Here is a 72,089-nt window from a genome sequence, read left to right on the forward strand (position 1 = left end):
ATCCCGGTTTTCAAACAGGGAAACAGATCCCTCGCAGTCAACTATCGCCCAATTTCACTCAACTCCCACATCATTAAAGTGTTTGAAAGAGTGTTAAGATCAAGGATAGCTGACTTCCTGGAGACCCACAAACTCCTAAATTCAAATCAGCATGGCTTTCGCTGTGGCAGGGACTGTCTAACACAGCTCTTACACCACATTGAAGATGTACTCAAAGCCTTGGGAACAGGTTCGAACTCTGACGTCATATATCTTGACTTCAGTAAAGCGTTCGACAGGGTAGACCATAATATCCTACTCTCAAAATTGGCAAATGTTGGAATCCGTGGAAAAGTTCTACACTGGATTCAGTATTTCCTGGCGAATAGAACACAACATGTTGTAGTTGATGGAGTCCACTCAAACCCAGCAAAAGTCACCAGCGGTGTTCCCCAGGGAACTGTTTTGGGTCCGCTACTCTTCATAATTTACGTAAACGACCTTTCCAGTGTCGTGCATCACTGCAAAGTGAAAATATTCGCTGATGACACTAAGCTCCAGCAAATCGTCAATGAAGAAGCAGACCGAACTCAACTCCAGTCTGATCTATATGCTGTGAGTCAATGGGCAGACAGAAACAAAATGCAACTGAATGAGGGAAAATTTGAGCTGATGCATTTTGGAAGAAATTCCTCACTAAAACAACCATACTCTCTTCCTTCAGGGGAACCGCTCACAGCCTCTAACAATATCAGAGACCTGGGTGTAATTATTGATGACGATCTCAGTTGGAGTGCACACATCAACAAGAAGGTCGATATAGCTCGTATGATGAGTTCCTGGATCTTAAGAACTTTCCGGTCCAGAGAACAAGGTGTCATGATACCACTTTCTTCCTCCTTTGTACGGCCACACCTCGAATACTGCTGCCCACTGTGGTCTCCTCACACAAGACAAAACATCTCCAGAATTGAGTCACCCCAGAGGGCTCTCACTAAACAAATTGAAGGCATGGCTGCTCTTGATTATTGGGATCGCCTTAAAGCCTTGAAACTTTACTCCCTCCAGCGTCGCCGTGAGCGGTACATCATTTGTACGATGTGGAAAATATACCACCAACTTTGCCCAAACGACCTAAACATTAGCTTCAAGGTTCATCCAAGACTTGGACCACGGGCTATACGTCCCCTGCCAAATCACAACATACATGTACACTGCAACATAATTTCTTTTCCTCAACAGGCCCTGCCCTATTTAACATTGTCCCGAGGGAGATCAAAGAGGAAAAGGATCCCATCAACTTTAAACAGAGTCTGGATAGATTCCTTCAAAGAATACCAGATAAGCCACCCATAATTGGATACAACTCACCCAACAAGAACTCACTACTTGAACAAAACTGGATACAACTCACCCAACAAGAACTCACTACTTGAACAAAACTTGACTTAAACAGGATTCGAATAATCCTATCAGGTGGTGCTATTAAGTTAGACATGGCCTGGACCAATCTCTGGTCGAAACATATCTAAGTTTCTATTTTAAAGTTTCATTTTTATTTTTATTATATTTCAAAAAACTTTTATCGTTTCTTCTCTATTTGCATATTCTCTTTGGTGTTGTTAGTTTCTTGTTTGTTCTTTAGCGTTTCTTTATATAGTAAGAAATGTTATTTCTTTTCTTCATGTCTCCTTCTCTACTACTCAAATCAATTTCCTTTTACTTTCTTCTAAGTATTTTCTAATCTCACAATTGTTACTTTGCTTGTATTTTCAATTTGTATTAGATCCTATGTGCGAGCAAAATATATTCTATCAATATTAGCTACGCGTGGGGGTTTGCTTCAGAACGATGTTAACAGTTTCTTCTTTATTCTGTCAAAGATCTTCAATTCGCTTAACTTGATATCGAAGCTATAATTTATAACTAGCAGTGAATGAGCAGTGGTTCTCAAAATAACAAATACGCAAAAATCATTGAAGTTTTTCCCCTTCGCTCTTTTTTATTATGGAGGAACCAAAATAGGTTTTTCATTCATTTAATTCTTCTTGCTTTGAATTGCACCGGACAAGTCCCATTATTATTAGGTATTACAACTTTTCTGCCCATTTTCATTCCCCTTAGTCCTTCCAAAAATGGAGCTGCTTCTATCAGAAACACTAGTCTAGAGTATTCGAGCCAACGAGAACAACACCCTCAGAGGATATTGTAGGCTACACCAACATCGACAAAAAACACTCCAGAGAACTAATAAACCGCATATATAAGCACTCAAACATTATACAGCAGATTTCTTTACACCATCAAATTAAATACCAATACATATCTCCTTTACTCTTTTACATGTTTCAGTCATTTGACCCTGGCCATGCTGGAGCACCACCTTTAGTCGAACCGCTAAGTTTTGCCGAACCACTAAGTTACGGGGACGAAAACACACCAGCATCGTTTGTCAAGCGATGTTGTGGGGGGGGGGGGGGTAAACACATACAAACAAACATATACACACACATATACATATATATATATATATATATACGACGGGCTTCTCTCAGTTTCCGTCTACCAAATCCACACACAAGGCTTTATTCGGCCCGAGGCTATAGTAGAAGACACTTGCCCAAGATGCCCGCAGTGGGACTGAACCCGGAACCATGTGGCTCATAAGCAAGCTACTTACCACATAGCCACTCCTACGCCTACAAATTCTCAAAAACATCACAATGATCTTACAAACAAATTGCAAACGATAAAACACTATGGAATGGAAAATTTGGGGAAGGTCATGGATAAAAGAATTTACAAACATTTACAACTAGCCGAGACAGAAAGATACCTAGCCCTTCATTGGACGAAGGGTTTTTCTCGTACTCTTCCAGTATAATATGGCTAAAGTTAGAATAGGCAATATAGAAGAACATGGTCTGGAATTGCTTTAGAAGCAGGGCCACCCACCCAACTACATCGGATCACTAAATGTAGAAGTGTTGGTCATCAGCGAGAGCAGAAGTTTTGAGCCACGAGCCTTCACACCCATTTTTAATGAGTACAAGATGTATACTTCTCCAAGCCAGTAAGGACCTGGGAGTTAAATTTGCTGTCTTATTTCACAAAGGTCCGTATTTTACAATACGGGCCATTTTCTTGAAGCTAATGTATCGGCTGGTGCTTCATAACGTGATGAACTGTGGAGACCATACTTTCAAACTAATAGGCATAAACAATGCAACGTGAGCAAAGCAGCCAAATTTCTTTTGGAATCTTCCTAGAAACATGCCATTTTTAATGTCACTGTGTGGTCAGAGAGCCATCTTGAATGTAAGATCGGATGTGGGTAGCTCAACGCAAACATGTGAAAAATACTTGCACACATGCTCAGGTGTTTCCAAATGATTGACTGCTACTGGAAGGATACTGAATGTGCTCAAAATTAGAAAAGACAAACTGCATCAAATCATCCAGATCGCATTTCGGTAGAGTATTCTCCGAACCAGTACGCTGGGATAGCGTGAGTAATCCACAGTTCAAAGTTATCGTATAAACAAACTTCTAATTTCTGTCTTATACGGTAGAACTAGATACACTTCACTGGTAGGGCCCTGATTACTAGAAGTTGAACAGATCCGTCTCTGAGTTACAAGTCAACAGAAACTAGATTAGCACATTAGTTAAGAGGTCGTTAACGGAAACGGTCCTCAACATCGAATGTCGGTTCGCTGTGAAAAGTACGATTAGAGTAGAATCGACAAGAATTAATAAGAAAGCGCCATAGAGAGAAGTAGGATAATTAAAATCGTAAAGGAGGCGCATAAGACAGGTATCGCAACCAACGTGTTTGAAAGAAATTGTATCTGGATTAATTCTTGAGCGCAAAGAACGAAGTCTATGTTATCCCACAGCTAATTTAGGTTCTCTAAGACATAATGGAACGCATACTGGTTTCGAGGGATGGTGGTGCAAAGAGGTAACAAAGCCACAATTTGTTCTTTGTGCGGCTTTTCACCTAAGGATTGGCAAAATCACCAAAATTGGCGCAGAACGATACAGTGCGGGATTAAAGAAAAAGTAAAATAACAGAAGCAATTAATCAAACATAGAACAATTGTTCCAAATCAATGAATCTTCCGAGGCCTACATGTGGAAATACATCTACGGTTATATTTACCGCAAAATCAAGTGCTTTCTCCAAAGGACAATTTGCTCGGACCATGTTCGCCGCCCATCTGCCTTTCAATAAATTTGTTTAGAGGCAGTACTTCCATTTTCCCCTCCCCTTTTTCAGGTGGATCTTGAAAAGCTGACGAAAGTTTGGTCTTCAGACTCTTCAATCACGTCCAACGAACTACTGCCTTCGCTAAAATCACTAGATAGATAAACATTGCTAGTCCATCTCGCCCGAATCGAAGGTGGCGGAACGATCTCCAAAATGGATATAAATGACAGATGTCCGAATTTCAAGCGGTAATATGCGATGAAATCAATATAGGAGTTGGCTACCTCTACACTACACGTCAGGGTAAGTTTTCTCTTTCCCTATTTCTAGGAGAGAACGACACTCACCTCCGCTCGTTGCATCACTCCAGTTCTTTTTCACCTGGAGACGTAGACCAAACAAGAGCCCGAGCACTTTTACGGGCCTGTCCATCCAGCGATCCATGACGCTGTTGGATGACTTTTTCTGCTTAACTTTGGTTCCTGTCATCACCACCTATTCCTCTTTCATCCAAGGGTTGACAAAATCATCGAGTAACTCAGTGTTCTTGATCACTGACACTACGTCAGTGGCGTTGTTTGCATATACTGCCAGAGATGCCCGTTCTCCTGGAATCCCTCTTAAAGTTTCTAGTTATGGTATTAGTGCCTCTACATTCATTGCATATGAATGGGAGAACAAAGACAGCGACCTTGATGGACAAAATACAAGATACTGAAGTGTTCTGATAATGGATTATTTTCTCTGAGCACCGTTCGGATATCGCTGTACATTACGGCGTTACAGTCCTTGAAAACGAGACCGAAACCGGCTGTCTTGAGGACAGCCACCACGTATTCGGGCTAGGCCTTGATCATGGCCGTGTCTATACCAGGTTCTTTACCTACAGTTGTTGGAATTTCTTGCAGAATTAAGGAGTATATTAATTATATCACAATAATTCTTTTGAAAGAGCAGTTTAAAAGAAGACCTGATTGAAGGACATTTTGGCGCCTGCGTTTTTTGGCGACTTTTAGATTTTCAAACGGAAGTGTTCAATCCTTTCCCATTTTTGTCACTCACAATATCAGAAAAAACAACGTACTACATCTGACCAAGTCATATCTTCCAATTCTGCACCAATCATCTTTCTAAAGTTCTGATGAGCATTTTTAGGAGCTCTCGCATGAAGATACATATGACATATACATGTGTGCGTTTGTGTGTGCTTACGTGTGTGTGCGCGTGTGTGCGTGTCTGTGTTTGGGCGTGCACGCATGTGCCTGCGTGTGTGTATGTGTGTGTGTGTGTGTGTGTGTGTGTGTGTGCGAGCATGCATGTATGTTTGTGCGTATTATTAATTTGAAAATGAATTGTGAGAGATGGTAAGTAAAACTCCTTTAAAAGGAACATTTGGCAAGTCCTGAAGAGAATTTGGTCTTATATTATTCATCATTAAGCCTCGCATGAAACTTCCAAGTGATGTTATTTTGAAAACATCTTGAAAAGAATTAGCTTCTCTAATGCATCATCAAGGACTTAAAAATCAAATGGGAGGCGCTGTCCCTTGAAAAAAATTGCCTTTACACCAGAGTAGAATATACTTCAGTAGCTAAAAATATCTTTGTCTATTTTGAATTAGGATTTTCTTCAATGAACAAGACTAAACGCAAAAAGGAGAAATAATTCAGTTTATTCACGAAGAAATTAGTCTGTTTATCGTACATACAAAGAACATCAAACTCGTGTTTCACACAACCATGATTAATAAAACAACATTTTCTATGACTTTTCTAAATTTTTAAATGTAAAATATCTTTTTAAAAAAAAAACTTTCTATGTGAATTGCGCTAGTAATTTTCTGTTTGATCTCTAAACGCCACAGAGTCGAAAAGATTTGAGAACCACTGTCCTATATATAAAAAAAAAGACGGGATTGTCATGCATGGAGCAACTTTGATCACAGGTCTGTTTGATTAGTATTGAAATCGCGTTAAAACAACAACACATTCAGCATATCTATTTCCAAACAGGAAAAATAAAATAAACATCATTTATACGAGACTAGAAATGATTGTGTTAAAACATCAAATATCACAGAAGAACCGCGGTAGCGACAGTAAAGTGGAAATACTGACCTATTTATTCTGCAAAGGAACGAAACTATATCTTTGACTCTAACTATGAACACATCAATTAACAGCTTCCGTCATGAAATGGAGCAGAAAATGTTTCATCCGCCTTTTTTATGTAGCTGTTAACATAGTGAAAAAGGAATCATTAACTTTCTCAATTTGGTTTTAGTTTTAGTTTTTCCTTTTGCAAATCTCAAATTCCATTGATCTCTTTTTCAGTTATTGTTGGCAATCACAACTTCAAATATTTGATGTATGCTTCCGACTCTATATGTATTTTATCAAAACACTATCTGTAATGGTTAATGCAAGTACTTTCATATGGCTGACTTTATTTTTCATTCCTTTCACCGTGTGTGGTTACTTCATCTACTAATATATGGAAATGTCATTTATTTTGAATTTAGGTGAACCCAACTCATTATCATATTGATATTGTTACTATCGTTATTTTCCACATCGTATCTATTCTTGTCTTACCCCTATTTTCTCTCTCATTTCATTTCAATTAATTCAGTCGTGCTGAAATTAAAATTTCGTGACTGTATGAAACTATATTTACGGGGGAGTTATTGTTTATTCCATACTAGAGTAATACTTTAATACATAATTTTCCAACAACACATATTCGAAAAGTACTACCTTTCTTTATGCATAACTTGCGAGACGCGACATTACAACACTGCCACAATTCTTTAAGACGTAAGGCACGTGATACTTGGTTCTAAGCAGATGTGTACTGTGTTTCAACAGCACTTTGTCCAACTGTTTGGAGCAAGCAAACAGAAAAATGTTATGGAACACATTTTCTACCTCGACGGCTTTGGTAGGAAATTGATCAATTTGGATAGGTGGGAAGCTTTCGATAAGGTCAGCTATCATATTTTGGTTCCAGTTTCAAGTGTGTGGCCTCGAACCTGTTTTCCCAGGTTCGATAGCAGTAATGCATATTGGCACTTACTCGGTGGTAAAAGAGAGCAGCCATCTCATAGAGCCTTTTCACATTATGTACTCGATTAGTCTGGACTCTTCTATACGAGCTGACTTGAACAAATTCTGTAGAAGCTAGAATTCTTGAAGGGCGTCTCTTTCTAACATGAGAGGTGTATCAGCGTACGCATATGAGAGTATTGTAATTAGGTCAAACACTACGAATGCATTTGCATCGACCCATTTCTAGGTGAGATTGGCCTCACTGTTTGTCACTTCATTCTAGTTCTTCTCCACTGGATCAAAGACCTCTTGCAATGTAAACTATCCGTTCGTTCAGCACGCTACGACGCTGTTAGACAGTATGCACCTGCTTTTACGGGTGCTGAAATGCTGGTCCAGACATTTTTGGCTCTTGTCATTACCTCGTAGTCTATTGGAACAGTGTTGATCACCTCTGGTGGTGTTGTCTCTTAGCCTGTGACGTTGTTTGCATGAGCCGGCGTGGAGTTTTAGCATCCAAGAACTCGCTCAAATCTCTAGTTTCCACAGTAGTAACTCAAGTGCTAGGACATACAGAAGATACGAGAAAGTATAACCTTGCCTGACCGATCGAAAAGCCAGGACAAGCGATCTTCACTTCCAACATGCAATTCCCTTTCTTTTCCTTTGTTTATTCTGGTGTTTTCCCTTTTCTCTTTGAATTCTCCTACTGTTTTGGGAGTATTTCTGGCTGCCGAGAGTATTCTTTCTGTACTTTGTACGACATAATTTTTCAGACTTAGCATCGCAGTATTTACAGTGTCTTCCGCGTTTTATAATCCTCTTCCATCTTCCTGTTTTTGGTAGGTAGAGTCGGTCGGTATTGCTTTTAAGGTGAAGTGCGTTGTGCATTGTGAATAGTTCTATCCAAGTTCAGTAGCTCGACCTTTGTCTGTTTCATAAAAGAAGATCTTCTCAATACGAGTATAGCCCATGTATTTATGGTTTTAGTGTTGTTCTCTCCATTTAATTTTCCCTCTAGCACTTTTCTAATTCTCGTCTTATATTCATTAGTGATTGTCTCTTTCATTTCTCTTTCCATTATTCTATAGTTTTGCAAAGCTCCTAGATATTTATACCCATCACTATTCCACATAAACTTAATAATATTTACTTGCGGTAATTTTATGTTATCAGAGTTTACCTTCCGGCTTTTCTTCATAATTAGTACTGCCCACTTATTTACCCGAAATTGCATTCCAGTATCTTTACTGAATACACTTACTGTCTAGGTTTGTTTAATTTTCTCTATATAGCTTCATGTCATTCACATAAACTATCTTTTCTTATGTACGATTTGGTAAACTCATGGGCAGGCCTAGATTTTCTTGGTATACTTGTCAGAGGGACGAAGAGTAATGGAAAGAGCGAGTCTCCTTGGAAAATATTCCTGCGTATTTTCACGTTGCCTGGCAATTCATTCACATATGCCAGTTCTTTATCATCATCATTATCATCATCATCATCATCATCATCATCATCATCATCGCCACCACCACCATCATCATCATCATCATCATCATTATCATCGCCACCACCACCACCACCACCATCATCATCATCATCATCATCATCATCATTATTATTATTATTATTATATTATTATTATTATTATTATTATTATTATATTATTATTATTATACTTTTAATGTGCATGTTTGCTACAGTATCTTGCCGAGACACCCAGCGTCCAGTGGCGAGTGAAGGATAAGAGATGTTACAGTATGACTGAAAGCTTGGGGAAGAGTGGTAGTGAAATATCTTCATGTAATACAACGCAGACATTTAAATGGATAGGGCCTTTCTACGCATGTGGGAAGCACTTGTCAGCACAATCTTTTGGATTTCTCAGAGACATGGTTGTCCTGGATTTTATCTAGATATTTCTGACATTCCTTTTGGTCATACCTTGGGTACCTACAATAACAGGAATTGTTCACATCTTAAGATGCCACAGCTTTTGTACTTAGGGCCTTGTATTTACTTAGTTTACCAAATTCCTTGACAGATATATTCTTATCAGTTGGAACACTTACATCTATTAGTCTACTACAAGTCTTTTCTTCCAAGCCTTTAATAATTATGCCTAGTCGATTAGCCTAGATCGTTCTGTCAGCGTTGAATAGACAATCTCAGAGAATAGTGGCATTTTTATCTTCAACTATAGGCACAGGATGATGTTCGTACCAGTAATCAGGAGTGTTGATTTTGTAGTGCTTACATATTTTCCAATATACACACTGTCCTACCATATTCTGGCGATTTTTATATTCCCTTGACGAGATGGTCTGTTGTTTCGTCGAATGTATTGCAGAATCTGCATTTAGGGTCAGAACCATTTTGAAGAACGTTAGCCTGGTATTTTTTGAGCAAGCTCTGGTCTTGTGCCGCCAGTATGAAACCTTTAGTCTCTGCTTTCAGTCCTGAACTTCTCAGTCACTGATGTAGTTGACTTAGTATTGTCTTCCTGTCCAGGGGTTAGAGCTCTGTAAGATTCCATTTAATGGTGTTAAAACTATATTGGACTACTGGAAGTGCCATGGTGTTAATGGCTTCGATTCGATTTTTAGAGTTGAGTTCAGATGTTAGTATAAGTTTTATTCTCCTGTAATATTCTTTTCTTATTTTTTCCTTTAAAGTAGCATGTTGTATGCCATCTCCTTCGTTTATCCCCAGGTATTTGTAATTTTCTTGTGGATCAAGCTCCTTGAGGGTAGTGTCGGTATCTAATTTAATTGAAGCTGCTTGCCTGAGCCTGCCTCTTACAAATGTTGCTTTAGCACACTTATCAAGGCCAAAGTCCATCCCGATGTCATTGCTGAATTCTTTAACAGTTGTTAGCAGCCCTGCTAGCACTTTGTCATTTCTAGCAAACAGCTTCAGATCGTCCATATAAAACAGGTGGTTTATGGCCGTATTGTAAACTTTAAACCTATACCTGGTGTTATTTAGTTCGTTTAAAAGTGGGAGCAGTGTTATGCAAAATAGTAATGGGTAGAGGGATGGGATTCACCTTGAAAGCTGACTCGCTTGATGTTGACGTCGTTAGTTTGGCTCATCCCATTCCTATGGTTTAGAAGGAGAACTTAGCCATGCTACCTTCTAAGAATTTGAATTTGACAGGAGAGATCATATATATTTCGAGGGCTTTGAGTACTCAATTACGCGGGACACTATCATACCATACTCAGGCTTTTCCTTTTGCTCCGGAAATTTTCTACAATTATTTTACTTATGAGTAATCCATCTTTGCTTCCATAAGAATTCCTTTTACAGCCTTTTTGAGCTTGTGGAAGGATAGCGTATATTCTGTCAGTTAATATGGATGTGAGCATCTTGAAGGTGGTGTTGAGACATGTTTTTGGTCGGTAGTTCTTTGGATTTTTTTGTGTCTTCAGTTTATGTGTCTTCAGTTAGTCAGATTTCTTCAGGCGTCTAGAAATATTCTTGGGAACGTCTCGCACTTTAGTACTAGTGGGGGACTAGAATAGTATTTTGGACGCACGGAAGGATTGTGGGGGTTTAATACATAGTAGAAGTGGGTGTAAAAAGCCTTATAACCTGCTCAGGACTTTCTACTTTTCTGACAGATACCGACTAGATTCCCCTGATGTGCCATTGGGGACATGGAGCAACCACAGCGAGTCAGCTAGATCGTATTTAGATAGCGTATTTGTTAGGTCAGTATAGTGTAGGCCACACAGATCACAAATTTGTGATATACTCAGTCCATTTAGATAGAACTTGTAGACAGGGACCCGGCTACTGGAAGTTGAATGCGTCCTTACCGGCTCGCAAAGACTACAGATTAGCGAACTAGTTAAGCGGTAGTTGACAGAGGCTATCGTCACAAACCGTTGGTAGATCGCTCAGAAGAGATCGATTCAAGTAGAACCGATAGTATTTAGCAAAGATTTAGCAATAGAAAGAAATAGATTAGAGGGAGAACTAGTCAACAAATTCGAAGAGGCTATTAGTAAAGGCATTGCGACCGACGTGTTAGTGATGAGAATTGCCCTAGACCGTTTCTTCGAGGCGAAACACGAAGGGTCTGTTGTCAGAGCTAAGGCCGGTGCACTATAACACGAAGGAATTAAAGTAGTCCGATGGGTCCGAACGGTAGAGTCACGACGTGGAAACCAAACTACGATCAAGTCTTTGACGGATCAGGACGGACGGGTGCTATTTGGTTCTGAGCAGATGTGTGCGGCTTTCCATCAGCAATTTGCGTGGTTGTTTCGTGAGGGTGTTGGGTCGTCGACAACGGTACGAACTGTATTTCGTACCTAGACGACCTCCCACGGCTCTCAGTGACGGACGCGAGATTCTGTGAAAAGCCCGTTACATTCTGAAATACGGGACGCGATAAGAGATTGCACAAGTCACAAACTGCCCAGTTTGGATGGTCTGCCCTACGAATTCTATGTTTTCATGCCAGATTTGTTTGGCAGCCTTTTGGCAGATGTCTACAGCAATTGGCAGCAGAACGGGAGAATTCCTAGTGCTGTTAGTCGGTGTTTAGTAAGACGTCTGAGAAAGGAGGCTGACAATGGGGACGTGCTAGAGGATTTTCAGCCCATAACTCTACTAAACACAGAGTTTAAGATTTTGGCCATAGTGTTAGCGAAGAGATTGGCGCTTGTCATTGGTAATCTGGTCGAGGAGACACAAACGTGCGCAATCAGGAGCAGGTCTATCTACGACACCCACTACCTTATGCGAGACATCGTAGAGAGGGCTGGGTCTAAAGTTGGCTTCGGTGAGGCCCTGGCTTCGGTGAGGAATTCAGGATGATCTTTGATGATGGGTTTCCTTGATTATCCCTAGAGGTCTTCCTGTGCCATGGGGATCCCATCACAATCACTTTTACCCTCTTTTTCTACTGTCATATACTATGTATATTTCCCTTCTTCTAATGTATACCATGTATATTTTTTTTATTTTATCATTCCATCATATTTAAAACCCCACACTTTATGTCTGTCTTTGTATTGTACCCCCTCACTCTTCGCCCAGGTGGCAAATAAAAGAAATCATCATCATCATCATCATTATTATTATTATCATCATCATCATCATCATCATCATCATCATCATCATCATAATTATCATTATCATTATTATTATTATTATTATTATTATTATTATTATTATTATTATTATTATTATTATTATTATCACAGGTTTTGTAGGAGCTCCTGGTGTCTTGCATGCGTAGCGAGTTTGCTACCTGCAACCTGCTGTACCATGCTATCCATTCTTTTCAGCTATCTAATATTTTCCTAATTATTCTGGCTGTGCCAAGGAGGCAAACCTTTTGTAACAGTTCTACTGGGCATTCTATTCCAATTTCCTTTATATTCTCCTTGATGCCTTCTGATACTGTTTCCATGAACTCAACAGTAATTGGCACTATCTTCACCTTTTTCATTTTGCAGCATAGCCGGGCTATTTAGTACTTAAGAGGGTTGTATTTATCTATCTGTTTGCCTTCCTTCTTGAATATTCGTGAGTTAAATGGACATGTAACATCAACTATATAGCAAATATGGTGTACCTTGCCGACTACCACTAGGTCCGGTCAGTTATACTGTTGCACTTGATCTGTTTGGATTGGGAAATCCTAGAGGATATTGCTTGTCTCCGATTTCGACACTTCCTGTGGTTTGTGCTCATACCACGTCTTGTTGGCTACCCATCGTGTCGCCATGATTTGTAATGGTTTTGGGTAAGTCTATGGCATTCGTTCGTGATATGGGCAATGATTCCATTCACTTTTTTGCATATACGACACAGCGGAGACACTTTCTCATTCCTAAGGTTGACCCTCCAGTTCGTGACCAAAGCTTGGTCTTGCGCTGCCAGTATAGGGCTCCCAGTCTCTTTTCTTAGTGTTCCTTTCATCATCCAATCCCACCTATTTTTCCAGCAGCTTCTGTTGTGGCTATATGGGATTGATTGTGTAGTCTCTTCATGCGTAATTCTTCATGTCCATTTTGTAATTTTTTATTTGTGTTTTCTTTTATCTCTGCTTTCAATACTATTTCGTTCCTAACTGTAACTAGAAAAGGTTTCCTTACTTTGGGCTAGGTATCTCATTAAACTCCCGAGTTCGATACGCACGCATTTTTCTGCAAACAGGGCCACTTTATTTTTAACAAAAATTTTCTTTGTCACCGGTTTTTAATATCACTCAGCTATTACAGACTTCATGTTTTCTTTCGTTCTCATTTTCTCTGCTGCTCTGTTGTTGTGTAATTATGTAATTTAATCTTCTGTTCTGTGATGTACATGCAGTCTACCTCATCATCTCTTATACGGGAAAAGAATGTTGATGTGGCACATGACCGAATATGGCGTGACTTGTTGACGGTAATCGGGTCCATTTGACCTTACTAAAGCAAATCTGACAGTGTGTTTTCATAACCAAAACACCTGATATCTGTAAAAATAAAGTGTATAAAATCGTAATATAATGCAAACAACACAAAACTAATATTGCATCGACCGTCACGCTGATAAACAAGGTTTGCGTGCACCAGGGATAGACTTGTCTGAGAAAGAAACGTTGATGCTAAAACATCTTCCAATAATGATGTTGGAGATGTTCGCCAAGGCAGGATGGATACTTCTAGCTCTTCAAATCTATCATCGTGTAATAAATCGAAACAAAAATCACATAAAATGAACTCAGAAGGAATACGAAGAAGTTATGGGTGTATACTTACTATTATTCTATGAGAAAACTGGAGATAAACCACATGAATCAGGTGAAATGGAAATAACGATACCTGTGCATACATAAACCTCAAGAAACTGAAGTAGCAAATATAAAAGGGGAGAAATTTAGAAGAGAGAACTTACACATACAGAACTTAATACAATAAAACAGCTTGTTAAAGACGGCCTCGATATAAAGATAGTGAATAAAGAATAGAGTAACAGAAGAGAAGCCCAATTTAATGACCCAATTTATTGGCAGAAACGGAAATGGAGCAACAGATTGAAAACACAAGAAATAATATCAGAAGTATAAATGACAATGAAGAATTGGATGACGCGAATGCCAATGAGGTAGAGAATCACCAGTTTCTTGAAGAGAATGCTGAAGACATCGGAAGTGTAAAGAAATTGTAAATGAAGTTGCCAAAGTAAGCAATATAAACATTGCAGAAAGAGAACTACTCACTGATAAAAATAATAAACAAAAACAAATTTAAGATTGATAAAGATGGGAAATACTGCAATCAAAGACTTTCCCGTCACAATTAAGCCTAATTTATTTGAACTCATTCAACTGATTAATGCCTCGGCCAAAGTAATTGAGTGAAAATTCTCGATCAATAAAAAGAGAAGCAGACATGAGTAGCATAGGAAATTTAAATAGAATCATTCTGGAATATGAAATAGAACTAATGAGAGAAGAAATATTGATCTTTAAGGAATTTCGAAAGAACAAGGGTGGAAAAATGAGAAAGGCAAGGAGCTTGAAATATAAAATATCAGTTAAAGAGCACACGAGACATACTAACAATCAAAGAACAACTCAGGCTGAAAATACGAGCCAAACCTTAATGTGAGAATGTACGATAAGTGGAGCAAATTTTACAGACAAAAGAATATACTTGCAGCATGGGAAAAACTTCTGTTGAGAATTAGGAAAAAAACCAACAGTAGTTGATAAGGCACTAACAACTGGGCTGTTTGAGCATTATGGAATAAGATCTGGATTGGCCAAATTGATCGCAATGGAATTTCTGAATGGATAAACAATATGTAATACGCAAACAATGAAATATCAGAAAAATATTGGAAAAATAAAAGTGTTAACGAATTTGAAAAACTCTTGAAGAAGCTCATAATCGGTAAGCTCTAAAGACAGACAAAATTCCAGATTTTTTTCTTATCCATACTATCAATGATACAAGAAACGTTCGCAAACTTACAAACTTCCTAAACGAAATCATGTTAGTGTCAGCAAAACTGCCCGAATGGTTATGCAAATGAGCAAGTTACCTATCATAATCAAAACTACATAATCAAACCAAGACTTACAGGAAAATTGCTTGCAATTTTAACGTCTACGCAATTTTAATTGAAGAAAACAACTTCTCAGTTGTTCAGAAAGGATGCCACTGTGGCTCACACGCATTTAATAAATCAACTGCTAATAAACTATAAATATAACAATATGTCATTCAAAATATATAAATATAAAAAGTTTAAGATGTGCGTAGCTTCATTATAAAAAGATATTTAACAGTGTCTCGCACTCCAAAAATTCCTAGAAATGTACAAAATATCATCCTTGCTAGTAAATTTCTCAAGTACAAAATCGCCTTCTGGAATACTACCTCTATCCGTTCTCCTCAATGACATTTATATAATATGCACATTAACTATGGCATCGTTCAAGGAGATTCGTTCTTTCAACTGCTCTCTTATATTGCATTTGTTCATCTGAATCAGGGATAGGAAAATCACCCATCTATGTGGGTGATTTGAAACGCTATGGTAAGGATGATGAAGTACATTAATTTTTTCTGAAAACAGTCAAATGATTCACCGATGACTTATTTTGGAATGGATAACTGCGCAAAGTACAAGCTCTAAAGAGGTAAGCTAACAAGAGCTGTCACAGTGAGAGATCAAAGAAATAGACAGAAAATAGAAGAATATTATTATTGGCATGAATTACAAAGTCACAATTGACAAAGAAGTGGAAGGACAAGTATTTATTGCTGCTGTACTTAGGTGAATGCATTGATTTTTGTGCATTCTATTGTATTGAAACTGCACTATATGTGAAGAGTATATGGTGTTGCTATTTTAAATGGTTGGCCTCTTTCGTCGTTTGTCGACAGTATGGCAGAGACAGTAATTCAACCACTTCGGAAGCTTGTACCTAGACCTAAGTATACTAACTACCTCTCCACTCATGGATATGCAACCAATAAAAGACAAATCAATATGTTCACAGCATCCATAGTGCTACTAGAGATGCCAGATATCGGTTAAATATAACCACATGACATCCTAATTAAATCCAAACAGGTGTTACTGTTCTGGATCAGAGTAGGCTTGGGAACAACACTGGCTAAGAGGTGGTTCTACACTCTTCAGAACTCTGGAACTTGCGAACCAGAGCCTCGCTATCGGCAGTCTTTGAAAGTGATACACAAAACATACCATGGATTTTGATTATATATGTTTTGTATATCTGTGAAACGTTGTGGTTGGGTCATGTATTTCGCTGAAGTTTTGCTTAAGTAATAGCATTGCCTTTAGGGTGGACAAGTAATATAACATAACAAAAAGAAGTCGAAGTCAAACAACGGTTGACACAAGAAATTTTCCCCAGAGCGAATGAAAAAAAAACATTTCGAAGCTAAATGTAAACGATTTTCAGATGAGCTAGGTAAAACTACAACAGAAAGGTTTGGTGTAGGAAACGTAAATAGTAAAGGGGATCACTGCGGCCCAGAATGTTTTCATGTGAAACATTTAATAAACTTAAAAGAACATAATAACAAACGGAATAGTTCAAAAACTGGAAAGTAGCAGGAATGGATGAAGTTCTTAAGTTCTTTTTGAGTGAATCTCCGTCAGTTTCGACGATGAGCATGCAATTGGTCACACCACTGAACTGCTTGATCATAGAATTAACATGTAAGTGACCAAACATCCCGCTAATACTTCTCAGGAGTTAAAGAACAAAATGCAAATAAAATTATGGAGTCAAATATTGTGCTTGCTTTTAGCATTCAAACCTTAAATATAATATTAGTGCAGAAGATAAATTCTAGAAAACAATAGTGACACTGCAAATCCTCATACGGATGCAATGATAAATATAATTCTAATGAAAAGTAGATACCATTGGATTAGAGAAATTTGCTGACGGAAAGATCTGGATCAATGAAGATTAATGAATTGTGTGTATGTGTATATATATGCATTTATATGTGTATATGTGTGTATGTGTATGTGAAAGAGAGGGAGAGAGAGACAGACAGAGAGAGAATAGATTCTAGAACGTTAACTCTAAGCGTGTTCAGTGGGAAAAGGTATTTTATCTAATAGGGTGGAGTATTTAACAGCTTAGGTTCAAAATGCCGTGGATAGCAGTAACAATAGACTGGGCAATATTGAGAGAAATTAATGTCATACATGAGTAATACACTACATAGTATAATACAGATTACATTCAGGAAAACCTACCTGCAGCCCGTTATTTCTTATATGGATATAAAATGCTTGAAGAATTATTTGTTAGAAGCCGCAACAACGAATAGATGGTTTTCGTAAAAACCGTAACTTAAGTTTTGCAAAAATAAAATACAAAATGAAAAAACAGGAATACTCAGTTGATTACTCTAGGAACAAGACCAAATCTGTTAAAAGAGGAATTATCATAAACAACTGCCCGGTTTCAAAACATGAGCAGTAGCATAGAAATTTAGTAATACCACAGCAATGCCATGTACTCAGCACAGAGAAAAGCTACTCGTTTTTATCTTTAGTTATGCCCACCTATGACACAAAGGGTAAAACTCCAGTATAAATACAAAATACAAATAATTCCACAAAAGGCACTTAATCTAATAGAATAAATTCTAATAAGAATGAAGATCAAAAAGTTAAAGAGTGAAAAGACTGATGAAATAGCATGTGTACCCCCAAATAGTATTTTGAAACAAGAACAGGTAAATATATAGAATTGCTATAAAGCAACACAACAAATTATCCACAAGTGATGTAAACTAGGTGTTTTAATAACCTATGTATTTCATGCATACAATATAACTTGCACCTTGTGTAAACAACTAGAACAAAAGAAACGAAAAAGGAGGCATAGCCATCAACCGTGAAACAAACAAGACCCAAACCATCAAACGAAACAGGAAGGAATGATCAATATTAATTTCAACACAAAATGAATAAAGCCAAATAAACATTAGCATAGTAAAAATAGTACATAAAACGCAGATTTAATAATACAAGAGAACCAGTGGAAATCAGGGAATATCTTCGCCTTCTACTAATTGTCGCAAAACAATAATAAAAGAGATGATTCAGAAAGCGCCACGCTAGTTGTTTCTTAAGATGACATACACTACAAACAATTGCTCAGATGCTATAATTATTCTTTTAATCTATTTCCTTCAGTGACCACCCCTTCGTTGCCCATCTCTTGTTGCTCGAGTTGTACTGATTTCTGTTTTAGTTTAATGATACTATTCGTTGATGGATGGTTCCTTCTTCATATGTCAGATTCTACTGATTATTATATATATCACGTGGAATACTCCTAAGCCATTTTACCTTATGTCCAATATTGTGTGTTTATGTGTGTGGGGGGTGTAAAACTTCTTTTATATTTCTCACAAATTCAACAACCACCTAGAAGCTTCTTAGTTGAAGCAACCAAATTCAAGTCTGTAATATTTGTGTCACAATAAAACATACACTAAAATCTCAACTTCCGTTTTTTTTTGTTTTTTTTTTCTGCAATAGGATTAACTCCCTGATGCGTTTAAAATCATCTCCTGGCCTTCGGGGATGTTTCTATGAACTTCTGATAATCTGCATATATTTACTCGACCATGCTTTTGATTACGGGTGAGTGTCCAATGGTACAAACACATTTAATGACTTGGAAACTGACTAATTTTCTGCAATATAATCTCAGATGCTAGTCTTTCTCAATTGTTGGGCGTGTCAACCCTCAAACAAAATCAAAATTTAAAAAAGACCACTTGAAGCAATTTATTTCGAGCTTTATTAGTCCCTCAAATAGATGTAAGACTTGTTTTGTTTTTTATTCGCTTTCTTATTCTTTCCGATGATCGTACGCTTCTTTTTTCTTTCTTTCAACGTTTTTTGTTGATCTCAGTTAAGTATCATCATCATCATTTTGACAATGGAATTTACCATGCTACGCCAGACTTCACGGTCCATCATAGCATTACGGAGGTCCTGTTGCTGGATGCCTGTATCCCTGGAGATTATACCAGGGTAGGAGAGTGTGCGCCCTCTGGTATCGCGAGTAGATGGCTTCCAGAGGCGAAGAGTAGAAATTGCCTCGTTTTCAGCTCTACAACAATGTCCAGCAAACTGGACTCTTCTACCTTTCACAAGAGATGATGCAGGTGGTCAGTTAAGTATACAGAATTAAGTTATATGCCCCTCTGAGAAACAGCCACTCTTTCTGCCTGCTTTTCTTCTGAGGCTTTCCAAATGTCACTGCCATGCACAACAATCAAGATGATAATTTCTCCGTTCATTTTACAAAGTATTGTACCTTATGGTGCTCACTTCTCCCTCCGACTGAGAGTTTATGAACTAACTTCTATTTCCATCGAACTATTCAATAACATGTTATCGCTGAGATATTTATTGACCAATTGTATGAATATCGTTCGATTTTGACCTAGTCACAAACGAGCACCGTTTTCGACCCACTAAACATATTTTTACTTATCAAAACAAATTAAATAAGTCTATTTCTTTATTAGACTCGCATCTAATAACTTTAAGCATCTATTGTTTGGTATCTTCACTTTCAGCAATCAATGAACCAGATTTATGGATTTGTTTATAGTCGTCACTTATCTGTGGTATATTGTGATATATTATCCCTGAGAATTTCAGCAAAAACTGTATCTTGAGACATCTTCAAAGCATTTTACCATTTTTGTTTTAGCGAAGGAACTTCTGCTGACAGATTTTTATCTCTTGGAATGATTTTTGCCATATCTTTCTACCGCCGTTAGCTAAGACAAGTTCCTCGTACCGACAAAATATTTACAGTAAATCACATGTACCAATTTCTATTTCTTCGCCTTTTGCAGAGAGTTATCATTTCTATAAACACAGCACAGACGCCAACCATGACTGTCCACACTATCTACTATCATATGCCACTAAATCATTATTCAATATGGTCATAAAAGCTAGTTTTTCTCCTCAAACCAAGACACACTCATTCTATAGATAAATGAAAAATTATTGCAGTGCAGCCTCACAAATAATGAACAGTTCATCGAGAAACTCAAATTCACAAAAAAAGTTACTTATAACTCACAAAATCCATTGATTCTTCATAGCAACAACATATAAATATAGATTTACCACAAAATCATCAGAAGGACAATAATTTCTGTTTAGAACTATGGATACATCAACCTTTTAGTGAGTCTCGTATTAAAGGGTACTTCCTATTTCACTGGCACTCATACGTTGGGGACGAATTTCGCCGACACTCTCCGCATATAGAAATCTTCCGTTAAAAAGGAATGCACTGATCCTGTGTTTATTCCCACTTCATGAGCAATTTTCTGGATTGTTACACGATTTTCCATAACTATTCATCAAACCTTTAGAATCGGCTGCTCGTTTCCACTTGTGGATGGCCTGTTTGAATGTGCCTCACCCTCCTCTGGGTTGCGGCATGTTTGAAGCGGTTGCATTAGTCCTTCATCTGAGTTTTGCTCATGGCATCAACGCCAACGACCCGCTATGTATGCATGTATGTATGGGGATATATAAAAAATTGAGAGTACTGACCACTAAAAGTGGACAGCCTATATGCTAAACATAGACGTCAAATCGCCATTACCACGAAGAATGTGTTCTGAAGAAAAATCTCAGCAAAAAAACGAAATGTAAAAATAAGCAAGACAAATGAAAATATACGAAATAAAAAATGATTACCTATGTACCACTGGTTTCACTTGTTAATATTTACGTATATGGACACGCAAACATATGCAAGATCATCAGCATAGTCTGTCGTTTACAAAACTTAGTTTCCAGAACTAGATATAGAACGCTCAACCGAAATCCATTATGTATACAGTTCTACAAATTATATTTAAGTGTATCTTTCAAATGTCTTCACTTTTGTGCGCTGAGATCGGAAACTACTCTGCAGTTAATAAACTACAGCAGTCAATTTACCGGTTAGAGAACATTTTTTAATTTAAAATTAAATAAGGATAGAAACAATTTTAATTAAAACAATTTTTTAATCTTCGGATTTAAAAAAAATATGCTAAGCCACTAGTTTTAATTGATTAATATCAATTTCTTCCCTTATTTAATTTTATGTATATATATATATATGTACATACACTTGTATATGGTATGTTTTGAATTTATGGAAAGAAGTCCCATAAAATTCAACAATTTTGATAAAAATGGTGAAGAGAAGATGTTAGAGTATATAAGAGAAATTTAATTCATCCAGACGGTCGTTTCGTACAGCGATATAAAGACCATGCAAATTTATGGTTGAACAGAATTAATTAAATTAGGTTGAAAGTAATGATACCAAACAATAAAAAGGTTAAACAAATAATAACAGATGGATTGTGGTTCACTACAGCTATCTTAGAGGTGTTTTTTTTAATGTACATATGTGTTACATCAAGAAAAGAAAACAACCAATTTTCATCAGGTGAACACAGGTAAGAATTAAAAATTTTGAACACCTCATGAACAAGTATAAAGAGCTATTTGATTCTACCGACCCAGATTCGGTCAGTGAGTGAAAATTTCAAATTAGAATCAATTTTATAAAGTGGAACTCGATAAAAGGAACTGGATCGAGGAGGGAAGTGGATGGAGAAATATAAGGGAGAGAAATACTAAATCGAGAAGAGAGAAAGGAAAGTGCATGATGTCGTTTGACCTCGTAAAGAGTTATAAATAACATAAGACTATTCCTAGATAGTAGACAGGGTCTTCAGACACAAGAGCAATAAAAAAGGAGAGGTAGGAGTAACCAGATCACTACGCACATGCATACATTTCTGTACATAGAAACCCGCACAGAAATAAATTGATAAAACTACTCACACTCATGTAGACACATACACGTATTCACTATTATACATACAATAATAGTCACGCACACACACACACACACACACACACACACACAACATACATATACATATATCCATACTCTCTCATATATTCTAATATATACCTACACACTTACCGCACACACTCCAAAGCGCGTCCATTCTTCTACTAACACATACGCATCCGCTTTCACTTAATTGCACACTCATATATATGTCGGGCGGTGGTTTGGCTGGCTTAAACTTCGAAGTCACTACGAATAATATTCTTGTTTACGAATTATATATATATATATATATATATATATATATATATATATATATATATAATATATATATATAGGTGTGCGTCTGTATTTGAATTTGGCGCATGTGTGTATCTGTGTGTGTATGTGTGTGTTACTCTAGAAACCATGGTCGCTTCGAATCCTAAGGCATTTCGGTATATCGTATAACTTCTGGTATATCGTATATCATAGCGATTCCTTCCAGCAGAAGGCTATATGTTTTAAGCCATTAGTGTATGTATGCGTTTATGCTGAGACACATGTGTATATATAAACGACTAGCGACCATAAATGCATTATGTTTATACACCTCGTCAATCTAAAACACTCACATACAAACAAACCAACAAATACATACAAATACATACTATTCTATATGTATATGTATTTAAGTGCGTGTTTATTAATTTCTTTATTTATGTATGTGTAGACGCCGCTTTTGGCTCTTTATATATTTGGCATTGAGATGAAATGTTATTGATGTTTGGCATACGATATTCTGTTGTTAGTCGACTAGTAGACAGCTTGCTGATTTTGAACAAACATTCGATACTGTGTGTTAGATGAGATAGAGAAATAAATAATTTGCTGCCAGTAGTTTCTTCATATAGTTATGGATTCTTCAACTGTTTATTTACAGCATCTAATATCAGCCAATATTCCATGTTAGACAGCGTCTGTTTTAATGTTTCAGATAATTTACTGGCATTTACTAACTGTTCCTTTTCTATTTGTTTTTCTCTTGAATAATAGATAGTAGTTCTTTTCTCTTTTTCTTTTTTTTTCTTTTCCACTTTTCTTTAATATCTCTCGTATACAACGATTTATACATCTTTTCGTTGGGCTTGTTCACTGAAGATAGGGTGCAATTACTACTACTACTACTACTACTACTACTACTACTAATAATAATAATAATAATAATAATAATAATAATAATAATAATGCTGCCATTTCTTTTGTTAGTTCTGCATTATCAGAAGTATTCATTGCTTTTATTCCTTTTCCTGGTTCTAATAAGGATTTCTCACATTGATAAAACGATCAAATTGAACTCATTATATAACTGCAATATACTGAGCACAACAAGGGAAATAAATTAGCAAATAATGGATTGATGACACCATATTATTACTTCACATTTTCAGATGTGGAGGTAGATAGCAATGATATAGAAACTGAACTAAAGATATGCATTCATTAAAAAATGAAATACGGAAACTGGTTAATCAGAATAAAAACAAAAAAAAGGTAATTTATAGGGAAGTGTAAATATAGTGAGTGAAATATTGCTGTAAAATGCATGTAGTACAGATTAACTAAAAAATAGATAAAATAGATTTGAACGAGGTGATGACATGGAAAGCACAATGTAGTATTTTAACCTGAAACACCGAGATTTTGTAAATACAGAAAAGTATGGCTAGATTGTACTTGTTGTTTAGCTCCCGGTGGATCGTGATCAAGTAATCTTAAGATCAAAGGCATTTTAGCTTTGGTTATCCCTCCACGAAAAGTATCGTCAAGTATTAACTTGTAATCTATGAAATACACAAAATTAATATTTCAATAAAGTTACATGGCATTTTTTAACATTTATTTTAAATTATGTGTGGCCTATTTTGTATTCTGCACATTCGAGGATACAGAATTACAGCGGATTCAAACTACGGCAGGGATGTTTGATGTGTCAGTTTTCATTTCTGACGCTAGGCTCTCTCTATCTGTTATATTTATCTACTTCAGTTATCTTATCCTATCCGTTGACCGTGTGGTCATTGGCACATTCGTTGATCACGTTGCAACCAGATTTCAGCACTTCTCTCGGTCTTTTCTTGATCTCAGTGGGTTGGCAAAATTGAGAACAGTCCACTCTTTAATGTTACAAGCCATCTTTTCATTGGCCCACGTTGCTTCCTTTCACCTTCCACTGTGCCTTGTAAGATTGTCTTTGCTAGGCTATAACTTCTTGTAACATGACAATACCATTTCAGTTTCCTTGCCTTTACAATTGTCAGCAGATCCTTATGTGGTCCAATAGCCTAAGTTATTCTCATCCTTACTTCGTTATTAGTTGGCACACCACACTAATGTGCAGCTGGAGCATGGTATCATTACAGTAGGACGCATTAGCTGACATTGCTAAGTTTAAATCGTCATCTTGTCTGCCCTATCAACTTTTACGGTAATTCTTTATCATTCGTGACAATGATAATGTATGGTGTTCAACTGCTTAGATTATGCCAAATGCTTCATATCCGGATACTTAGTGTGTAGACACCTTATTTAAGTATTATATAGTAAAAAACTACGCGAAATGCATTTGAACAAATTCCATGGGGATTTTCATATCAATTTTGGAATATTTCGTCTCCTTACGGCAATTTATTGTCGATATTATTGACTTCAAACTTGGATGACTGATAATCAATAATTTACTAAATGGCATCGATATATTAAAAAAATAATCTCACACACATTAAAACAAAAACAAAAATTAAATAAAACAGAAACATACCACTCCCATTTTGTAACTTCTGTGTAATAATGTGGTACTAAAGTACTTTAAGTAGATCGCATCCAATCCAAAGACCAATTCACTACCCGTTCAGAAATCCTTTGTTGCTAGCTCACTATTTATTCAGCTACATTATTAACAACACAATCATAATAATATTCTTCATGTTTTACATCGAAAAAGAATAGCTTACAGTTAAATCCTGGCAAAATTCTGCTAGTAGTCAACAGATAAGATTAATACATTTCCTCTAGCGCTCGAATCGTCGATAACTATTTCAGTTTTCTTTTATATTTCTGACATTGATTGCTTTTATTTCATCGTAGTCTTCCAATACAGAGAAAACATGTTGCCAGAAATGTGATTACTAAAGGAAAGCTCAACCTCGAAGTGTGTCCTTTTGATGAAAACCATGTTATATTCCAGACCGAAATCTAGAATGTGATTGGCTTTCGTTTCTTTATAAAGCAAATAATAAATTCAGTGAGGCCTGAAGACAAGACTATGAACAAACCATTCTTTCGCCGCCTTCTCCCATTTGGTTAGTGAGAATCAAACCTCTTTCATAAAATATATGCATCGTAGCTATAAATTTGTGCATTTCTTCTCTGATGCATCAATCAACGTATCTACCGTGTATGTATTCGCATGTTTATATTAATATATGTACATGTATATATGCATGTATATATGTATGCATGCATGTATGTATGTATGTATGTATATAATTATATATATATGTATATGTATGTATGTACGAATGCATGGATAGATAGATAGATAGATAGATAGATAGATAGATAGATAGATAGATAGATAGATAGATAGATAGATAGATAGATAGATAGATAGATAGACAGACAGACAGATAGATAAAGAGCTGGGAAAACTTATTCTACCTATTTCAAAACCCGAAACCTGTTCACGTAACCATTATTTAGTGTCAATGCTTTCGTGGCACTATCCGCAACCTGATCTCTGACACCGATGAATAAAAGAAAAGCGATTTTGTCTCATTTGAATAGTTACAATGTGTATTCCGCGCTGTAATTGTTATTTTTTATTTTAAAACATAGTCTCAGATCAAATCACTTTTCATACAAGTACAATTCGGTTCTCTGCGTGTGTGTGTGTTTGTGTGTGTGAGAGTGTGTGTGTGTGTATGTGCGTGCGTGTGTGTGGGGCGTAGGTGTGTGTGGGTGTGGGTATAATATATACGCGACGCATCCATTTCCAAGTAAGTTTATCTTCACATTTTTTATGCGACTCTACACTGTTTTCTTCCTCCATCCTTCTCTAATTCCCTTTTTCTCCCCCTCCCTCCTTCACCGTTTTCTATCTGTCTCTCTCCCCTCTTTCTATTTCTCTCTCCCCTCTTTCTAATTTTCTCTCTCTCTCTCGTTGATCACACGTGACCATCGCCCATCTTTCTTTTCCTGCACGGATAGCACGGATATTCAAAAGAACGGACGTGTTTTTGTTTCTCTTTTTTCTATCTTTTCTCTTTGCAAAAAAAAATATTTTTCCCAGCGTTTATTATTTTTCTCTCGCTCTGGTCTAACGACCCCGCCACGTTTGTTTTCGTTCAGATTCTTTTTATGTCCACACTGTCATGTTTGTTCCCAACTTTGATCCTCCATAAATCCTGAATTTTATTTCAGAATTTAAAGGAGCAACTGCGTTTGAAGACTCATATTGTCATTGAATGCTCGAAATGCGGAGTAGATAGACAGCCGACAAATAACGAAGGGTCTTTTTCTGTGTTTACTTTTTTTCCTCATTGTTTACGTATTTAATTGATGTTATTTCATGTTATTTTCAACGTTGGTGACGTCCTGTACCCATATATGTATGTATACATACACACATACATACACACACACACACACACACACACACACACACACACACACACCACACACACACACACACACACACACACATATATATATATAATATATAGGCACATGACTGGCTATGTGGTAAGAAGCTTGCTTCCCAACAACATGATTCTGGATTCAGTCCCACCGCATGGAACCTTGGGCAAGTGTCCTCTACTTTAGCCTCAAGCTGACCAAAACCTTCTGAATGGATTTGGCAGGCAAAATTTGAAAAAAAGCCCATCGTGTGTATATATATATATATATATTATATATATATATATATATATATATATATATATATATATATATATATATTATATATATATACATATATATAATATATATATATATATATATATATATATTGTTATATCTCGGAATGGTCATATTGCCAGTTTAGCCAATAAAAACACACGCACTATATATTTGGTGTTATTTTGCTTCAGTGATATTTATTTTTTACATTAATCTTAATCTTATTTCGGCCAGAGTTCTTTCGTCACACTCCTGTGACCGCATTAGTGGTCCTTTGTTTTCTTCTTTCGTATTTGTGCCTCTCTTTACTAACCGTCAGCCATTTTGTATTTCTATTGTATGTCTTCATTTGCGCATGCTTATATCTCTATGTGCGTCTATGTTTATTTAGTGTGTGTGGGGGGGATGCCTGTAATATTTGTATCTTCTGTTTATATACATTCATGTAATTTGTATTTTGTTTTTGTTGTTGTTGCTTTTGTTCTAATTTTGTTCATGTGTTTACATCCACCCATTATTATCATTACATATGCTTGTATGTATGTATAACAACAATTTTAGTAATAATAATAATAAATCTAATCGAAAATATATATATATATATATATATATATATATATATATATATATATATATATACATACATATACACATATATATATACACATATACATATATATATATATATATACATACATATACATACACAGATATATATACATATATATAGTTATTCATTTCTATTTGTTTATTTATCTGTGTATTTATTTATTATGTTTTCGGGATCCTCTATCGTCATATGTTGTGGTGTGGCCGAAATAAGATTAAGATTAATGTAAAAAATAAATATCACTGAAGCAAAATAACACCAAATATATAGTGCGTGTGTTTTTATTGGCTAAACTGGCAATATGACCATTCCGAAATATAACAATATCTGTTTCAACACACGACTTCACATAAAAAAATCTTCCACAACAAATATTTAAACGTACTATATTTATATATATATATATATATATATATATATATATATATATATATATATATATATATATATATATATATGTAAATACATATGTATTTTTGTGTCTATGTTTGGCCTCCCACCATCGCTTGACAACCGATGCTGGTATGTTTATTCTCCGTAACTTAGAAACAGAGGCCTCTAGAATAAGTACTAGGCTTACAAAGAATAAATACTGGGGTCGATTTGTTTGTCAAAGGCGATGCTCCAGCATGAATGCAGGCAAATGACTGAAGCAAGTAAATGAATAACAACATAAAAAAATATGCTTGTGTGTGTGTGTGTGTGTGTGTGTGTGTGTGTGTGTGTGTGTGTGTGTGTGTGTGTGTGTGTGTGTGTGTGCGCGTGCGTGTGTTCGTGCGTGTGTGTGTATGTGTGTGTGTGTGTGTTCTTGACCACACTTAGTCTTACCAACTGAGTAACGTATCCTTCGCTGATTGGGCCTAATAAAACTGAAACATGTTCGTTGCTTTCATCAAATAGCTTTATCTTCTCCAGTTCTCCTTCAGTTCTTATATCCACTTCATTCAAATATTTCGATCCTCTTGGATATATCTTCGTTTCTTACCGGTTTAGAGTTCTTAAAAACCTCAATAGTAACTGTTGTCTATTAACAGCTTAGATAATTTTCAGTTGAGTAAAATTACTATTATCAACTTACTACTATCATCTCCGTACTACATAACACGTTTAAGCTGAAACAGTGAGAGAAGAAAATACAGATAATGAGACTGATGTGGAGAAAATATTGATGTTATTTTAATCTGAGAACTACAACAAAATTTTATAACAAACCGTGATAAACTTTAATAAATATTTTAAAGAAGATTATATGAATGTGCACTTATAATATTCTGGTATTACCCCACTCCCGTTCCAATAACTTCAAGTATTCACTTTGCTTCGTTACACAACTTTCTACTCCTTTTATTAACCTATTTTCTTTCTAAAATCTTTCATCTCAGTTCCTTCTGACGATTCTATTTTCCCGTTCACTCATACCTTATTATCATCCTAACGACAAAAACGTGACTTTGAATTAAACAGCTAAAGCTTGTTAAAGACACGACAAAGGGAAATTTGTATTAAAATTTCTATATTTTCACTAGCGTTAAAATATTCTGTGAAGATTAAAAGATCATAGTAAAGTTCATGGCAAAAGGCAACGGATATCCGTTACAGACAAATGAATCGAAAATATCACTTATTAGAATATGTTGACAATTTCAAGTTTTATTGCGGTTACATTTTGCTTCATTATTTTTGAGGAAATGACGAAAGAAGACTGGTAAAATATGCTGACCAACAATGAATGATGCATCAGCTATATTAGGTATGATTTCTAAAGTTGCTTAAATTCTGATCCGTTTGAGATTCACGCTTAAACGAGGATTGAATGAATTGTAGCAAGTCATTTTCAGTATTTAAAATTTTCAGACCTGTAGCGGAGTGGTTTAAATAAATGTGACTTGACAAATGTACATAACTATATACAGAAATATAATAGACAGACAGAATATTCTTACAGTGAATCAATATCACATAACCGGTTGAGTAGCATCAAAGACGGCTTATGGAACAATCTAGTAGACAATGCATTTGTAAGCACTATTCGACCTGGTTTTTCATGTTTTGTAAGTATATTTATAACAAAGGTCCCCATATCAGCCGTCGCTTTTAAAGCACATCACAATTTTCCGTGTAGTGGGCAGTATTTTGAAAGACAGGGCATGTCTGCAAAACGGCATTGTTTCACAAAAGTGAAGCACATGAGATGTATTATTTACTGATATTGTAACCAGGTTCGTGACTTTCAACAAAATTCAATCCGAGAGAACTTACCCTCACAATTATTCATATACACGAATTACATATGTAAACTTGTAGACCGATATAATGCACATGTGTGCACATGTGTGCACATGTCTGCACATATATGTATGTATATGTATGAGTGCTTATGTATAAATATATATATATATATATATACATACATGTTTGCATGTATATACATATGTGTGTATATATATTTATATATATATGTATATATGTGTATATATGTGTATATATATATATGCATATATGTACGTATATATACATATATACACACACATATATATGCATGTCTATATGTATGTATATATATGTGTGTGTGTGTGTGTGTGTGTGTGTGTGTGTGTGTTTGTGCGTGTGTATGTGTGTGTACACATACACACATATGTGCATAATGACATTTGCTGAGCAAATCTATTTATGCAAGCATGCATAAGTACACACGTCTCTATCTATTTTAAATTATGGAATTCAAATCATCGTAAAACACATCGGTTCTATATGTACGCACGAATATGAGGTAATACTGTTTGTATTATTTCGTACGAATTTATGAAATAAAGTGTATACATTTATTTTTATGTATCCATGTAACGTATGCGTGTATATGTGTATTGTAAACATTTCATTTTCATCGTTTTTATACATATTTTTAACAAAGTTCAAAAAGAAATAATCGTATAAATGAAATCTATTGAGATTCAGTAAATATTTATTATATTAGTTACATAACTGATATCTCTGAGAGTTTTGTGTTGATAAACTATGAATGGTGGATAGATAAGGCTCATAATTTTACTTATTGTGTTTGTTGAGAAGAAATTACTATCTAGGCATAACCTTCATCATAATATGGAGAACAGATACTGTTCACATTTAAGTACTTCTTTGTCACTTCTTGAAAGGCTTTCAAGAATATTAGATTACGAAACCGCTTTTACAAAATAATCATATATTTATAAAAACAAACTATCAATTCATATGAACGTCTGTTATATATATTATATTTTACATTTCAAAACGAGGGGAAGAATTTATAATTCTAGTAAAATATATCCTTACGTAAGTGCATTTATTTAATCAATTCACTACTTCAGTGACAGTTTCATAAAATTTAATATAAGAATTACATTGTTTTTTCCAAACTTGAACATTCCATAACTTTTCTTAGAAAATTGCATAGCTGTGTGGTTAAATAACAGCGAAACAACGCTGGAGTTTGTGAACTATACCTAAAACTTGCCTCAGTTATTTGCAAAGGAAATAATATTGCCTCGGAGTTTGTCTTAATTTCAAATGACCTTGTAATCAGGAAGGAAGCAAATCCCACATTTTAAAACTGCATCCTTAGTCCTTGATAAATGGTCAAACATTTATTGATATAAACTTGTATCTACATACTTTTGTATTGCTTCTTTGTGTATGAATATGTATAATAAAAGTAATTAGGGAGATATAGTTACATAGCAAATGTTTTCATCTACGACCGCATATTGAAACATAGGCGATTGCAGCGTGGAAGATACAGGTTAATGCTTCAGAAACACTTGGAAAACATTTAACTTCACTAAAGCATGTATTAGTAATATGTTCCCATAAACAGAGAGAAAAGAGAATGAAGATAATGAAGGAGGAATATATAAAAGACAACTAGATACCAAAAACTGATAACTGACCAGCTATGAGCACCCAACCAGAACGACTGACCTATGCCAACAAAAACATAACCAACAACAAAAGAAACACCGCAAGCAATATATATCGCGATATAACCGAAAATGTTTAGATGCAGCATAATTTTTGCCAGTGACCAGGTTGCAGATTTCAGTGACGAAAAGTCTGACGCCATATTGGAAAGAAATGTTTAATTTTATATAAACAGGTTTTATATATCATATCAGTCAGTAGAGGACCGGTCGTAAGAAGCTTTCAATTTTCATATATGTGTGCTTGTGTGTATTTGTGTGTACATGTGCGTGCATGAATGTACATGAATACGTGTACTTTTCTGGTGTAATTTACAGTTGTGTTTGTTAGCCATATATCAAAAGGAAAAATATAACAATAATTGTAGTAAATACAAAGAGAAGATTAGTAGGAATGGATGCTATATTTGTCCTAGCAATAAGAATAAAAATAACCTCAGTTAGACCCTAAATGTATTAGAAAGACTAAACTGAAAGCAAACAAGAAAACTAATGGCTACATTTGTGATAAATTATCCAAAAGTTTATTGATAAACTTTGTACTTATCTCAAATAGAAAGAAGTAGCAACCATTTGCAACTAGAAAATTATTATACGAATATTATCTACTGTTTGAATGCAAAAGTATCTAATAAAGAACAATGGAGAAATGTTTTGTCTGCAAAGAAGTCTATTCATACAAAATAGAGACTAAATAAACAAGCAGCTGTGAGGAGAAATGAGAAACAGCATGAGAAATTATGGAAAATTCAAAACTTAAATTAAAATGAAACTACACAAAGTCATCTTAAACCGATGGGGAAAATACCTTTTACTTTTCCGATACCTGTATGAAAAATGGCAAGTAAGGAAGTGGACAAAGAAAAATAGCAGCTCAAAATTAGTAGAGTAGAAAGCCAAAACAGGATTTTTTTTTTACTGTGGGGCTCAATTAGTTCTCACAACGAAGACTACTAAAACCATCTATTGAAGCAAAACACATCAAATAACTGTTCACCCCTTCCTAACCATGCGTCAAGTATGGTTTCGGTGGAAATCCATAAATTCCTCTTTTGATATTAACTTCTGCTAAGAGTGTGACCTCTGAGTAGAGATCTACTTTCCTTTTCTTCATGCTAAAGCTAATTAATTCTCCTATGTTGTCTGCTATACTGTGTGGGATCATATACTCAAACATCAGTGTGAGATCATGTCATAGGCTTTCCTATAATCTATATATGCTATTGTTAAGTTTTCTTTCTAACTTTTACTTCATTTAGAACTGCTTTGTCTATATGTGATAGATCATGCGTTCCTCTAGCCTTCTTCCTGCAACCTTTCTGTTTTCCTGGTAGTAAATTTTGGTTGTCAAGGTGCTCGTAAATGCTTCTTGAAAGCATTCCTGTTAAGAGCTTCCACACTAATGGTAAGCAAGTGTTTGGTCTTGTCCTTATTCTTCATAATAAGTCTTTTCCTCCTTCTAGATATCCAGTTAATGCAATCCTGAAATTGTTCCCTCAGCCTCCCATGTAAACTACTGCAGTTCTTTAACCAGTAACTTTGAACTAAATCTGGTTCTAGGCCCTTCCAATTTGGCATTTTTCATCACACTTTACTCATTAAAGCACTAGTTAATCTTGATCTCGCTTCTTCTCCTTCACTACTTCTCCCTCACTTTCCTTAACCATACTGCAGCTCCATTATGATTGTATGGTTTATACCAAATATTACTCCAGAACATTCTAGCTTTCTTGCATTAGGTTTCTCATCTTCAGTACTTCGTTCTCCACTATTTATTTGGTTATACAATCTTGTTTGGTCTGTCTCAAATAATATTTTCTGTTGATACTGATCTGTTCATTTCTGATATCTAGAGAGCTTGCCTGCTACTGCTATAATACACTGTTTCAACTCCTCTTTTATAATCCCAAATCCTTTTTCTTTGACTAATTATCTTTCCTCGAGGCAAGATTTACGTCCTGTGTTTCCTAACTTGTTTGTTTTTCAGGCTTCTGTTCTACTCTGATCTGCTCTTAATGCCTTCACTTTATTTTGTAATCTCCTTTTCCACATTTGCTCTATTATTATTATCATTAGTATTCTTATATCGTCATTGCCATCGCTATATGCCACTGTCACCCAGAATAGTATGTTTTCTGCTTGATATTGCAAAATATAATAGTATTTTATCCTAAATCAGTTATTCTTGTTATTACTTGTTATTTATAGAATCAAAATTTAAGAATCGGTACAATCCCTTTGTGTTGTCCTTTCATTAATTTTAGCACTCTTTCCAGATTTTGGTTTCTTTGTATTTCAGTGAAAATTTCACCAAGGAATAAGAATCCTTAGAAACGTTTGGATTGTGTACTAAGTATAATCTCTTAATAAATACTGTTTGATACATGAAATATACGTATTTCTTATGAGGCGGACTAGGCTATCTAAAGTGCATATCATTCTTTCTCACTGTTGTGACGGAAACTTTTACTCGCGTACACTTTGCCTATCATCTCTTCTTGAGGATAATGAATATGCTTTCATACACTAGAATCACATTGGAACTTGGCCTAGTGAAAACGAAGTCATTATTTATGTGTTACATCTATTAACCTGGTTCGGCCTTGGCGATTAGGTAAATCACTGTACACTTAACTATAGTAGCATCGTTTGGCAATGTGCCCAGGGAGAATATTTGTAAAGAATATCATGCAAATAAGCTATATAAATTACTGGTCCGAAGAAAAGCAATGGAATACTGTGAGTAAAATTCTTGAAACATTTACTGACAAGCTTATCTCACCTCTTAGGAACTCGCTAATTCATATAACCAATTTACATTAATTAGAAACATGTAAAATGCTGAGTGTTGTTCACTGTTGAATAGCTGGAGGAAAAGGTGGTTTTCTTAACCTTACTAGCTGTAATGTAATATCTCAGTATTCTCTCGGTGCACTTAGCCACAGTATAATATATATTTATCACTTCCGCTTTAAAGGCGTACAGATTTCAGATTCACGGGTATAGAATCACTTTTGTCCAAGCTAGTAGTTGATAAATCGACTTATGAACTGTTAATTACACAAATTAAGACTGACAGCTTAAATATGACTAGCAAAAATAATGTGTTGCTGATCAACAATGCAAGTCAGTTTGAAGCAAACATTTAGATTTACGATAAAACTGCTTTGCATTTGTTTATGACATTCTGTATGTTAAGGACGTACCCTTTCAAATAACCTCTTGCATACTAATTTTAAAACGTTTGGCTGAACGTTTTAGAATTCAATTAACGCAAACGATATTATAAACTATCATTATATTTAAAGGCGAAAGCTACCAGACACACTAGAGTGTCGGAAAAAACGTCAAGTAGTAGTTAGTTAATTCCCTTTTCAATTGACATTCAAATCCCACCGGACGAGACTTTCTCTGTCATATTTCTGATGTCGAGAATGTAAGAAACAGTTAATTAAACCGTCTATTTCTCCCTTCAGATTTTGTAATTTTATTTCAATTTTAGAAATCATTATTTACCTCTGAAGTCAACTTTGCCTTTCATCCTTCCGGGGTCAATAAAATAAACACTAATTGAGAAATGGGGAAGATGTAAGTGACTAGCCCCACCCACAAAACTTTCAGCCCTTTTGCCTATAGTAGGAATTCTTACTAATATTATCTGTTTCTTTGTTACCCACAAGGGGCTAAACATAGAGGGAACAAACAAGGACAGACAAACGGATTAAGTCGATCACATCGACCCCAGTGCGTAACTGGTACTTATTTAATTGACCTCGAAAGGATGAAAGGCAAAGTCGACCTCGGAGGAATTTGAACTCAGAACGTAACGGCAGACGAAATACGACTACGCATTTCGCCCGGCGTGCTAACGGTTCTGCCAGCTCGCCGCCTTAGGAATTCTTATTAATATTATCGCCAAGTAAAAGGTGGCGAGCTGGGAGAATTGGTGGCCCGCCGGGCATAATGCTTAGGGACATTTCCTCCGTCTTTACGTTCTATGTTCAAATTCCGCCGACGTCGTCTAAGCCTTTCGGAGTCGATAAGTACCAATCGAGCACTGGATACGACGTAATCGATTTACTCCTCCCCTACCCTGCTGGCCTTGTGCAAAAATTTGAAACCGACATTATTTCCAAGTTACTTTAGTAGTAAAGACGATTTGTAGGGACAAACCTTACCTTCCAGTTTTATTCACATTATTTTCGCAGAATTTTAATTTGTTGAATCTTCTCTCAAGGCTTCCTGATTGTCAGCTTTCACCTCACATGTCGTAAGCAGAGTTGGAGTTCTTTACTGACAAGTAATTCTGTTACCTGCGCATATTGAATATAACTTTGGTAGTTTTCCATGCTTTACAGTTGATTCTAATAATTCTTCTCTTTCTTTTGTTGTTGTTAAGAGCATCTTCCTTCATCCAATGTCAGTTAATTTGCGATATTTTCTTCTTTTCGCCTCCAGTTGCCGTGTCTATTGTAACTTATCACATTCAAGCTGTAGATTAATGCCAGAACTTCTAAAGTATATTTGGGTTCCATTTATTATTTTAAATTAAGTTGATTCTTCAGGAGCATCATATTCAGTCCAGGTATAGTTTTCTATATAGAATAGTTTTCTTATTTTGTTAACTTGTATTTGTTGGGTTCCACTAATCCCCAGACATCTATGCATCTTTTAATGTTTCTAAATATGTCACTGCATGGTTGATTTTATTATCAGTGTTTACTGTTTAATCAATTTCTTACATTAAAAGTGTGTCTAGTATATATATATGCAATAAACAAAATCGTTACTGATATCGAAGCTATCAAGTATTACAATTTAGAAAATATTTTTTAAACTGTATCTTTGAGCTGTATCTCTCTTTGATGTTTCCCATGTTGAGCAAATGACTGATCTTGGTACCACAAATCTCATTGCCACTTCCTGGGTGGATTCATGCTAAATTTAATGGAGCACGAGCCAAGCAGAATAGCAGCAATGGGGCTTACATTTTCTTGAAGTATTCCATTTGTAATATAAAGATATTTGTTTTTAAGATACTTTCTGTGTTGGATATTTGAGTAGCATCCAAGTTTTATGCACTTATAACCCCATAGAGATAATATATACAACTCACTTGATTCAGGGGTCAATAACTGTGATGCATGTATTTAAGCGTTTTTATAACCTACTCAGTAGATATTTTTTTCTTTTTTGTTCCTCTCATTTTCACAGCAACTATTCCCGTATAAACTGGGCTTCTGATTTTGGTAAAAATTATTCTATCAATGTTTGTATGTGTGTATTTGTACAGGGAAAATATTTACAAATTTTATCTGTAAATTTTTAAATTTATATATTCCCTGCAACATCTATTTTTTGCTTTTGTTTGTTTCTCATATCTTGCATCTTCTGTACTACCAGTTTCTTTTTTCGCGATATTCTAGTTTTCTTTGTTCTTTCGATTTCATGTTACATGTAATTTATTTTCTTCCTTTGTCAACAATTTTGTATTTCTATATTAGATCTTAAACATATATCGATAACGTTGTTGAACGGTAAATGCTGAACGTTGAATGTTGATTACTGCATTTCTAGTATTCGTTCTGAGGTTTGTTTTGTTAATTTCTCAGTGTTTTCTCTTCCAAAAGAATTAGTCACTTTATACGCTGTAGCATTTGTTTCCCAATTTATACCTATACTATTTGCTGTATAATTATTTTTACTACACATGCATGCACAATAAGTTTGTTTAGAACTAATTTTGTCGGTCGGTTTAATTAGCTGCTTCCTACTGTATTTTCTAAGAGATTTGCGTTAGATATTTTTATGCATATTATTACTTTACAGAGCAAGGTTCGATATTTGTTCTTTACTTTTTATTACATCAATCATGATATGTTGTTGAGGATAAGAATTGCTCTTCTTCCTATCTAACCTATAAAAAAATCCCATGATTATATAATGCGTCTGTACCGTATATATGCCGTATATTTGTTCCTGTGCACTTGTATTAAAAAAAGAGTAGTTGGCAGAATCCAAAGAGTACTAGACAAACTGATTGGCAGTAGTTACGAATTTTTACATTCCGGGTTTTAATTTGTCCTTCGTGTTTTTTGGAGCCAATAAATTAAACTTTGGTTGAATATTGGTGCCGATTTACTCAATTACACCTCCTACACACAAAATTAAACTTTCTTTTTCAATTATGCCAAAATGTAAAATCGATATTATTTGTATTACTGTTTCGTCTTTGATATTTTATTTCAGAGAAAATGCCATTCAGATATTTTTAAAATTCCCCTTCTTACTTTCGGCTGTTTATAAATCATATATTCTTTTCAAAAATAATTTCGACTAAATATTAGTTGAGTTAGTACTTAGAGATTTTTCTCAATAGCGCAGGGTTGCAATGCTGTACACTTTTGATTTGTTTCTAAATCCGTTCGTATAAGATTTTTTTTTTTTTTTTGTAAATATATTTTGATACGAAAGAATAAGTTTTGTATCGTTTTTATCATTGCTATATATTTTTTGCTGCTCTCAACTATTCTTGTTTCATATACTATGTGCTAAATAACAACTACATAGGTTTTGGTTCTTGAAAATTTTCTCTTGTTAATGCTTAGTTTTATGCTATCATCATCGTCGTCGTCGCATCATGATCGTCATCCTCATTGCTGTCGTCCACGTCGTTGCTTTGTTGTTACTGTTGTTGTTTTTCTTCTTCTTCTTCTTCTCATTATTATTATTATTATTATTATTATTATTATATTATTATTATTATTATTATTATTATTATTATTATTATTCATATACACACAGCATATTAGACTTTTGGAAAAGAAAAATTCCCAAAATTGCTACTATCTACTCAGAACTTGGTGTAATTTGTTGTCAGAGCTTGATTCTGGGCGCTGCATATCTATGGCTCAGTGCATGATTTCATATCACTTTTTCTTAGGTATCCAAGTGTTGATCTTGTCTTTTCCTTTGATTTCTTTGAGGTATAGCCAATGCAGTGGTTTCATTTTGCTGCTTTTTACTCTTTCCTCATCTTGTTTCTTAAATGTTTGTGGGCACATCACATTTTTAGTAGGTATTATATTGTTAATTTTAACAGCAGCAAGCAAGGGTTCATTCTGCTGTTTGATGTACCATCCCAGACTGTTCTTCTGATTGACAACACAGATCTTGCATCCTATGAGACCTCTTCCAACCCTGTGTCTAGGTACATACAGTCTGTCAGTATCACTTTTGAGGTGTAGTTCCTTGTTAATTGTCATCACTTTTCTAGTTTTCCTGTCCATTTCCTCAAGCTCGTTCTTTGTCCACCTAACAACACCTGTGCCATATCGCATTAAGGAAACAGCCCATATGTTCATTACCCTGATTTTGTTTTTTCCATTGAGTTTATTTCCTATAATTATCTTGGTTTTCTAAGATATTCTCGCCTAAAACTTTCTTTCATTTCACTTTCCTTGATTTTGTCGTATTCCAAAATCCCCAGATATTTATATTAATTAGTCTCAATATCATTGATTTTCTCGCCGTTGGGTAGCTCTACACCATCAGACGACACTACTTTGCCTCTTGTTATTATCAGCATACCACACTTTTTACTTCCAAATCCCATTCCGATATCTTTACTGAATATCTGCACTGTTGAAACTAGGCCATTTATTTCACTTTCGTTCTTTCCAAAAATCTTTAAGTCAGCCATATTTAACAGATGATTTAATTTCCCTCCATTTTTCAAGATGTACCACGATGTCACTTTCCGTAGTATCCGTGTGAGAGGTACCATACAAATCACACAAACAGCAATGGTGACAGTCTATCTCCTTGAAATATGCCTCTCTTGATGTTTACTATTATCATAAAAAATAATAATAATCAATAAAAAAGATAAAATAAATCATTCTTCTATTTCTTCTTCTTTTTTTTCTTCTTCTTCTTCTTCTTCTTCTTCTTCTTCTTCTTCTTCTTCTTCTTCTTCTTCTTCTTCTTCTTCTAATTATATCATTATTATTATTATTATTATTATCATTATTATTATTATTATTATTATTATTATTATTATTATTATTATTCAGTGCTCTTATTTTTATCACGTGCTTTCACTACATTACCAAGCGTGTGGTATGTGCTGTGGTTTGTTGTGATGCTCTGATGGTTACTGTATTGAAAGTATTTTACATAGGATGTGTGCGGTGCCTAGTAGTGCTATTTTCTGTATATTATATATACGTGTTAGTCCTGGTGTTTTTGCTATGTATTTGTCTGAATTTTTTTATCACACCTAATGCGCCTACTATGATAGGAATTGTTTCTGCTTTTAGACTCCACATTCGAGTTACCTCTATTTTCGGATCTTTTTATTTTGAAAGTGTCTCCATTTCTTTTAGAGAAACATTGTCATCGATTGGTATTGATACATCAATTTGAAAGCATTATTTTTCTCGGTGATCTCTGACAACTATATCTGGTCTGTTGGCCTTAATTTCTCTATCTGTGTGTATTAGCATATCCCAGAGTATGATAGCTTTCTCATTTTCTTTTACCTTTTCTGGCGTGTGCCAATACCATTTTTTTCAGTTGTTATTCTAGTGTTGGTACGGCTTCCAGTGTATGTAGGTCCCTACTCTGTCGTGTTTGTGAATATATTCCATCTTAGCCAGGACTGAGCAGCCAGAGACAATATGATTTATTGCTTCTTGTCCATCTCCACATATTCTGCAGTTACTTGTATTTCTTTTTGTTACAGGTTTTTCGTAATTTCTGGTGAGAAGGCTTTGATCGTGTGCTGCAATTAAAAATCCTTCATTCTCTGCTTTGAGTCCTAAGCTTGTTGGGATTTTGCTTCATCTATTTCTTTTCTGTTTAGTTTAACCCAACATTTGCCATGAACAAGCTTCTCTTGCCAGCGTTTTATTATGATCCGTTGCTATTTCAGTTTTAGTTTGGATTTCAGTTGTTTTACATCTTTCGTTGTTTCTTCTTTTTCTTCATAGATGTTAGGTACTATGACTTCTTTTTGGTATTTGTCAGCTTCCTTAAAAACTGAAAACAGTTTTTTTTTTTGTTTTGTTCGTGTTTCGTGACTATTTGTATTATTTTTCCTTGCTTCAGAATTAGGTATTCCTGTAATCCTATGTTCGTTATTTTATAATAGTTTTCTAACTGTATAAGGCTTCTACCACTTTCGATACGTTGTATATATAGCCTTTCTATGCCAGATTTTGGGTGGTGCATCATAAATCCTGTCATTATTTTTCCTGTTTTCCTGTCCATTTTGATTAGTTCATTTACAATCCAGTTAAGAACATTGTAGTTGTAACTTATAACTGGAACGGCTAGACTGTTGACACCTGTTATCTTGTTTTTCGCATTGAGCTCTGCTTTCAGTATTAATCTAACTCGTCTATAGTATTCTTTTCTTATCTTCTTTTTCATTTGTGCGTGTTGTATCGTATCTAGTTCATTGATTACCAAGTATTTGTTCGTCTGGCTTTGGTCTAATTCTTTTATTCCATTTGCTTTATCTAGTGTGATGTTGCTACTCATAACTAGTATTCCTCGTTTCAAGGTTGCTTTGGCACATTTCATGTTTATTTCTTTGGTAAATACATGTACTGTCTGTAGTAATGTTTCCAGCTGTTTATCATTTGCAGTGTATAGTTTTAGATCATCTATATATAAGAGGTTTGATTGTTTTGTCGTAACAGTCGTATCCACATCTTGTTGTGATTAGCACTTAAGATAAAGGTATCAATGCCAAACAGAAAAGGAGTAAAGAAAGCTTATCTCCCTGGAATATTCCTCTTCTAATGGGGATGGCTTTGTTTTTTATGAGTCCCTCTTTTGTCCCTCTTTTGTCTGGAGCTGTAGCATTATCTGCCATATATTTATAGAATGTTTTATATATTTTGTGATTATCATTGCTACCTTGTTCATGGCTAGTGTTTCTAGGATCCATGTGTAGGGAATGTTATCAAAAGCCTTTCGGTAATCGACCCAGGCATACTTAGACCCTTCTTGTTCCTGCAGATGTCTTCAGTTATGGCTTTATCGATTTGTAGCTGTGATATTTACAGCCGTATGAGCCCTTTCAGCATCCTCCTACTCTTCTGGAAACAGGTTGTATTCTTCCAAATGTTTGATCATTCTCTGCGATTTCATTGCAGTAAAGGATTTGTAAATTGTAGGCAGACAAGTTATCGGTCTGCAATTTTGTGGGTTTGCCCTTTCAGTGGACTTGGGAATTAGGATAATTTTCCCTTCCGTGAGACATTCAGGCATTGTTTCTGGTTCTACTAGTATTTCATTAAACTTCTCAGCCAGATTTTTGTATTTTTACCTATTGGGTATTTTAACCGGCAGTTGGGGATCTTCTTGTGCCCGGGTGTCTCCCAGTTGTTTAGATTTTGCAGTGACTAGTTGACCTCTTCAGTTGTTATAGGGGTCCAGAGTGGTTCAGGTGCTGTATTCGTTGTTTTGATAGACCATTTCTGAGGTTGTTCCTTCACCGACCATATTTCTTTCCAAAATTCTTCCACTTCTGCTATTGGTGCTGCATTGATCTCTATTTTATTTTTGCCAAGCCCTTGGTAGAATCTTTTGATGTTGGAGTTGAATTGTTTGTTTTGTTCAAAGAAGCGTTGGCGTTTCTCATACCGGCGGATTGTTTGTACTTTGGCGAGGATGTCTTGCTTTAGCTGTTCTTTTACCTCAGGTGTACCTTGTTCAGTAATTTTGTATTTACGTAGTTTTTTTCTGTTCTTGTTGCTTAGTAGTGTAAATTGTCTACTAGATTCGTTAATGATTGACAGATACTTTCTCTTATTTTCAATTGTGTTATATTACTTATCCACAAGGTTTGTTTGGGTCGTGATGCTCCTGTTTGGATGGATTTCAGGGGGAGTTCGGCTTCTTTTGTGGCCTCGAGGGCTTCTGCATATATTATATCATTTAACCTGATCATATTGACATTTGTTTCTGTGGCTATTAGTTCTGTGACGGCCAGATTCATGCTATTTATTATCGATGTTATTTTATAATATATTTTAATTTTTTGGGAGGTATAATCGGTGGTCCATACTGAGATCTGTGGTTTTCAATTCTTTGATTATGCTCATTTTTATAGTCATTTTATAATCATTAGTTTTACCTTCACTGTTTCCAAGTTTTAGATTTGCTTAGTATCCCACTCCTGTTCATATTTTTATCTGTGGCGTTCTGGTTTTGTAAATTTTGTTTATCATTATACATTCCAACGGTCTGGGTTTGTTATATTTTGTTGTTTACTTCGTTTTTGTTGGACATGTTACTTTTGTTTTCGTATTTTACAGACCCATTGCTTATGATATTATATGGCATTGCTGTGTGGTTACTGATGTAGTTTTCGTTTTAAGTGTTCTATTTCTATTTCTGATGTTTGTGTTTTGAGAATATATCTCTGTATGTTAGCTCGTTTATTAAGGTTCCTTACTGTGTCCAGATCTTTATCTAAGTTATTTTCTTCCAGATTTTATATGTATATGTTGTGTTTTCATTCAGTATGGAGAGTACTGAATTTTTTATTATATTTGCTGGACATGAGGAATAAGGTCCGACCCTTTATTTTGATGGTCATCATTTTATATAGGGTACTGGTCCGTTCATTTCTGATGTCAAATGGTTTTTCACCTGTGGTTTTTCGTATTTTTGTTGAACAGGTTTAAAGTACATACTTCCCGTAGTTATCCCTGGGTTGAATAATACAGGTATTATTTAATTTATTTTTCTTTTTTTTATGTGCATGGTGGTTGGAGGTGGAAATGGTCTGATGTTGATCGGATCGTAATGTGGCGAGCGTGTTTACACATTTTGCGCGAGTGATGGAGATGATGATGATGATGATGATGATGATAATAATAATAATAATATAATAATAATAATAATAATAATAATAATAATAACAATTATTATTATTATTTTTATTATTATTATTATTATTATTATTATTATTATTATTATTATTATAAAAGACTCTCGAATACTTCTTAATTATCGGTTATTCTTTACTTAGAAGCAGTCAACAACAAATCACCAAAGGTTTCAAGTAGTGCCTTCCCCTGTGACTCAAAGAGACAATACTCTCCATAGAATGCGAGCTGTACCCAACAATGCTGTGTTCTGGAACACCTCGAGCCTGACAGCAGCTCCAATATTCTTAATATGTTTTTATTTAATATGTCTTTCTTAAATATGTATTTCAAGAATGTTTATGTCTGGCTTTGTTCTAGTTCTCTTATTTCATTTTCTTTATCTAGAGCGATTTTTTCTACTCTTAACTAGTTTTCCTCTTTTCAAGGTTCCTTTGGCACAATTATTATCATTTTCATTGTTGTTGTTGGTGTTGTTGTTGTTGTTGCTGTTGTTGTTATTTGCAGCTGAAATCGCTCCGACGAAAACCTTCAAAGTTTTTCACTTTTCATATTATTTAAACATGAAGACTTTGATACAGAAAGAAGACCTTGATACTGAAAGAAAGCGAACAGTTTGAGACGTGCTTTTCAATTGATTGTACCTTTAATAAGGTATGATGTTTTATTTAGCAGGGTTCTTTTCCGACTGTTTGTTGTTGTGAGCTCTGATATAGTTGCTTTTTTAAAAGTTTTAGTTAATTTTTATGTCTTACCAATGATCCTTTTATTTTCAATGTTGTTTTCACTATCAATCCTACGTGCTATTTATACGTGCTAAATTTCAAGTTTCTAGAACTCTAATAGTTCCTGCAACATCCTACCTAGGAAAGGATTTTCATCAGAAAGACAAAAAAAATATATCCAAGTCTTTATATGCGTTGTTTTATTTCAAACTTTGTCTCTTATTATTGGTTATTATAAGAATTCATGCATTCACAATTAGATTCTTTAAATTAATTTCCCCTAAGTTCTCAATTTTTATCGTCCACAACTCATATGCCTATCAATGAGAGACAGGCGTTTTTAAGTTTGGTACGAACCATGTGACAGAAAACTGGTTCTGGACCATATATATTCCTATGGTGATTACATTGAAACCGTACCAAGAATTTCATCATAGAGCATCGTACGTCTGCCAATGTTTATGTTGTTGATTCAGATGATTAGACATCAGACAGACGCCCGTATTACTCTTTATTTAATATATTTTGTGTACAATAATAATTTGTAAATCAAAAACCAATTATCAGTTATACACTATAATCGTTTTCTTTTATTTATCTTGAATTCCAATTGTTTGTTTGTTTGTTTTTTCTTCTACGCATGCATTGATCATTATTCAAGTACTTGGAATGCGTAAAAATTCGTTGTATTCATTGGGATTGATGTGGTTTATTTTCTGTACTGTACCATAACAACATTTAGAGAAATAGACATTGGGGAAGTTTTCGGTTTGAACGGCAGTTTTTGACTTAATTTCTAGGTAACTAAAAAAATGCTAAACTTCGTATACTGGTAGAATGTGTTTATAAAACATCTTTTTCTCTTGGCTTTATTGAGAAAATTCTATAGTTTGTAAGAAATCTGTCGGTTATTTTTCTTCAATTTCTGCAATTTCAACCAATCACTGACGTCTATTGAGGTAAAAAAAAAACATTCTGTGCGGTATGAATATGTCCCTCGTTTTAGAAACAGATTGGGTTTATTTACATTTGTGAAGAAAAAAAGATACCCTTCTCCCTACCCCTAACCCTAACCCTAACCCTAAAACAGATTGAAACGCAATAGGTCGATACTAGGGTCATGGGCGACAATTTCAAATGACACCGCTAGAAAAAACTGCCGTTCAAACCGAAAAGATTCGACATTGGTAAAACAAGTTTCAAACTTGAATAAGTTCATACTGAGGCTGATATTCTTGACTAAATCCTAGAAGGGGTATACTGAAATAACTATCAAAATAATAAACAAATAAAAGAATTTATATAACATATTTATTTGACTAATGATTGCCTTATGGGTGATAGAACAGAAATGAATTTCTAATAAGTTATATTGTCGACTTCTTTTCATATTTTATCGGTCGTCATTTGTCATACGAATAATGTAAATTTTCTACTTTCTATTTCGTTCCCTAGTTAGAGCATGATGTTCCTAAACGGAGCCGAATAAAATTGCATTTCAGCAAAATGAAAATTTCTGTTTAGCAGACGACAATTAATTTCACTTAAGCTTATGGGCTGCGGTAGTAATTGATGAATTAAAAGAATTAGCACAGTAACAAAACGCTACACTTTTCATCGCATCCATCTTCATTAACCAACATTCCTATTTCTGACACAATTATAACTTAAATAGTTACTCCTGCTCTCAGTATATCATATGTACGTGTGTGTGTGTGTGCGTGTGGTTGGGTGGGTGTGATTATATATCACTAGGTTTCACTTTCCTTTATCCTCATCCCTACCGCGTTTCTTCCGGAAGACACACTTCTCTATGTCTATCAGTCTGTCTTTCAGTGTGCAAGTGTGCGTGAGTGATGTGTGCGCATGTGTACGTATGTGTGTGCGTGTGTGTATGTAAGTGTGTGTGTGTGTGTGTGTATGTGTGTGCTCTTCCTCAAACTGAGTATTTAACCGATTAACATAATAGTGTTTCCTATCTCCTCCCATTCACCTCTGCCGCATTCCGCTCCATTAAACACTTTTCTCGTTCTAAGTCTATATTTCTCCCCCCCCCCACTTTCTCTCCCCTTCTCACATGCTTTATATCTCTCTTTCCTTTTCCTTTCACCTAACAGTTTCACAACCTCGTATATGTACACTAGCACATTAATGTTACATATGCTTATAACTTTTATTTCCAGCTTTTTTTTTTTTTTGTTCTTGTTTTCTTTTTCGATTATTGTTGAAATTATCCATTGAATGAAAGGCTTATATAATATCACTCTTTTAAGCCTAAACATATCCTATAGAAAACAAGCTATCAATTTCTTTCTCAACACACACACAATTATTATTATTATTATTATTATTATTATTGAGTGAGAGAGCAGTTCATGCCATCAAAGTGACACTGGGGTAAAATATACGAAGCCCAATATACCCATCATGACTACCCGTCTGATAAAGGTACACCAGGCACATGCATCACAACCATATGTGCGCGACATGGTGATCTCATATCAAGATAAACAGCACATGACCTTGCAGGTGGGGCCCAGTTAGAATTTTCTTCAGGTTGAGTAGCCCATCCCGCTCAAACGGTCCCTGAATAAGGGTTGCTTAAGGATGTTGAAAGAACCACCCATGTTTCCAGAGGTGAACTATTCAAACCCCAAAGAATCCCTCTCAACACATGGCTATGATGCTCCCCCCACTACTTCTGCTCGTGATCAGAGATGCACATATCGTCAGCCACTAAGGGACATGCTCAACTGGTTAAGGTCAAACAACTGACAAGCAAATCTGTGGTATTGAGCAGAATATTTGCTGTAGCCCATCTTTTATACCAAGACAAAACAATGTACATGATAACACTTCCAATCAGTTAAGATCAGAAGCCATGAGAGCCACTGCCTGGTACTGCATATTATTATTATTATTATTATTATATTATATTATTATTATATTATTATTATTACTGTTATTATTATTATTTTTATTATTATTATCATTATTATTATTATTTATATTATTATTATTATTATTATTATTATTTATTATTATTATTATTATCAACATCATCATCATCATCATCATTATTATTATTCAGCAGTTTTATTTTTATCACGTGCTTTCACTGCACAATCGAGTGCAGCTTTGTGTGCCTTGGGTATGTGCTGTAGTTTGTTGTGGTGCTTTTATTTTCACTGCGTTGAAAGTACTTTACGTAGGATGTGCGCGACACCTAGTAGTACTACATCTGTACGTTATATACCATTATTATTATTATTATTATTATTATTATTACTTACTTACTTACTTACTTACTTACTGACTGACTTACATCTATTCTGTATGCTTGTTACAATCATTTGCCGAGACACACCCAGCGTACTAGGGCAAGTTCCTTCAACAATGAGAATCACTAGAAGCAAGCTCTCTAATAGCTGCCCCGGTAACAATATCCTTGTCTCACTGGAGAAATTGTTTAGTTCTTGAGTTTGGACTGGATGTGCTCTTTTCGTGTTTCACTTTACGCTTCATTACATTCTACTTATATATATATATATATATATATATATATATATATATATATATATATTCTTTTATTTTTTGACTCGTCTCCGTCATGTATATGTATGTATGTATTATTTGTGTGTGTGCGTGTGTGTGTGTGTGTGTGTGTGTGCGCGCGTGTTTGTGTGTGGGTGCGTGCGTGTGCGTGTGTATGTGTGTACTGCTTAGAAACTCTCAAGAAGGCTGAACAGCTGAAGGTCTTCGGTGAAGAAACCCTTCTCATACAAGTGTTTCGGCCTTTAAATTTTCATACTTTAAATGGGCCGGGTGGGACGAGCCGCATTCAGATCATGACTCCTGGATACTCTTCTGCTGACACTTTTTAGCCACTTGCATTTAAACGTCTTGAAAATTTCGTTTGGTTAGAACTCCTCTTCGTTGACTCAGCTTTGAAAGTTACACTTAAATAAGAAATAGCGTTGATCGTCAAGGTTGCGGTGAAACGTCAATGCTATAACTATGACTAACTCAGAGTTTCTTCCCTTAGTGTTGAAATACTAGAATATGTATATGCGAGAAACATACCAGGAGTTATTCCTGGTACATTAATCCCGACAAAACAATTTTGAATATTAAACCATATAATTCGTTAAGTAAGAAATACACACCCTTCTATTTGCCGACGATATCAAACTGGTCGCTCCTCGCGGTAGTATAGAGGATCTTCGTCGATGCCTCCACCAAATTTGGAAGTGGTCTAACGATTGGGACCTGTGTCTGAACGTGTCAAAGTGCTGTCATCTGCCTGTCGGCTCTACTCCTGCAACTCAACTTGATTTCGAGCCGGGTTGTCTGCTGCTGGAGAGGACCGATCAGGTAAAGGACCTGGGTATCTTGGTGGATTCCTCCTTTTCGCCTTCGGCCAGTGCGTCCATGCTGCCAACAAAGCGCGCGGAATTCTGTTTTTGATTCGACGGTCATTCGGAATGCTCACAGCAGCCATATTCCTGCCACTCTATGTCACGCTGGTGAGACCCATATTGGAGTATGGGATTCAAGCCTCTTCTCCTTATCTCCTCAAAGACATACAGCACCTCGAAAGAGTCCAGAGGCTGGCTACCCGCATGGTTCATGGTCTCAAAAATTTGTCCTACGAAGAAAGGCTGAGGACGCTCGACCTTTATTCTCTTGAAAAACGCCGCCGCCGTGGTGATCTCATTCTCGCCCACAACATCATAAGCGGGAAGTGTAACCTCTCGAAAGAGCTGTTCTTCACTCCTGCTCCGGAGCGTCGGCTGCGGGGTTATTCCGAAAAGCTCTACCTGCGACGATTTCATCTCAATCGAAGGAGAGGAGCTTTCTCCGTCCGGGTTGCGGATCCGTGGAACAAGCTGCCAGACGAGATGGTGAAGATGCCGACGACCGCTTTGTTCAAAGCCTCCCTGGACCTCAAGTGGCCTGAACTCTTTACATGAACACCACCCTGTACTTAACTCCATGTCCCCCTACATGGCCTTGCTATTTGCTTTTGAGCCAAATTAACTAACTAACTAACTAATAGCTGACTTGTTATTATATTCTGTTATATCATTGATATGCTCTGCATGCCTTGCGTTCATGCAGAAATACCACTGATATCTAAACACCTCGCCCCGCTCACTCTTGCTTTCTCTTTCCTCTATCCCTATCTATCTATCTATCTATCTATCTATCTATCTATCTATCTATCTATCTATCTATCTATCTACCTATCTATCTATCTATCTATCTATCTATCTATCTAGATAAAAGAAAAGAAAAACGAAAGGTAAAAAGAGACCCACTTACTGTAATGTGTTTTCTTTTTGCGTGACACTATTGCCCAAGGTTCCCGTGGTCTTTTCCGTAGGCTTTTCTATTCACCGACAAACCTAATCTGTTTTCACTCTTTACATTGACATTTCTGTGATACACGATCCCTATTGATCGGCCCCACTTTGTTTTTTCACGGTCCCTTTTGATCGGAATTCGCCCTGCCCTTTTTTTTCCTTTTCTCTTCTTCCCAAAAAGAAAAGCTCTACTTTGTATTTTGTCCCTTCTGTGTTTTGCCCTGCGTGGCCAATAAATAAAACTATCTATCTATCTATTTCACGAATCATTTACAAATATGAGTGTGCGTAATAATTTTTCTGCATTTGTTCTAATTTTTGATAGCCAAATATACTGCACTAATGAAATACATTTTCGACCCTCACGTCTTTTTATCAATAGAGATAGAGTGGAGCGCGTAGGACTTCAAAGCTGCTTGCTTTCTCCCCTGCCAGCACATCATGTTAGCCCTTTGTCATACGTTTCCTATTGAATGAATTATCCCTTGTGGCAAATAAAGAAAAAAATATCATCATTGTTGTTATTGTAACTGAAGATGATTTGGTAGACAATTCTGCTATAAAGTCACGGATCACCCTTGAGCCATATATCTTTTCCTCTAAGACATTCAGTGTTTCGAAATTCTACTTTGTCAGCTTTAAAACATTTTTGTCGATAACTAGTTAATTGATAGGTAACTGTTTCATATTATGAACGCTTTATTGAAACATTCATCTCACCTAACGAATCTATCTAGTGGAAGTACTGAAATACATAACATAATTTGTGTGTATTCGTAAACATCTGAGCTCCTCTTACTATAATTTGAATATAAATGTTACTAATACGTATTTATAAGGAATTTTATAATTCCTAGGTTATTTTGAACGAGTAATCGGTTGGGTGACGGTACAGTAACAAACTAAGTCATTTCCTATACTCGTACAGATTTCAGTGAGTTAATGACTTTAGATAACAATTTCAAAGCATTGTATCTAGACACAGTCTTCTCTTCACACCTCTGTATGTATGGATCTCAGGAAAAAGGAACAAGTACTTTATCAAACACAAGAGGCAACGTTAACCTCAAAGGAATTTAAAATAAAAGCGTAACTTTCTACAGCTAGGCATATTGTCCATCTGTTTAATAATTCTACCATTTTGGCGTACTCTCCGAACTAAGTGAAAATGGAAAAAGTATAAAAGAAAGACTAAAACATTTGTTAGAAAAGTTTATTTATATGCCATATAATCATGTTTTCAAGACAATAAACGTCTGAAATATATACTAAATCACCTTTGATTTTATAAAAGATTGCTTACATTTACATTACTCCTGCGGCAATAATATGTTTTTAATCGACATTATTTCATAGACAAGTGATATTTTTTTTATTATTTCGTTTACAAAAATATAGAGATGCGTGCGCATGTGTCTATGTGCGTATATATACACATACCTGCATGCATATATATATATATATATTATATATATATATATATATATATATAATATATATATATATATATATATATATATATATATATATATATAGAGAGAGAGAGAGGAGAGAGAGAGAGAGAGAGTCAGAGAGACAGACAGAAAAACAAAAATAGATACCTAGATAGACACAGACGCCACCTCATTTTTGTACTAAATTCAAATTGTTACTATATAATTTAATTGTTATACACCACCTATGAACTTCGTTGTTTCTAAGTATTTGGAAGGTAAACTAATATAAACTATTTGTTGATTTCGAATAAGAATGAAAAATGTTGTTCCTGAAATTCCCTTCCGGATCTCAAAAACTTCTACAGATACGTAGTAGGCGCAAACAACATAAATCACACCAGCATCCTAGAATAGAGGTTGCTTTCATTCACAAGTGATAGAAGTTAATACATTCTCCACATGCCTTCATCACTAGCTACTTTCACTACTAGTTCTGCTGTGGAGGCGCAATGGCCCAGTTGTTAGGGCAGCGGACTCGCGGTCATAGGATCGCGGTTTCGATTCCCAGACCGGGCGTTGTGAGTGTTTATTGAGCGAAAACACCTAAAGCTCCACAAGGCTCCGGCAGGGGATGGTGGTGTTCCCTGCTGTACTCTTTCACCACAACTTTCTCTCACTCTTACTTCCTGTTTCTGTTGTACCTGTATTTCAAAGGGCCGGCCTTGTCACTCTCTGTGTCACGCTGAATATCCCCGAGAACTACGTTAAGGGTACACGTGTCTGTGGAGTGCTCAGCCACTTACACGTTAATTTCACGAGCAGGCTGTTCCGTTGATTCGGATCAACCGGAACCCTCGTCGTCGTAACCGACGGAGTGCTTCTAAAAAAACTAGTTCTGCAATACTTGAAATATATCTAAATTCCATTAGTGATGTTTTCCTAACTAGTGATGTTTTCAAGGATGACTCGGATGAGCCGGCACCTTCCTAGAGTACACTGAATTTGATGAAATCTAAGTGACTGTTCGGTTGGTTACGTGAGGTATAAGCACAGTTATCTCTGTCAATGCACAGTCTAGAAATAAAACTATAGGTAGCGAAATAATGAGGCTACTATAGTTAATCCTTGCAAGCATCACAACCGGCTAGCATTAGTATAATATTATTTATAATGCGCCCTTTTCAAGTCTAGCCAGGATCATGGGCCCAGTTTCCCGGTTTCTATGGTGTATGTGTTCCCCCAGCTGGACAGGACGCCAGTCTATCTCAGCGTTACTCAAGAAACAGAAAGAAAGAGTGAGAGTAAGTTGGGGCGAAAGAGTACAACAAGGGTCGCTATCACCCCCTGCCTGAGCCTCGTAGAGCTTTTAGGTATTTTCGCTCAATAAACACATACCACGCCCAGTCTGGGAATCGAAACCGCGATCCTCCGACCGCGAGTCCGCTGCCCTAACCACTGGGCCATTGCACCTCCACATAAGTATAATAATGAAACAATAAAAGGAAAAGACAAAAGGGGGAAAATAAACACATAGATATTATATAGGAAAACATCACCGAAGTAATTCTGAGATACAAAAGAAAAAATAAATAAGAGAAATGAATAAGAATTAATGTACAAAATAATGAAAGCATTTAATTCAATAAAAGTAAACATATGTGTTCGTGTACATTTAGTGTGATATTGTAAAGCATGACCAAAATATATAGGACTAGTACGATTATATATTTCGCTTCAGGGAACCCCATTAAATATCTTCTTTGCTCCTTACTTCCTTTTTGTCTATTATATTATTATTTCTTAAGGTGGCGAGATGGCAGAACCATTGGCACGCCGGGTGAAATGCTTAGCGGCATTTCGTTTGTCTGCACGTTCAGCGTTCGAATTCCACCGAGGTCGACTTTGCCTTTCATCCTTTGGGGTTTGATGAAACAAATACTAGTTAGGCACTGGGGTCGATGAAATCGACTATCCCCCTCTACAAAATTGCAGGGGAGTATTATTCTTATTAAGGCGGCGAGCTGGCAGAATCGTTAGCACGCCGGGCAAAATGCCTACCGACATTTCGTCCGTCCTTACGTTCTGAGTTCAAATTGCGCTGAAGTCGACTTTGCCTTTCATCCTTTCGGAATCACTGCATTAAGTACCAGTGAAATACTAGCGTCGGTGTAATCGACTAGTCAACTCCCCCTAAATTTCAGACCTTGTACCTTTAGTAGAAAGGATTATTCTCATTCCTAAGGTATTTTTCAATGTTGTTGTTATTATTATCATTATTATTATTATTATTATTATTATTATTATTATTATTATTATTATTATTATTATTAATAATATTGAGTGAGAGAGCAGTGCAAGCCATCAAAGTGGCACTGGAGTAAAATATACGAAGCCCAGTATACCCATCATGACTACCTGTCTGATAAGGATACGCCAGGCAAATGAATCACAACCACGTGTGCGCGACATGGTGATCTCATATCAAGATAAACAGCACATGACCTTGCAGGTGGGGCCCTGTTAGAATTTTCTTCTGATCGAGTAACCCATCCTGCTCAAAAGGTCCCTGAATAAGGGTTGTTTAAGTGTGTTGAATGAAACACCCATGTTTCCAGAGGTGAATTATTCAAACCCCAAAGAATCCTTCTCAACACATGGCTATGGTGCTCCCCCACTACTTCTGCTCGTGAATAAAGATGCACATATCGTCAGCCACTAAGGGACATGGTCAACTGGTAAAGGTCAAACAACTGACAAGCAAATCTGTGGTATTGAGCAGAATATTTTCTGTAGTCCATCTTTTATACGAAGACAAAATATTGTACATGATAACACTTCCAGTCAGTTAAGATCAGAATCTATGAGAGCCACTGCCTGGAACTGTTTCAGGGCATTTATTTATTTATTTATTTATTTATTTATTTCCCCAAGACACCTGATGAAGGCTGGAGGCTATATCAGCCGAAACGTTGTGTTAACAACAAAAAAGATGAGGGCAAATATCCGTCACATGTAAATAATGTAAATAATATACATAATTCTTCATCTCTTATATATAGAACTGAAGTCTCATTGGTACTGATGTATCTTCCTCTGTCATACTGGTCATCTTCGTCATTTTTATTTATCTGCTGACTGCAATTCTGCATAAGAGTGTATGTTGCAGCAGCTAAACCTTTGTTTATATATTTGCAAACATACTTAATTGAATTAACAGAGTCACAGAAGTTAACATTGACTCTGGTTACCTGTACTTGCCTTTGCTTCAACTGTAGAATAGTAATCATCAACATCTATCCCGTCTCCTCTGGTAGAGAGTGAGAATATTGTTCTCGGAAACTTTTTCGAAAATTAAAATGGGGATTAAATGAAAAAATGAGTTGTGTGAGTGATTGAAATAAATGACGATTGTGGAACGCCGCACGCATGCGCGTGCACACATACATACTCATGCATACAGATTCAAACATCAGATGGAATGGATATGTGTGTGTATGAGAGAGAGAGAGAGCTAGTGAAGGGGTGTGTTGTCTTTTATACGTACATACATAAATAAATATGTATACATCTTTTTTTGTATGCGTGTGTGCGTGTGTAAGAGAGAGAGTCCCACTTGGACATCTCTCTCTTACACTTACACAGACACCCGTACACACATACAAGTAAGATGCATGCATATGTATTTATGTATTACGTATACATGAGAACACATTCCTTCACTCTCTTCCTCTGCCTCTCTCTCTCTCTCTCTCTCACACACACACACACACACACACACACACGCGCGCGCGTATTCACAAACACACACATACGTAAATGTATACAAATGTACATGCAAAAACACGAGTGTGCATTTGTGACTGACAGCAAATACACGGAGCTGAACACGGCGCATAAAAAGTAAATAAATAAAAACTTTTAACGGAAATTAACGAAGTATGCGATTTCAAACGAAATTGGTGAACTTAGTAAATAATTCTTTCGGTAATTTATCGTAGTTGTTTGCAAATAACGAATTAAAACTTGAAATGAAAACATTAAAATAGAGAGTAAGAGGTTTTACAAATGAAAACGGAAAAGTTTGCCGTTGCTACGTCAATAGAGGAAGTTGACATTGAGAAACCTTTTTAAAGAAGTAATATAAAGCAATATTATGCATTTTCAATGAAAATAAAATATACTGATGAGCCTGTTATGTATCTGAGGTCTAATTATTCAGGCATCCCAAGTAGGGAGGCAATGAGATCGTCATGACTTTAATGCTTTCGATCATAGATTTGTTTGTTTAAGGTTGACCTGGGGCAATATAAAAACAGTGTCATCTTTTGAGACAGACAACTTAAAATGTAACGCTGTATTTAGAAAATGACGAATATATGGCATAATAGAAAGAATAAATATAGTAGAGGACAAATAAATTAAGCATTTCTATCACCGGGCAGTCCGATCATGTCTTAACAATCCAAAACTTTGAAGTCACTGTCAGTACTATACTTGTTAAAGAATAATGTGTACTCTACAAAAAGTATTGAATATTCTTTTACTTTAAATAAAGAGAATATTCCTTTGGCTTGGCTAATAAGAAAAACAATCTGTTATTTCTAAATTACTTGTCTTTTAACAGGTTTTCATGCACTTCTCGTAGAATTAATAATTTCACAAGTTCTTCCTTTAAAAGCTACCGCCTCCATCAGCTTCTTTGTCTGAACATAAATATATTGAAATGATTCGATCATCGATTACTGTTTCTTCCTGGTTCCCTGGATAAAACAACGGTTTTCTTACACAAAACAAATATCTTGTATACTCGTTAATTCACTGGCACATACCTCTACTGCACTTTTTCATGCTATTTCCATATTAAACTAATATGATTACTATTTAATTACTGTTAATCTATCAGAACAAGAATGCTTTTGCACAGTTTCAGAGATTCCTATTTAAAAATAATCCTATTTAAAAAATAATCGCATTTTACAATAATCTCGATGAGACCCCAAACATTAAAATGAAGACATCAAGCTGTAAATACTAAATTTTAAATCCCTTAATGTTGTGTTTTTTGCTGAACATTTCCCTCATTATGACACATCCTTACACATCTTAATTAAGAAAGTAATTCCAAGTTATATAAGCTACAAATATTTCAGGTAAAATATATGGTAAATTAAAAAGGTCTGCGATTTTAGATTTACAATATGCACCCACACTCACCCGCACGCGTATACACTAACACACAGATACGTCGTGGCGATCTGGCAGAATTGTTACCGTGCCGGTGAAAATGCTCAGCGGCATTTCTTCCTAATTTACGTTCTGAGTTCAAATACCACTGAGGTCCACTTTGCTTTTCGAGGTCGATAAAACAAGTACCGGTTGCGCAGTGGGGTCGATGTAATCCACTTGCAGCCTCTCTCACAATTGTTAGCTTTGCGCTAAAATTTGAAATCAATATGCGTATGCTCGTGTGTCACTGTCTGTATTTGTATGTGTGTATAACTACGTGACTGTGCATGAAAATCACGGAACAAGTATAGCTCTTCACAGACTTGATTAGTTGCTCCCATTCTTGTTCACCACTCGGAAGTATTTATCTAATATCCTAGTTGGTATTTGTTTGACTACTTTGAGGACATTTTTTTGGCTCTTTTCCTTATATTAACATGAGACGATAAACCATATTTTCATAATCTGAATTTCCTTTTTTAATATCCAGTATTCTTTTCTTTATCTGACTGGTGATGGCCACACATTTACTAACACGTTTACACATGACACAGCTGCATTAATTCCTCACACCAATTACATTTTGGAGTTCCATTTTATAAATACTTTACAGAACTCGGCTCGACTTGTCGCCCAGGAGAACCCAAGAATATACTGACAAATGGCAACTCGCTGCAAAGGCACAGATACCCCACACCTGACCTGATGCAGTTATTTTAATAAACTTTGAAAGTTGATCATTAGTTACTTTATCGATTCTGGATAAATGTTGACCTAGATGGAATCTGAAATTAGAAAGTAAAGCATCTCTACCGAAAGACTGCTGTTTGTCCAATATTCTAATTTATGTACTTATATCCATAGTACATAATATAAAACTTTTAATGCACAGCCGAAAAATATATTTAATTCGTAACGATAAATATTTTTGTGCCGTCGAAAGAGAAAGTAGCTAACATTTCTCTGAAGAAGAAAAGAAACCTGCTTGAAATCTTGCATATACTCCCGACACACCAACACATTCTACTTTTCTCTCTCTCTCTCTCTCTCTCTATATATATATATATATATATATATATATGTATGTATGTATGTATGTATATGAATATATATATATATATATATATAATATGTGTGTGTGTATGTGTGTATCTGTCAATTTATCTATCTATCTATTTGTCTCAGTCTCTGACTGTCTCTCTATCTCCGATTGTCTCTCTCTCTGCGTCTCTATTGACAAAAAGTAATGCATTGAGCTTATGTGATAGCTTTTGCTTCTCCTCATCAATACAAATAAGAAAGTGGTGGATTTTTTTCAATACCAACGCAGGTGATTTGACGACAACTTTGTACTCAGTCGCCTACGTTTCAAACATAAAATTGTGATCAATGTCGCGTTACATTCTATCTTCCAGCTTTGGTTGATTCAGACGACTGTTCCTTACTTATCCTTCTGCATCAAAAGAAAAGATCAATATATATTTTCAATTTAAGATATTGCCCCCACAAATATAAAACAATACATTTAGAAGTTATGTCTTGACATCAAACAACCGTAAATATGCGAAGGTTTCAATGTCAATAGAAGGAAAGAGGGACTGATAGAAAATGGGAAAAAAAGAAGAAAAAGGTGTGTTTTTTTTCCTGTCCGGGAGTTCTTTGATTATTTCATTTAAGGTAAACAGAGTCCAGTGATAAACTAAACACACATTCAATTGTAGCATTATTCAATAAAAAGTCCGACAGGTCAATGTCGCAAACAAACTCTACTAGACCAATGAAATTACAATTTTCACATCAAGAAATCAATCTAAAATTACTGACCTTTACACAAAGCTGCAAGTCAGAAAGTTTTTTCTAAAATGTTTATAGAAATCAACATCTTTTGCTAAGCCAATTGGTCATAAGGGCGGAGGATCGATCTATTGATTGCCTTTCAGTGGCTGATCAAACCTTGTAAGTCAGTCTCGCGGAAGGATGGCGCTGTTTGGGTAACTGACCGAATCTAAAGGAATTTTTTTGTGTTTCGTTTTTTCATTCAGGTGATTAATCTTGTGCATGGCACTGTTTCAGCGGAGAAAAACTACAGTGATGGCCGAGAAAACAAAAGACATTAAAGAACAGAGGTAATTCTATACACATACACAGAAGAATGGAAAATGTTTCACTGTATATATACACACATTGAACAATTGAAGATGTCTTCTACATACACACATTAAAACTTACCTGGCAAATATAACCAAAGAAAACAATAAAATATTGTTTTAACTGTAATTCACTTTCTTTATCTTTCAATAATCATTCCTCTCCATTCTCATGATACTGTCAGATGTACACAAACATGTTTGTATAATACATAGTCATATATATGTATATATATGTATGTGTGTGTGTGTGTGTGTGTGTGTGTGTGTGTGTGTGTGTGTGCGTACAGTCTGTGTCGTGTGCACATATGTTTATGTATGTTTCGTTCAGTGTATACGTGGGTACCATCGTATAAGCTATCCACAGAAACATATGAGCTTCAACATAATTTTATATATAAACACAATGAAACGTGACCACTTGAAGTCACTTGAGTATGCGTATAATATATACACACGGACGGTGAGTCTTTTTTTATTGATTTCTTCCTGTTGTTAATGTAAATAAGAATGAAACGAGTATATCATTTCAGTTCTAGATTTAAGAGATGAGAAATTATGTACATTTTTCACATTATTTACATTATTTACATTTGAAGGATATTTGTCCTCACCTTGTTTGTTGTTATACCCTCCAAGCGTTCATCAGGTGTCTTGGGGAAATTTCGAACCTGGGCTCTCATTCCCAAAGTATTTTTCAATGTTGTTATTATTATTATAACTATTATTATTATTATTATTATTATTATTATTATTATTATTATTATTATTATTATTATTATTATTATTATTATAACAACAAACACGATGAGGACAAATATCCGTTAAATTTAAATAATGTAAATAATGAGTATATCATTTGTTGGACTTAACGAAATGTATTTCAAGCCATATTCTGCTATATTATCCAAAGCTGTATTTTGGTATCTTCATATATCTATATCTATCTATCTATCTATCTATCTATCTATCTATATATATATATATATATATATATATATATATATATATATATATATATATATATATGTATGTATGTATGTATGTATGTATGTATGTATGTATGTATGCATACTTTCATTGAAGCTGCAAAATTATCTCAAAACTGTTATTCAGAGTTATTCTGAGTAACAGTCTTGAGATAATTTTCCAGCTTTAACATGAGCCTTTGATAAGAAAATACTATTTTTTAACCCTGATTTGTGCTTATATATATTGATTTCTTTTTCGATGGCCCGATAACTGAAGAGATGCTGGCGTGGGTTTCCACCCCGACATCCGAAATTCGGAGTTTTATCATAGCTATCGAATAATTGTCACATATTATATATACAGATGTGTGTGCGTGTGTGTGTGTATTTGAAGAGTCAGAAACCGGTCCTGCATTATCCGATTCCGGGTTGTCCATTTATCGAATGTTCTTTCTAAAGGTAAGACAAATGTTTCATGTTTGTTGCACACACACGTCTTTGCCAGTATATACGCAGTGAAGCTTTACCGTAGTGTCCTATTTGCATCGAATGCTATTTTCCAGCAAATATTGGTGCGCTATCGTACCACTCGTCTGTATTTATATGTATACATACATGCATACACACACACACACACACACACACATATATATATATATTTATATATATATATATATATATATATATAATATATACACACATACACACACATATATGAGCAGGGGAAATATAAAAAAAAACAGTACCCGTAATTTCTTATTCTCGGTTACCACCAACAAATGAAAAGTCGATATGTAAATAAGCTTTCATCTCACAAAACTCAACATCATTTGAAAGTCCAGAGAACTAAGCAGAAATACCGGGGTTTGGAATATTCGGAATTTAATACTTCATTGCAACAGCTCTTACGAGTGATTATCGAAATACCACCATTTCAATAACATACAATACTATTTCAGTGCATTACACGACACAGATGAATATAAAACATATGCACGTATACAAAGTATATAAAACTGCGCAAAGTTGACACACAAGTTCGTGAAGCGTTCTATGTTCCGGGTTGAATCCCATCGCGTGGCACCGTAGGAAAATGTTCTCTATTATAGCCGTTTGAGTGGATTTGGTAGATGAAAATTGAAAGAAGTCTGTCGAATATTTATTTAGATGTATATATATATATATATATATATATATATATATATATATAACAAACTAAAAGGGTGACTTATTAGCAGTTAGATCCTAAAGGCAAAATTAATAGAGGTTACAAAAGTTCTTGTAAGATTGGCAAGGGAAGTTGAGTTCAACACTAGGCGTTAAGAGCCGGTGATGAGAATTAAGGTTGTCTACAAAATTCGAAATCGCGCTACAGCTCTGTACGCTAGGGGCTTGCCTCCCTTCGTTAAGGATTCCATTGGTTATTTACAGGAATAGAAGGGAGAAGAGAACTGGTTCCTTTGTAAGTCAGTGTCCTGGTGGGCTGAAAGAATGATCTTGTAGACCCTTAAGGTGGACCCTTAACGTAATTCTCAGGCAATATCAGCATGACACAATATGTGAAATGGCTGTACCTTGTGAATTACAGCTACAATCCACCCGACGGGCTTCTATACAATTTCCTTCAACCCTGCTTCAGTTATAAGGTGTGAGTCGACCCATTTTCCGGGTACCACGAAATAGGATCAAACTTTGATATAGTAGTCGTAAAGCAAACTGCTTGAACATTTCGCCATACTACGCCTTTACTTGTATGTGTAGGCGGTGGAAATAAGGAAGAAATGCACACTGATTAACAGAAAGGATGAAAGACAACCAGATAAAACAAATTTAGCATCTTTCAGGGTTCAGAAAAGTTTGATATCTCTCATCTGGATTGAAACAAAAAAAATACTCTTTTACTCTTTATTTTACTCTTTTACTTGTTTCAGTCATTTGACTGCGGCCATACTGGAGCACCGCCTTTAATCGAGCAAATCGACCCCAGGACTTATTCTTTGGAAGCCTGGTACTTATTCTATCGTTCTCTTTTGCCGAAACGCTAAATTACGGGGACGTAAACACACCACCATGTTGGGGGACAAAGACATACAAATATATACACACATACACACACACACACATATATATATATATATATATATATATATATATATATATATATATATATATACATATATACGACGGGCTTCTTTCAGTTTCCGTCTGCCAAATCCACTCACAAGGCTTTGGTCGGCCTGAGGCTATAGTAGAAGTCACTTGCCCAAGGTGCCACGCAATGGGAATGAACCCGGAACCATGTGGTTGGTAAGCAAGCTACTTACCACACAGCCACCCCTGCACCTATACTGTGACAAATTGATAAATTTTACAGCTATAAAAAAAAGATAGCAAGACGCACACTTTATCAGATACAAACATCGAGAACAAACTGATACACAGTTTTAAGACAGACTGAGAAAATTTTAGCATCGAGGGAAATTGAGAAAAGAGTCTCAGCTGAGTGCAACTTAAACATTGAAAAATATTAGTTTCAAATTTTTACTCAAGACCAGCAGTTTGGGGGAATAGGGTAAGTCGATTATATCGACGCTATTGCTCAACTGGTATTTATTTTATCGATCCCGAATATATCAAAGGCAACGTCGACCTCGGTGGAATTTGAATTGAGAACGTAAAGATGAGCGAAATGCCGCTAAGAATTTTGTCCGGCATGCTAACGAATCTGCCAGTCCGCAGACTTGAACATAGAGATGTATTGGTTTTAAATTCTGGCATGTGACCAGCAATTTCAGGGGAACGGATAATTCGATTACATCGACCCAAATACTCAACCGGTGGATATTTAATCGATCGCGAAAGGATGAAAGGTAAAGTCGATCTCTATGGAATTTGAATTTGAATTCAGAATGTAGAGACCGACGAAATGCTGCCTAACGTGCTAACGAGTTTCCCCAGCTCGCCGATTTGAACATAAGGGAAATATTGAACAAGTGTTATGAGTGCAACGCACGCACGCAAGATATAAAAAAAAGCTGATAGAAAGAATAGGAGGGGTCTCAGGAAGAGTAGGCAGAATGGAAAGGAAAGGCGATTACAGACTGGTAGCTGTAGTGAGAGAAAGCGAGAGACAAGAATGGGACCGAGCGAGCGAATGTTAGTGAGAAAAGAAAAGAAGCAAAATAGATCGAAGCAAAGGAAACAAATCAGATGAAACTTATGAATGCGTTCGGTGGAAATGAAACTCATAATAATGAAGGACGCGTACATCAATTAATGGAAGAAAGGACATAACGAAATACGAGTAAAAATATTTCATCGCTGTTAGATGTTGATTGAACTCGAAAATTACTTTGCATAATTCTACTGTTAAACTTAGAGATCAACATTGTAAAGTGCACATTAGCCAATTATTTTCTTTGAGAACTTTTTTTTTATAAGATTGCCAAGTGCACCAATTTTTTAATTTTTTACAGTATACCCAAGTACAATAATTATTATGGAATTAGATGTGAATTTATAATCTGAATAGAGACTTTCGTTTCGAATGAATTGTCCGTTAAGAGTTTTTCTCAGATTTCGGAAGAAATGCTCACATCAGTAGGGCAACTAGTCACTAATAACTAAGCATTTTTATTTTTTTGATTGTCCAAAGAATTATGCCATGCCTATTACGTTTGCACTTGACGTGAGTTTAGGTGAGATTCCTCTTTCTATACTCTTCGCGATGATACGTATGGATGTATTCCCTATGATTATTCTAAAACAATATTTGCTGGCAGTGGCTTTATATATTGTTTTAATAATCTTTCCTACACTCGGCACAAGGCCCGAAATTTTGGGGCAGGCGGCCAATTGATTAGATCGACCCCAGTACGCAACTAGTACTTAATTTATTGACCTCCGAAAGAATGAAAGGCAAACTCGAACTCAGCGTAATTTGAACTCAGAACGTAGCAACAGACGAAATACCTATTTCTTTACTACCCACAAGGGGATAAACACAGAGGGAGAAAACAAGGACAGACAAAGGGATTAAGTCGATTACATCGACCCCAGTGCATAACTGGTACTTAATTTATTGACCCCGAAAGGATAAAATGCTAGTCGACCTCGGCGGAATTTGAACTCAGAACGTAACGGCAGACGAAATACCGCTAAGCATTTCGCCCGGCGTGCTAACTTTTCTGCCAGCTCGCCACATTCGCTGCCTTAAGAACATGCTGCATTGAAAAGCAGTGACACCATGACACATTCAGAAGGCTTCTGGTCACATGTGTAGCATGTTTCTCAGAAATATGACATAATCTATACATTGGACATTTATAGGCTTTACTTCCTCTTTATTTATTGTTAGATGTTTTAATAAATATCTGCAGCTCTTGAACTCCGGAATAATAACCTTCGGAATGTGATAAGGTGAGCTCAAGAGATGTTATGCTTCACGTTACTTTTAGCATTATCGTCATCTTCACAAGTAACATATTCATCTACGATTATTTTTGTCATTACGAGTGATACTTTTCCTAGGTTTTATTCGAGTGAGCGAATCCAGTAATTTCAGGATAACATGGGAAGGTAATTGGGAAGTGTGTACTTCTTGAGAGGTTTACTACTAAGTCACTCGTAGGTTGTTCTATTTACACTTCAAACCTTTGATGTGCTTATATTTGCTGCTGCTATATACCAAGCATTATCTGAGTGATGATATACAACGCGCAAAGTGTAACCTATTCCGCCCTCTTTTGTTTTGAGTATTCTTTTCCTGCTGCCGTGACCAATGCTGAATACCTTTAGAACACTCCCTCGTTTGTATGTGGGCATGCGTGAATTTGCACACACATACACACAAATACACGCACAAACCAACAAATACATCTTTAAATATTGTACTCTAGTATATGAGTTGACTACACTTCATCTGTGTGTGTGTACATACTGAACACAGATTAATGTTTCTTTTTAAGTTATTACAAGTTATTGAAAGTCCAAACTTTGGACCATACATAACAAACAATAGGGTTAATCCAATAAAATTTTATTGAGCGATCAATAAATAGTATTTTTTTAATACAAAACTTTTGTAACAGTCTGCCATTTCAATAGTCTTCTTCTTCAGCTTTCCCAGATATTTAATTTTTTTTATATAATTCTTGCAATATTACTTGAGTTGGTACAATTTATGCCACGATTTTCTGACATTTCGTTGAATGTTGATATTATCAATTCTAATTTACAATAGAGATGCAATTAATATAGTTTGGCTATTTTTATATCAGTGCTTACTCGTCAAATTTTGGCCGAATGTCTTCGTAAAAACTACATTCTAAAAAGTACTTTTATTCATAAACCATAATTATATTCTGATTTTTTATCCCCGGACAAACACGCAAGCCTGACGCAATATATATATTTAATGAGTGCGCGATCATAATTGCTTTGTCTTTTCTTTAATTCCATGCCATGGTGAAGTATATTTCTGATCAAAAACATTTAAGGACACCCATAAGTATTTTCAGTACTTAGTTTGTTAATATACCTCAATCGAAAGGCTGGAAAGAAAAACGAAAAAGGTAGAGTAAGGAATTTATCAAATGTTGACACATAATTGATCAAATTCTTAAAGAATGAAGTGAGTGAAATAAATACATAAACGAATATCCGTAAATATGAATATACAGTAACACAAAAGTGAAGGATATTTTGTTCGTTAAATATCGTTTTTTGTTCGTTAAATACCGGCTATGTGCTAAAATTTGAAACCAATATTTTGTTAACTTATTTCTTTTATTCAAGTTACAATAATAGCGGCCTAGCATTCAAAGTAGAGGCCTGCGTGTTGCACGGTCCGAAGCCACCATTTTGCCAGTTCTTTGAACCCACGCTGATGCCGGTTGTTGTTCTTTGAGGTGAAGAATTTCTTCACTGAACCTTCCATCTTCACATGGTTGATGAAGCGTCGCGAACGTAGGAAGTGATCCAGTGATCGGAACAAGTAATGATCCGAGGCAGATATTTTTCCACAACTGTAACGTGCATGAGCAATGGTTAAGCAAGGGCCAGCTTCCGTAACCTGTAGCCAAACATGGACATTTCGAACACAAGGTGATGTTCTGTGTCTAGTGGAATTATGAGCGAATAATTCACTACTAGTTCGTTCTGGACTGTCGAACCATCGATGTCAACCTTTACTCCCTAACAGCTGAAGTGGATATGTGCCACTGTGCGGCACAAATACCCAGCGCTGGTTAACAGAAAGTGAGCTCTTCTGCAGCAAGACAGCGTAAGACCTCATACCACTCGAAAGACCCGGAATAAACTTCAGGAATTGCTTGGAATCGGACAGGTGTTCTGCCCAGCACATAGTCCGGACCTAACATCCTCGGATTATTATTTGTTCCGATGAATGGCTCACTTTCTGCACGCGTGACACCAAGATGAAATGGAAGCTTCAGAGAAGGAGCTCTTTGCCTTGAAAGACATCAAAGGACAAGAGCTGGTATCAGCATGGGATCAAAGAAGTGGCAGAAAGGTGGCTTCAGACAGTGCAATACGATGGCCTCTACTTTGAATGTTAGGCTACTTTTGTTAAAACTTAACGTATAAAGCAATTAAGTTACTGAAATTTTGCAAAGCTTTTAACTCAACAATAGTTTTTACTACGTTTCGACAAGACCGTTTGTCAACAATACGAATAAAATGAATTTAGTGCCAAGTGTCATCATATTAAATTCTAGTAGAATAAGGTATCTGAGAATGTGTGGAAGATAATATATCTAAATGAAAGTTGCCCATCGATGCCTTTCACAAGAAATAGATCACTCAAATCAATATAGTATGAGGTAGCTTATCGAAAATACCGAGCTGTGGGATCGAAGTTGGAATCATATGGTAATAAGGAAAATTCTTAAACAGCCATGTTTGCTATATAGCTAAGAATAAGGCATTTATGTGTATCGGTATATACATGTGTGCATTTTTGGAGGTGAGGTAGTATTCATGAAAGCGGTGGATTCGGCCGCGGTATTAAATCTTTGCTAGATTCTTTATATCTCCGATGGCAAATCCCTTTTTTCTTATTACAGTGATACAGACAGCCGCTTTTCTTCACTTAGGCCGAGTTAATTTGATTATAATATATCTACCGTACAATTCATGAACTCCATTCGCAAAGAAACAAATACATATACATTCATATATAGAAATGAAGAAATTTGAATCACGTTGTTCGGGTTATAATTGTTTCAGCAACTTGTAGGGTAGATAAAGTTTTCAATATATTGGAACAAATATAAAACAATGGTTATGCAACTTCATGTGATATTAAATGAAACCCAACCCATCGTTTCATCAAACAATGCAATACGCTTGTGCATTGATAGTGAACGACCAGGGTGAGTAATGTAACGAGAAAATATCCAAACTGATACGTCTAGAGAAGAGCACCATGTAAAGGGTTTGAACACACAAAAAGGCTTATATACAACTTGATAAAATCGATTGGGACGCCCCTGCAAATAGCTTAAGCTAGATAAATGATGGACAATAATGTAATGTTAATTAGTTTTATCACCAAAATGTGTCAAGAATCAAAAATTGGTTTACATGTAATTTTATTTTAATGTGTGTGTAATCTAGACCTCAAGTAACTCATATATTCAGGTGACCTAGTATTAAAAATAATCAAGAAAACATAAGTGGAAAAGTCAATTTATTTCATATAATTTCGAAATTTTAAGTGCGTTGCGGAGCCTAAACATATCCATCATAGAGCTTAAGATTTTAACATTCTTCTTTCTAATAAATTTTGCAAACGAAGTGAGTGAAATAAATACATAAACGAATATCCGTAAATATGAATATACAGTAACACAAAAGTGAAGGATATTTTGTTCGTTAAATATCGTTTTGAATCAAAAGTTTTGCAATAATGAGCTGGCAGAATCGCTAGCATGCCGAATAAAATGCTTGGCGGCATTTCGTCCGTATTTACGATTTGAATTTAGATTTCACCGAGGTTTACTTTGCCTTTCATCCTTTTGGAGTCGAATTCTGGGGTCGATGTAATCAACTTCTCCCCTCCCCCGGAATTGCCGGCTATGTGCTAAAATTTGAAACCAATATTTTGTTAACTTATTTCTTTTATTCAAGTTACAATAATAGCGGCCTAGCATTCAAAGTAGAGGCCTGCGTGTTGCACGGACCGAAGCCACCATTTTGCCAGTTCTTTGAACCCACGCTGATGCCGGTTGTTGTTCTTTGAGGTGAAGAATTTCTTCACTGAACCTTCCATCTTCACATGGTTGATGAAGCGTCGCGAACGTAGGAAGTGATCCAGTGATCGGAACAAGTAATGATCCGAGGCAGATATTTTTCCACAACTGTAACGTGCATGAGCAATGGTTAAGCAAGGGCCAGCTTCCGTAACCTGTAGCCAAACATAGACATTTCGAACACAAGGTGATGTTCTGTGTCTAGTGGAATTATGAGCGAATAATTCACTACTAGTTCGTTCTGGACTGTCGAACCATCGATGTCAACCTTTACTCCCTAACAGCTGAAGTGGATATGTGCCACTGTGCGGCACAAATACCCAGCGCTGGTTAACAGAAAGTGAGCTCTTCTGCAGCAAGACAGCGTAAGACCTCATACCACTCGAAAGACCCGGAATAAACTTCAGGAATTGCTTGGAATCGGACAGGTGTTCTGCCCAGCTCATAGTCCGGACCTAACATCCTCGGATTATTATTTGTTCCGATGAATGGCTCACTTTCTGCACGCGTGACACCAAGATGAAATGGAAGCTTCAGAGAAGGAGCTCTTTGCCTTGAAAGACATCAAAGGACAAGAGCTGGTATCAGCATGGGATCAAAGAAGTGGCAGAAAGGTGGCTTCAGACAGTGCAATACGATGGCCTCTACTTTGAATGTTAGGCTACTTTTGTTAAAACTTAACGTATAAAGCAATTAAGTTACTGAAATATTGCAAAGCTTTTAACTCAACAATAGTTTTTACTACGTTTCGACAAGACCGTTTGTCAACAATACGAATAAAATGAATTTAGTGCCAAGTGTCATCATATTAAATTCTAGTAGAATAAGGTATCTGAGAATGTGTGGAAGATAATATATCTAAATGAAAGTTGCCCATCGATGCCTTTCACAAGAAATAGATCACTCAAATCAATATAGTATGAGGTAGCTTATCGAAAATACCGAGCTGTGGGATCGAAGTTGGAATCATATGGTAATAAGGAAAATTCTTAAACAGCCATGTTTGCTATATAGCTAAGAATAAGGCATTTATGTGTATCGGTATGTACATGTGTGCATTTTTGGAGGTGAGGTAGTATTCATGAAAGCGGTGGATTCGGCCGCGGTATTAAATCTTTGCTAGATTCTTTATATCTCCGATGGCAAATCCCTTTTTTCTTATTACAGTGATACAGACAGCCGCTTTTCTTCACTTAGGCCGAGTTAATTTGATTATAATATATCTACCGTACAATTCATGAACTCCATTCGCAAAGAAACAAATACATATACATTCATATATAGAAATGAAGAAATTTGAATCACGTTGTTCGGGTTATAATTGTTTCAGCAACTTGTAGGGTAGATAAAGTTTTCAATATATTGGAACAAATATAAAACAATGGTTATGCAACTACATGTGATATTAAATGAAACCCAACCCATCATTTCATCAAACAATGCAATACGCTTGTGCATTGATAGTGAACGACCAGGGTGAGTAATGTAACGAGAAAATATCCAAACTGATACATCTAGAGAAGAGCACCATGTAAAGGGTTTGAACACACAAAAAGGCTTATATACAACTTGATAAAATCGATTGGGACGCCCCTGCAAATAGCTTAGGCTAGATAAATGATGGACAATAATGTAATGTTAATTAGTTTTATCACCAAAATGTGTCAAGAATCAAAAATTGGTTTACATGTAATTTTATTTTAATGTGTGTGTAATCTAGACCTCAAGTAACTCATATATTCAGGTGACCTAGTATTAAAAATAATCAAGAAAACATAAGTGGAAAAGTCAATTTATTTCATATAATTTCGAAATTTTAAGTGCGTTGCGGAGCCTAAACATATCCATCATAGAGCTTAAGATTTTAACATTCTTCTTTCTAATAAATTTTGCAAACGAAAATTAATTTGTAATAATGCATGTAAAAATAAAAAGCGAGGAAAAGAAAACGTGTTATGAATTGATTTTTCGCTCATTATTCAAAGTTTTAAGTGGGCCGCGGAGTCTCAAGACGTAAATTTAAGAACTTCAGATTTCAAAACAGTCATTTTTAAAGGATTCTGCAATACAAAATTTATTCTTAACAACATATTTCGAAAATCTGAGTAAAAAGTACCTTTTTCGCTCCACCCCTAATATATATGTATATGCATATATATATATATATATATATATATATATATATATATATATATATATATATATGCATGTATACCTGTATATGTACATGTATATAAATCTCCTGGAAATAAAAACAACGATAATTCCATGCAATATAAACATAACGTCACAAGAAATTTGAAAAGCTACACGCGAAACCGGTAATTTCTTTAAAAATTTTAAAATTATGTCATTTTAAGGAAAGGAAAAAAAATTTTTCCAATATTCTCCAGACATTTTGACACAATATATATATTTTTTAACATCTAAGCCTTCTGTCGTTTTTTCACACTTTACTATTTTCTTATATATTCACCCACGTGCTTTACCAAACAAACTTTCTTATCTGTATATATATATATATATATATATTTATATATATATATATATATATAGTGTGTGTGTGTGTGGTGTGTGTGTGTATGTATGTACATATATATATATATATATATTATATATATATATATATAATATATATAATATATATTATATATATATATATATATATATGTGTGTGTGTGTATGTATGTACATATATATATATATATATATATATATATATACACATATATGTAAGTGTCTATATATACATATATATATATGTATGTATATATATATATATATATGTATGTATGTAAGTATGTATGTAAGTATGTATGTATGTGTCTATGTATGAATGTATATATATATACATTTATATGTATATAAGTGTGTATATGTGTGTGTGTGCGTATGTGTGTCTGTTTATCTGTCTGTGTGTGTAATCACTGCTACAGCACACCGAAAGTCCTTACTATAATATATGTTGTTGTTCGTATTCTGAAAATAAAGCAGCACCGTAATTTCAATAACGGTCAAATTAGTGAAAGCATATTTCATGTAGGGAACATTAAATCGGTAATTAAAAATTATCAATCGGTGAATATATTTGATAATAATCTATCATTTTCATGTTGAAGCAGGGTTTTTTTTTTTTGGTAAATGAGGGATACAAATACTTTGAAATAATATTGACATCACCGGAGAAGCATGGACTATAACATAATAGAATTATTTACAGGGTTAAACTGCATTCACAGCTATCCAGTATCAATATTACATTATGTTTTGGAGATCTGTCTATTGTTGGCTTCCTTGTGATGACACCACTTTTGCTATGCCTATAATATATAATTTCGAAGTGCTAGAGCAATGGCTCCCAGTCAGTTTTTTTTTTTTTTTCATATAGACCCCTTTCAATTCCTAATTTACTCTACAGAACCCTCACAGCCATTCGATATTTAAAAAAACCTTATATTTTTACAATCAAATATTATTAGGAATTGTAGACAAAAAGAGTTAAATATTTTGTGTATTGTAGAAGTATAAACAATTTATTTCACATAACCTTTAACAGCACAAACTTATATGGACCCCAAAATGTCATATGAGCCGCCAAGGGTCATATAGACTCAGGTTGAGGACTGCTGTGCTAGAGGTTGACTTAATGATCTCGGCCACCATCGCCATCGAGAAATGAACCCTACTACACAAATCACTGTATCGACTGTGCTGGAATTTTTTTAATACCAGTATTGTATCTATTCAATTAATCATTTAAACATTTTAAATATTTCGTCTGTATAATATTGACACACGTCCTCTTGAGGAAAAGCTGTTCATAACACTTGCTAAAGTTCGTTAGAGGAAACTCTAAAAATAAGAAGTTAGTAGGGCAAATTTTGAAACTGGTTCTCAAAAAATTCGAGACTTCTCTAACATGTGTTCCGCTTAGGTAAGCGAGATGCTGGTTCACTGAGTTGTCACGGTCTATGTACATGAATGTGATAGTATCTTATAATTTACACAGCCATAACAGGGGAATCACTCATTAAACACAGAAAATTATTTTATATGTCTGCCGTTTTCAGCACATTGGGTGGAGGTAGAGTTTGTTTGAACTAAACACCTAGTCTGTTGGATTCAAACAATTAATTTGACACGGATTACCGCCTCGGACAGAAGAAATGACCATCTTATTTTGGACAGAGTGGAAAATAATCAGAAAATATGTTTAGTCATTTTTTTTTTTTATATTTCTCTCAAGTGAAGCGTATTAATCGCTTCTCTCTCATATTCCGCCCTCTCTCTCTCTCTCTCTCTCTCTCTCTCCTCTCTCTCTCTCTCTCTCTCTCTCTCTCTCTCTTCGTATATGTATATATATATATATATATATATATATA

The sequence above is a fragment of the Octopus sinensis genome, linkage group LG9 (genome assembly GCF_006345805.1).
Source record: "Octopus sinensis linkage group LG9, ASM634580v1, whole genome shotgun sequence".
Classification (NCBI taxonomy): Eukaryota; Metazoa; Mollusca; class Cephalopoda; order Octopoda; family Octopodidae; genus Octopus; species Octopus sinensis.